General features: G+C 38.2%; 1 protein-coding gene, 1 long non-coding RNA gene and 1 other non-coding gene across 3 annotated transcripts; 1 reads left to right on the top strand and 2 right to left on the bottom strand.

Moving 5' to 3' along the window:
* Positions 1-14,253: 14,253 nt before the first annotated feature.
* Positions 14,254-45,964, bottom strand: PAPOLG (poly(A) polymerase gamma). The gene is made up of 22 exons (XM_090281343.1): positions 45,754-45,964; positions 42,431-42,592; positions 40,892-40,958; positions 36,193-36,274; positions 35,852-35,961; positions 34,778-34,831; positions 32,272-32,383; positions 29,205-29,294; positions 27,054-27,192; positions 25,901-25,973; positions 25,026-25,146; positions 24,574-24,658; positions 24,133-24,186; positions 21,897-22,016; positions 21,362-21,471; positions 18,943-19,064; positions 18,540-18,715; positions 18,065-18,153; positions 17,764-17,984; positions 16,953-17,018; positions 16,718-16,774; positions 14,254-14,708 (listed from the first exon to the last, which is right to left on the bottom strand). Exons 1-22 carry the CDS (start codon positions 45,768-45,770, stop codon positions 14,610-14,612), a joined length of 2,226 nt encoding a protein of 741 aa, XP_090137469.1. The 5' UTR covers positions 45,771-45,964; the 3' UTR covers positions 14,254-14,609.
* Positions 45,965-49,770: 3,806 nt separating this feature from the next.
* On the bottom strand, positions 49,771-67,483 carry LOC150006011 (uncharacterized). The gene is made up of 4 exons (XR_016511719.1): positions 67,373-67,483; positions 63,175-63,210; positions 58,308-58,460; positions 49,771-50,224 (listed from the first exon to the last, which is right to left on the bottom strand). It is a non-coding gene; the product is annotated as an uncharacterized LOC150006011 (long non-coding RNA).
* Positions 58,300-58,462, top strand: LOC150006012 (U1 spliceosomal RNA). The gene has a single exon (XR_016512065.1). It is a non-coding gene; the product is annotated as a U1 spliceosomal RNA (small nuclear RNA).
* Positions 67,484-72,089: the final 4,606 nt, after the last annotated feature.

Below are 72,089 nucleotides of genomic sequence, written 5' to 3'. Positions count from 1 at the left end.
GGAATTTCTTCCTGAGATGATGACAGGTTCTCAGGTTTACTGTGATGATGGCAGCACAACTCTGTGAATATGCTGAAAGCCACACAATTGTACACATTAGGTAAACTGTGTAGTATGTGAATTTTTATCTGATAAAGCTCTTTTAAAAAAATCAGAGCAATGACCAACAGGAGACTGAATCATGCAGGATCTGGTAGGTCATCATCAGAATTTGTGCTTTGACTCTGAGGTGGGAAACTACTAGGAGGTTTTAAGCTATAGAGTGAAATGATGGGGTTTACACTTGAAAAGACCCTCTCTACTGCTCTGAGAATAGGCTGGAAGGGGCAGGGGCAGGTGTAGGAGCAGGGCGATGGTATCCAGGTGACAGGCGCTGGTGGTTCCCTGCAGGTGTTGGAAGCAGGAGAGCAGGTGGCTGAAGTCAGACATCCTCTGATCGTAGAGCTGTCAAGAAGTGCCAATAGGATAATTGGGTGTGGATGTATGAAATAGAGGAGTCCAAGGTTTTTAGACCTACATGTATAATGGACTTGCCATTTACTAGGATAAAGACAACTGTGAGAGCAACACATTTTGGGGAGGATTCAGGAGTTTGGTTCTGACTATGTGAAGTTTGAGAGGTCTATTAGAAATGCTACATAGGCAGGTGGGAGTTGTCTAGAGTTCAGCATGGGAACAGTCTGGGCTGGAGATGAAATCTGGGCGTGAACAGCATATTCAGAGGATTTAGTCTTGAGACTGTGGGGAAGGAGTAAAGACAAAAGTCATGGCCAAGTGTCTGAACATTAGTTTTCCAAACAATGCAAGATCCACCTTGTACAGTTGTGAGTGCTGCCACATGCATAATGGACAAAGTGCTCATTATAGCTCTTCCCCACTGCCTTTTTTATCTAAGAGTTCCTCAGGAGACATAGTGTCACTTCAGCATCTTCAGTCTTATTATTTAACTACTTGATCCAGTTAAGTACAGAGCACTGACTGCGAATCAGCCATTCTGCTGGGAACATCAAGAACCTAAATATCCTGGTTCATACTCTCTGTCCTCTGAGGATGGACCTTCCAATGGACAAAACCTAATGATAACATATGGCAAATGACAAGGCTCTAACAGGTACACTACTGGGCTGGGGTTGGGGAGACATTAATTCAGAATGGAAACATTTGTGAGGACCTCACTAAGGAAGTAGAACATCAGCTGGAGCTTGAGAGTTGAAAGGAATGTATTGGAGAAAGATGGGGGTGCAAGGGAGGGCAACCCAGGCAGACATGCTAGGTACAGAACCATTGGAGTCCTTTGTGGCTAAAGCATGGTGTTCACGGTGATAGGACTGAGGGAGCTCAGACTGGCTTGAGTCAGACTGGAGGAGTTGGCAGAAGGCACTCCATTTTAGAAAACTGCACCCTGTGGTACACCTGAGTTGTCTGGTTACCCAGAGCTACTCGTTTCTGAACACAGGTCTGGGGCATTTTTGTTCTTCTCACTCTTAAACCCATCACATCAGCTCATCAGTTTCATTGAGACTGCCAGGTTCTGCCCATCCAGCCATGACTTTTAATCATCTCTTGTTCCCTTCCTATAGCCTATCTCTTGCTACCATCTTCAACTGATTTGACTCTGGCTTTCTGCTCCATTTTATAATCGCCCATTCCTGGTCATTTCAACAACCTCTTTCTCTTCTGTTTCAGGATGTTGAGGTGGTGGACAACAATTTCTGAAATGCATACTTCAGTAGCTTTGACTTTGTTGTCACCAGTCACAGTCAGGCCCTTTAGAGTACTGGCTCATTTTTTTTCTTTTTTTTTCTTTTATTCCTCACTTGAGAGTATAATAACTGACTTTGGAGAGAGGCAATGGGAGGGAGAGAGAAAGGGAGAGAAATATTGATTAGCTGCCACCTGTATGCACCCTGACCGGGGACCTGTCGTACATGTCCCAACTGGGTACTAACCTGCAACCCAGGCATGTGCCCTGACCAGGAATCGAACCCACGACCTTTCAATCTAGGGGATGACGCTCCAACCAAGTGAGCCACATTGGCCAGGGCTGGCTCATTATTTCATGCATCCCCTTAGCCAGCTAAATTTCCCATCTTCCACTGTGGCCATGCCAAACCTTTGTTCCTCTTTTCAACTTGTTTTCAGCACAGAAAATGAAAGGCTTACAGGCACATCATGCTTCCTCAAATGTTTGCCTTCCACGCATGCAAACTTATCTGCTTCTTTTTACTTATCTATTGCTGCATTCAAGTTTTAGTGGCTTAAATTAACAAATATTTATTATCTTACTATTTGTGGATTCTGGCTTTGGTTTAGTTGGACACCTTTCCTTCAAGGCCTCTCATAACATCGCACTCAAGCTATTGGCTGGGGCAGCAGTGGTCTCAAGGCTTGACAGACGATGAAGGATGGGCTGCCTTACAACGTGGCAGCTAGTATCCCCCCGGAGGAGTGAGCAAGGGAAAGCAAAGATGAGAGTGCCCAAGATGGAAGCCACAGTCTTTTTATAACCAAATACCAAAAGTAGAATACCATCACTTCTAGAGCATCCTGTTAGAAGTGAGTCAATAAGCCCAGACCCCACTTAAGGTGAGGGGATTGTACAAGGGCGTGAATATCAGGAGGCAGGGATCATTGGGGCCTCTTCAAAGCTGCTTTCCACCACTTCTCCCCTCCTTCCCATATTTCTGCTCCAGGTCTGGGCTAGTTCCTCAAAATGTGAAAATGTTCTTGTTCTCTGGATCTAGCACTACCAAGTATCTATCATTGTTCCACTAGCTTCTTCCCCTCAACCTTCAGGCATGTTCAGAAATCTCTAAGTTAAAAATAAACTTTCCCTAATAAAATAAAATAAAACAAAATAAAATAAACTTTCCCTCCACCTTGATCTATGACCTCTGATCTTTCCCTCCTTGCCCTGCTACTCTTCTTGAAAATGTGACCTTTATTCCTTACATTCACTTCCACCTCCACTGCTCTGCTAAGGTCATCCTAAATGCCAGATCACATGGCTACCTTTGAATCCTTATCTTAGTTGACCTCTGCAGTATTTAATGCTGTTAACGCTCCTCTATAGTGTCTCTTCCTTGCGGACTTCACTTTTTTAGCCCCATCTGTCTTCACGTACCCCTAAATCTGAGATTATTCAGACTTTGCTCCTACTCCTCAGCTTCGCCCCCCTCTGAATTGCCATATTCAGTACTCCTAGCACATTTATTGACTTTGTTTATATCCACTTGAATCTAACAAAGAGGCCCCATTCTACAGAGCTGGCAGGAAATTGATCTCAGGAATTGCTAAATGTTCCCCCTTCCACCCAGGAATGTGCCAATGTTGGCTCCTCCTGGGAGGCCTTTCTAGGCTAAGCCATAGGTCTTTGGTCTGGCTAATAATTGCTGAGATGTTCCCTGGTCTGACCACATGATCCCTTCAGGTCCAATGGCCTTGCTGCTTGGAGCAAAGGAACCTTTGGCAAAGTTAGTGTTCCCGTGCTTGGGGTTCAGCCTTCCTAACTATCCTGATCAATTGCCCTCTTTGAGGACATGTCGCCTCCCTAGCGAGTTGACACAGAGCAGCATCCAGACTGCAGTCCTTGGGGGACCTGCTGATCTTTCCCCACATCTCAGTCCCAGGGCTGAATCTCTCTCCTCTCCCCTTGCAGCTCTCAAAGCGACTGCCCCAGCAGCACCATGCACAGACCAGTGATTGCTTTTCTCACCTTGAAAAATCATCTCAGGACAGGAGAAAGAGAAAGCAGAAGAGAGAAAATTAAAACAAACAAAATATACATTGATATTGTTGGGATTTTGACAGTGGTTTCAATAATTAACACTTCCACCTTTCTGAGTTTGTAGGGGACAAATGGAGGTCAAAACCTTTGCTTTATTACTGACAAGGCTAATTGGAGACCATGACTTTGGGTCTGCTCCAAGTGGTTCACTCTACAGATCAACCCACTGCATTCCCGGGGAGCCACTCAGCCCATGGCAGGACAGGTGATTCCCTGCCCGCAACCACCAGCTGCGCATGCTCAGTTCCTTCCGCAAGCCGACCAGTCAGATAATCTGCCGCCTCCCTGTTTCTCTAGTAGAACCCCTCTCATGAGGCTAACATATATCCAAAAAGACAACCTAGCCAAAGCCTCTCTCCTGAGCTGAAGACAGGTATTTCCCACTGTCTACAGCACATCTCCACGTGGATGAATTTAAGGCAGCACAAATTCAACCCTGCCAAATCTGAATTCCTGATCCTTTCACCCCAACCGTTCCCTTGTGTTTTCAGAATTAATTACAATATAATGTCTCCCAACCCAAGGGAACTATTTTCTACTCTTTCCCTAACCCAGTTTGTTCGCAGACCCCTTCCGTTCTACCTCAGAAAACTCAGAACATGTCCTGTCTCTGCTGCCTTGGTTCCTCTCTCCCCATTTCTTAGCGGGACCATAGTAGGAACCTCACTCTTCCTGCCTCTGCCTCTTCCGCTCCCATCCGCAGGTAGTGGGACTCTGCCTACATTTCCAGTCTCTTCTTACACCTTTTCCCCAAATGCATCCTTAGGCCTTGCACATGCCCTTACTACAACATCCAGTTTCCAGACCCTTCATCTTTTGCATATGCGTTTTCCTCTGCATTGCTTTCCGCCCTCCCGCCTACCCCAACTGTTTGCCGGGAAAACTCCATATTGCCCCACAGCAGTCGACCCTGAGGTTTTCCTTCTCTAACATCACCCCTGATCAACGCAGACATAACCAAGCTGCCAGCCAACTTCCCACGAGTCTGAGGGGTCCATCAGTGTAGAGACAAGTTTGATTTTTGTGTCCTGGGTGCCTACCTCAATGCCTGGTGAATGTTAGGGGCTTGATAAACATTTATGAAATGAATAGCTTCATGGCCACTGTTACACACTGGCCCTCTTAACTTAACCTAGTTAAATAGATCCTTTCTTCCATCCTTCCCTTCTTCCCCATCCCCTTCACCTGGTGACCTTGGTGCAGCTAACTGGCTCAGAGCTCACAGGGTATTTAATGGTGCTTTCCCTCTGGTGTGCTCAGCTGGAGGCAGGCAAAACAGGCGTCTCTGCAAGGCAGTGAGTGGGCCTTGCTGGAGGAGTGGCTGCTTTATGCAACCTCAGGGCCTCCTGTGCAAATCAGGTTCAATCGCCTTCATTTCCTGTGCTCAGGGAGATTAGATACGGCCTAATCAACGCCGATTTTTCTCTTTTCTTAATATTTGAAACTATCAAGTACCAGTTGCCATCCTAGTGGGTGGCTTTCAGAAATCCCCTCTTTTCTGGTGTTTGACTTCTTGTGAGTTTCAAGAAACCAATCTATTTGGAAAGAACCTGCACTTAGAAGTTCTTTGAATTGCCGTGAAGCCTTGACAGGAAGTGACTTGGGATCTGGGTTAGACAGTCTTGTCTCACTCCCAGGAAAGGTGGGAGTAATGAGGTGCATCTGGGAATGGGTGTGGCTTTAGATAATTCCTGTGGCCATTTCTCCATGTGTGGAGTTTTACAGATGTAATCTGATCAGAAATCAGAGGATGTGTCTATTGCACATTGGTGGTGCCACCTGCTCAACTAGGTGCTCTGGGAGTCCCAGGCTGGCAGGGGCAGCCTTGATAGGCTTCTCATCTCAGCCTAACCTGTTTTTAACCTTTTTTTTTTTTTTTTAATTCTCTCCCAAGGGTATGTTTATTCATTTGAGAGAGAGAGGGAGGGAGGGGGAGAGAGAAAGAGAAAGAATCATCCATGTGAGAGAGGAACATTGATCGGTTGCCTCCCTTATGTGCCCTGACCAGGGATCGGGGGGGATCAAACCTGCAACCTAGGCATGTGCCCTGACCCGGAATTGAACCCACAACCTTTTGGTGTACAGGATGATGCTCTAACCAACTGAGCCTCCTGGCCAGGGCACCTATTGTAACCTTTAAGTAGATTGAAGAAAAAGCCAGTGAAACCCTGTAAGAATTAAATGAATCTTACACACTTTCTTCAACTAAAACCACTGTTCTGAGAAGTATGTTTGGAGAGGGCTTAATGGCAGAGCAAGAAACACTATCTCCACATCATTGCATGGGAGGTAGAGATCTATCACTTCAGTCTGGCTGGGGAGAGACACTGGCCTTCTTCCCTGATTTTTCCTGTGTGTTTTTAGCAGGGGATGCCCATCATGGGCCAAGCACCAGACATAGTGCACCATGTGCTCTTTTGTGGAAACTCCATAATGCTGCAAAGTTACTTATTGAACTCCACTATGTGTCAGAAGCTTCTGGATTCTTTTAATCCATTTAGCAACTGTTCGAGGTGGATTCTGTTATTATGAGTACTATTTTTTAGCAGAGAAAAACTGAGGCACAAAGAAATTAAGTATTTTCTAGTTTCTCATAGTAAGAGCTGGAATGTGAGCCTATGAGTGGTATGAGATGTACCCGAGGGCTACCTGTTTCACAGTCTACAATGTTCTCTAACTGCATACTGGTTAGTGGATACATTAGTTTAAAAGTCAAAATGTCTTACAAGTCTTCTTTTAAAGAAGTCGTCTTCTTCCTTCCTCCTCCCATTCCCGATTTCTGCTCCCTAAAAGCAACTGTTTTTGTTTTAAGGCTTTTCTCCTACTAGTTACTACTCCTAGGTTTCTATTAACTTTTCTCCTATTATTTCTAAATAACATGTTTACAATTTCTAGACTTTACAGTTTTAGATATTTTCTACTTACTACCACTGAAGATGAGGGTTTCACTTTTACCTTGTCCTTGCTCTCTCCACTCCCACTTTCTCAGTATACAGCTTGGGAATAGTTCAATATTTTCTACTTACATTATTACAACTATATGAATATTGACAACTGAGCTATCAATATTGATTTCCCTAAAGTTAATGTGTCATTTAAAAACATTTACTTGGTTATTCTCAAAGTGATAGAAATGTTAATTTCCTTTCACTATGATCAAGCTTATCAGGTAAACCTTCACTTTAACTTTTCTTGGCATTATTTCTCTTGAATCCCTTTTCTTGCTACCCTGACCTCGGCTGATGGCTAAAGAATGCTACATAGCTGTTACTCTGGGAGAGTAACTGTCTGTCCATCTTGTCTGTAGAACTCTGCTAATCTTTTGGAATATTTTCATGTCACAGCTCCTCTGAAATTTGAAGGGCAAGTGTTTCAGATAAAACAAAGCACAGTGGGGGTTGAGTGTCAAAGTCACCCAGATGTCAGGGGCAGTGCTTGGCTGGAACTGGGCTTGCCTCTTAGCTTGAGGCTCTCTGCAGGAAGCCACAGTGCCCCCTGCAGCCCCACACAAATGACCACTGATGCCGCTGAGCAGGTTTACCTAAAATCAAGTTCTAGATACCATGGAATACAGGGTGGCAGGGGTTTGAGCCACACATCTGTCTGACTTCTTTCATCAATGTGAGATATGGCTGAGCACTAGGTTTTGAATCATACTTCCTGAGTCTGCCAATTAATAGTTGTGCAATTTTGAGCTGGCCACATAATCTCTAAGCCTCTATTTCCTTATTTGTAAAATAACTGCTACCTCATAGGATCATTGTAAGGACTAAGTGGCATAATGTTTTGAAAGGCACATCTAAATGCTTAGTAAATGTTAAACACTTGTATAATTATGGTCTAGAATTTCTCAGGTTAGGCATACTTTTACTATTGGATCTCAGTTCTCTAATATCCTTGAGTTCCGGGGCCAGGCTCGAATATTTAAGAGAGCTTTCCTAAATGAATAATTTGTGCATTTCATGTGAGTGACTCTTGGTTAGTAAGAGAGAATTGTCTGTCATTCTTCAGTTTACCTCCACGCCACCCTCCAGGGATTGATGACGTCCCTTGGCCAGCTGAGGTCAACTAACCTATACCAAAATAAACACCATCCAAATGTCCCAATTCTTGCTCTTTCTGAATTTTGGCTTTATATTAAAAAAATTGATCAATAAAGATGTTAAGTTTCCTAGGTAACATTTTTCCTTGGGAGAAAGGAGCATCTCTATATACTTAATATACTTTTACATGCTTCACACTGTCCTTTCTAGTACTACACTTCCTGTACCAGTTTGCATTCTGGAACAGACTGAATAAAGAAAGATGATCCAAGTTTGAGATGAACATTTGGGGAAAGAATTTCAAATGCAATGTATTTCAACTGTAAGTTCATGACTCAGGAGAGGTTGTGACATCACCTTAGTTAAATCACAACTAAGCACTTAAAGAGAAATAAAACAAGGTATCAATCTGTACTACACACACTACAAATATAAATTATATATACAAACACATTCATTTATATGTGTATACATGTGCTTACTTGCAATGTAAATATAGTTCTTATGAAGCTTTAGAGTTGAAAAAGTTTGAAAAACATGTCTTAATGATTTTCACTAAGTTTTGTTTGCCTCTGCATCTTAGGTCCTTCATTAGACAACTCTTCTAGATAATCCTATTCAAATTATAAAAAAGATCAAAACCACCAACCAAAGAGGATTCATGCATTTTCTTCTTCAGCATTTTCTGGCACCCACTACATAAAGATTCTAGGATAAAGGTTACTACTCTCAAACCTACAACCTCATCAGGGCAAATAGGTGAACTGAACATTACACAAGTTAGAACAATTAAAATGTTAAAAGGTACAAGTAACATGTTAGGGAAGGTATGATGATTTACTCGTCGTCGTCGGCAGCCGTCCGTCTCGAGAGACGATGGTGTAGCTTCTTAAGAGTCTATCTGCACTGCCGAGAATGGCTGTACAGTCTGACTCGGGAGTGACACGGTATCTGTCTCCTCCCGTGTTGAATCGACATCTTGCGATGACGCTGGAGTGTCCTCTCCAGTGAAGCTGAAGCTACAGAGCCTGGGCAGGGTGATATGGAGGGTCTGCTGTTGCCCATGCAGCAGACCCCCCCTCTCTTCGCAGCTGAAGGGTCCAAGGGAAAGACGGAGTCAATACAGCTTGGTTTCAGGTGCGCCGCAGGAGTTGCCGGTGTTGACTACAACGTCAAACCGCCTTAGGGACTCCGGCTCCGGATTTTCTGTCGGGGTTTACTCCCTTAGCCTTTCCCCTGAAGAGGTATGACGCAAGGCAGCGGAGGTTTTTTGGAGTCAGAGTTTTCCTTCTCTGATGTGCCCTGACTGGAAGATCGAACCAGCGACACTTAGCTCGCAGGCCGACGCTCAATCCACTGAGCCAAACCAGCCAGGACCTATGATGATTTACTATAGCCAAGTTATCATGAAGGCTTTATGCAGCCATTAGGCCCCAAATGTCAATAATCAGATTAAGGAAGGATTTAGAAGTATGTTTTTTTAAGGACTAATAGGTAAGTTTTGCCCTGGCTGGTTTAGCTCAGTGGATTGAGCGTCGGCCTGCGAGCTAAGTGTCGCTGGTTCGATCTTCCAGTCAGGGTACATCAGAGAAGGAAAACTCTGACTCCAAAAAACCTCCGCTGCCTTGCGGCATACCTCTTCAGGGGAAAGGCTAAGGGAGTAAACCCCGACAGAAAATCCGGAGCCGGAGTCCCTAAGGCGGTTTGACGTTGTAGTCAACACCGGCAACTCCTGCGGCGCACCTGAACCCAAGCTGTATCGACTCCGTCTTTCCCTTGGACCCTTCAGCTGCGAAGAGAGGGGGGGTCTGCTGCATGGGCAACAGCAGACCCTCCATATTACCCTGCCCAGGCTCTGTAGCTTCAGCGTCATCGCAAGATGTCGATTCAACACGGGAGGAGACAGATACCATGTCACTCCCGAGTCGGACTGCACAGCCATTCTTGGCGGTGCAGATAGACTCTGAAGAAGCTACACCATCGTCTCTCGAGACGGACGGCTGCCGACGAATAGGTAAGTTTGGCTGGATCATATGGTTTGAAAGATAGTTTTAGAACATGTACTTTAAAATTACTTTAATGCATTTGGATCCACAAAGAATCTGTTTTGATATTTTACTTTAAAACATTTCAGCGTAGTGAAACAACTGTGTTATATCCTTGGAGCAGTGAATTGCATTGATCAAAGTCACACCCCAGGGATGGTCAGCTGGTAATCCAATCAGGAAGATCAAGCTTCACAAGTACTAGGGGCCCTTCTGCTATCCATTGCTCAATTGATAAAGGCGGCCTTGCAGCTCAATAAATGTCAAATGTGTTTCCACTGGTGCTATAAGTGGCTTACAACTGATCTTAAATGACAAGACACAGATTCCTATTTGTGAATTCAGTACTAGTATTCAAGATATGTGGACTGAATAAAAACAAGTGACTTCATTAACAAGAATGTAACAAGCTCTGTATTGTGTACTTCTGTACAGTACCAAAGGTATGATTGCTAAATGTACCTCTGAACAACCATTAGTAGAGGACTCTGGTCACCTGATATTCCGCACAAGACTGACAAAATTTTGCCCTTAATACATGAGACAGACGTTAGTGTGCTATTGCTTGCTAATAAATGTTTAATAAGCAACTCTTGTAAGGCACATTGTGTATGAGTTTCACTTTCAGATTAATCTGCCCAAAACAGACTGAGTGGTAAAGATCAAACTGGCTGTCAGTTTGAAAAATAAGATGTCTGGCACATTTAAGTTACTTCCAAATAATATCAATCATCAACACCTATTTATCAGAGCAAGTTTATTTGATTACTTATTCCAGACAAATAATGAGGCTGTGTACAACTAAGAAATAAGACAATCCAATTAAAAAGCAGGAAAAATTAATATGAACTACATAAAACAGCTACCTAGAAAGGAAAAGCAGCTGCATTCATTTTACATAACACTGTAGAGTGAGTGATGTAGCACCATTTACCTGAATGATAGCCTAAGTACTTTATAAGGTAATTATGTGGGTCTTTGCTAAAATGTAGCAATAGCTTAAAAATTATACTAACTTCAAATATAAAATTGTATCAGAAAAATTATTTCAGAACAAATTTGGGAATTTGGAAAGGATCTGGCCTTGCACAATTCTTTTGAAAATATCCTAAGGAAATACGTAGTTACCATTATTAAAACTGCTTTTCTTCCTTCATCTGCACTATTTATCACTATCATTATGACCTAAGTTCTGAGCTTTGGAAGATTTAATAGGTAGTTATTTAAGCACACACACATTTTTATTTATAAAAATATTGCTTAAAGTTTTATTTACTGGTCTGTTCAGTATGTTCTCGTCCGAACCACAAATATGGAGGAACAAGAGAACTTGGATGATACTGAAATCAAACAATTAGGATCTTTAATGATTACTTGTATTTTTTACCATTTCTAAGTCATTCTAAGTTATTCTACGCTGATTAATCTTACGTTGAAATTTGTTTAACTAAAGTTTGACTCTCTTGATGAATCTAAATTAACATGAGGACATTTATAAATCCAATAGAAGGCATTCTTCTAAATACTGAAGGCGTTTCACTTGAAATATATAAAGAAACTTGGAGGGGAGTTTGGTGTTCCAACGTCCTCCATCAGCCCAGCTTGCTAGTTAAAAGCCACAGTACATTTTCAGAACTATACCACAGAAAAATCTTATGGAAAAAAATTCCCAAGAGTTTGGGATTAGTCAATTCCGTACAGCTATGGTTCCTAACCACACCCTCCTTTTTTAGGGTCACAAACTACTTTGAGAAGGTGATGAAGCTATGAATTTCCCCAGAAAAATGCACATAAACAAAACTATTCATATGCAAAGGACTCCCTAGGGTCCATGACACCAAAGTTGGGAATTCTGATTTCAAAGCTGTGGACAGTGGAAAATAAGATTAGCCCATTTCAATAATGCCCATCTTCACCTCACTGCTTCTATAGTAACCACTGGAACAATGTTACTAAATTGCTGCCTTAAGACAAGTTATTCTTATTGTAAGGCCCAAAAGTCTTTTAAAATTCATTCTCCTGCCCCAATTTTATAAGTTTTTAAGCCATAAACTCTGTCTCTCAAATTGTCCCTAAGGGTAAACTGCCCGATAATTGCTTTACTTTGACATATACTATTTTTCAGAGCCAGTCACTGAAAATGAGCAGATTAAAATTTAATACCCTTGTGAAAATGAACGTGTCTACATAATGGACAGATTATTTGACTTGAAAAATGTATTTCTAGGTGATTTCACAACTGAAATCAAACGTATCTACTTAGTCTCTCATAACATAGCACACAACCTCCCACACCGCCCACCCCATCATACTCCCCCCATCCACTTACTTGGAACTAGTACAACGGATGTCTCCTACAATGGTAACAAATTTTACTGAACATTCTACCTACTGTTCAGGATTTAAAAAACCTTCATTTCTGACCAAACCCACCACCTTAAAAGCTTCTCATCAACTCCCCAGTTACCAAACAGGCTGAAGAAAATGCCATCTTTGGGAGGTCCAGCTTGAACCATTGACTATGTCTTAACCCTATGTTGAATGGACCCTTAAAACGAGAAATGATTATTCTATATATAGTACAAAGGTTAGGTCTATTGCTTTCTTATTAAAGAAAAGCTCCACTATTCACTCTTGAAGAATCTGTTTATATAATACAGCTAAATATGGATATATAGGGGATTCTTAAGACTGGGTGACAGGCAGACATTAAATACAGAAATGCAAACATGTCACATAAAATTTAATCATATCCCTTACTAAACAGAAACTTCAAAGTTTGAAGTCAGTTGACATTTAGTCCTTTCAGAATAATTAACTTCTGCTCAAATAGAGAATTTGTAGAACAAATCTCAAAATATTTGAATAAAGGAAAAGGTTCAGCTAAGAGAACAGCTTTACCAAGGAAGCTACAACTTGGTTGTGGGATTTCACTCGTCTTTCACTACGTAAAAAGTGAATAATGAAACAACCATTATTTTTTCCTTGCTCTTCTTTACTTCTAAGAAGAAAATTTCCTTTCTACAAGTTAAATACTATAATTTTCATTACAGAGACCTATGGATCATGGGAACAGGAGTGGGAGAAGAAGGATACTGCTCTCTCACAATCAGAATTCAAGTATTTCAATCAATAGTAAAGGGCTCACAAGAGAAAATGGACTATTACTTTGTTGGCTGAAAGGTGTCCCATAAATCCTATAAAATATACAACCAAGTATTTTCCTTGCACTATTCAAATGTACCATTTTGTATTTTTCCTACTGGACCTACTAAATGCTGAGTGAAAGCTGAAAGAGGTAATACAGACCAGCATTCCTGGCTGTATAATCTATACATTTGCATTTTAAGAACAATTCAAGCATAATCCATATTTAAAAAATTAGACTAGAGAGAGACAGTAAAGGTTTTAAAGTTTTCTCTTTGAAAAGATGGTATCTTACAGTACATACAAAAATACTCTGAAAATACATACGACTTCATTTACAAAACACTGAGTCAACATATTACAAGAATTACATGGTTATGATTTTAATAAACTGAGCATGCATTCATGAAACTTAAAAAATATTACGAAATGCACTGAAAAAGCAGTGTAAAAAAAGACAACTCATATAGTTAAATAAAAATTACAAAGGACCTGAGCCAATTAATGGTTGGTAATAATATCATTCAAAAATGCCTTTAGGTTTCAATAAATTCCACTGCTTATTTCTGCATGCCTAGTCTGTGAAGAAAATTTTTGAAGTTGTTGGGTAAGTAATGGTCAGGAATTACCATGCCAATTTAATTTTACACCTCAAAAATACAAGTTTGCCATACTTAAAGGTATCTTATTGTTGAGGGTGGAATGAGTTGCTTCTCAGTAAAAAATACCCGCCAGCTAACAAGAATGGCATGAGATAAGGTATGTAACAATTTCACCACTTGTATACTGACTTGTAGTATCTTGGTTCTATTTTGATTATTAATAAAGATGCATTTTGAAGGCCTCCATGGGAGGCAAAAGAGAATTTATGGTGCCCAACTCTGATGTAATCACTAGACTAATCCTCCCTGGTAATGATGCAACATTTGGACAGAAGGGCACAAAAAGAAAAATAAAATAAAAAAAAAAAAATTAAATATTCCATGTGCCAATCTAGAAAAAAATAATTTAAATCAACAGAACGGACAATAAGTACATCTACACAAATGAGGAAAGCAGAAAAGATACCTCACATTCATTTATCTCAGGTTTCACAAAGTGGCTTCAATGATAAAGTAATGTGGCAACATTTGGAAAATTACAAGACAATTTTTTTGTGTTTTCTACTTTTTCAATTCTATACAATGATTACAACATAAGACAAACAAACCAAAAAAAAAAAAAGGGAGGGGGGGAGTTCAGAACTTGTTTTGTCAGTGTCCAAAGAGCCAAGAACTGGGGTTCCCATTACAGAGAAACAAGCATCAAAAGTTAAGGCAGTGAAACCTCCAACACAGAGCCATAATATTGTAGATGACAATTTGACAGCAGGTGATCCTCAGAGAAGTGTATGTAGCAATCAATGAGAGGATGCTACAGCATCTGCAGGTCAAAGTGTGAGAGTTCAAAAACCACTTCAAGGTTGATAGGCCGATGACTGTAACTTTCACCTTATTTTATGTATGACAGCCACTTCTATTTTTAAAACAGTGGCTGCACCTGTGTCACTAATGATTGCATATTCACCTAAGTAAGGAGGCACTGCTTTTACCGATTAAGGGTCAGTCGAATGGAATTTTTGATGACACGAATGTTATTTGCTGGAACTGGAGATGATGAATCTGGTAGTTCTTTACTGGGCAGTCTCTATTAGAAACAGAAACAAAGGAAAAGCACATGTAAGGCTCAAATTGTAAGTCAGTGATAAAAACTGAGTTTTTTCCCCCCAAATCCCTTAAGCTCCTAATACTCAAGTTATGTGCTGAATATTTTCTTCCAATGTTCATAGGTATCTCTTGTTTTTGTGGACTTTACAGTCAGAGGTGAAAAGCAGAGGGATAGGAAAAAGGTGGAAGCACGAGGAGTGCGATGTATAGGAAAGAGGACTTTGTTAAATCAATTATTACTTCTGGCCTGAGACATATACAAAGAACACACTCCTCCTCAAAGTTAGGCAATGATGAAGAAAAATAGGAAGAGTCTGATCACTAAAAAGAAAACTCTCAGGGTATGAGGTGTAAAATGAGTGTGTGTTATAGATGAAAATTTGATATGGGTTACATCCCTCAATTAGTTTCTATAATACATTCATGAAGAACACTGATATACTTAAGTTTTCAGGAAAACTAACTTTGTAGTCAGGCAAGGTAACTTCAGTGATGGTGAAATTCAGGGACATCTATATGAGGCCTTTTGAGAATACTAAAGATTATTATATCATGAAGGCAAAGTCTAAAAAATTGAGAAACAAAGACACCTAAAATACAGACAGTTGTGTGATAGAAACAGTGTGTGTTAGCTTGTCAGCAGATGACTGCAAGAGTTACTTCTTCTCATATGTTACTGTGACTAAACAAATATCTATATGATATCCACATCCATTTAAAATAACAAAAAATTTCAAACATATAAAACTATAAAATAAGACAATGAAGATTTAAGATATCACAACTAAGACTCAGACATTAACATTTTGCCACATTTGTTTGGTTTATACCCTTACCCTGTATACATGAAATATTTTAAGCAAAACTCAGACATGCCATTTCATGCTTTCATCCTTTAATATTCATTGCAAAACTTTTTTTTGTCCATTATCACACCCATATTTTAATTGTACTCCCATATTGTTTTGTAACTCACTCTTAAGTTTAAAGAAAATTTACAAATTCTACAACTAATAGAAAATATGAGGACACTTTCCATTTTGCTTTAGAACGGCCAATACATCCTGGGGAACCTGCCAGGGTGACAGTTGACTGTGATGAGAAGCACTCTACTCTTTAAGTGGGGAGGGTAAAACAAGCCATTTTGTTCTTTCCTCGCTGTAAACTCTGAGAGAAGGGCTTTCTCTGATTTACACAAGGCTGACTTTTGAGGACCTACTTATCAGTTTACCATGCTTAATAATACTATATTAGTGTCAATGGTTATTCTTTGAAAAATAAATTTTAAAAATATTTTATTTATTTTTAGAGAGAGGGGAAGGGAAGGAGAAAGAGAGGGAGAGAAAAATCAATGTGTGGTTGCCTCTGGCACGTCCCCAGCTGGGGACCTGGACTGCGATCCAGGCAGGTGCCCTGACTGGGAATCAAACCAGTGACTCTTTGGTTTGCAGGCCAGCGCTCATTCCACTGAGCCACACCAGCCAGGGTTGAAAAGTAAATTTTTAAATTGAGGTTTAGAGGCTCTTTAGTTTATGTTTTAAGGTACTCTGTATGTATACTGGTACACTTGGTTCCTTCAAAATATTAATGAATATGGTTCCTAACTGTTGAACCTAAATTTTGATAGTAAGCAGTGGTGCATAACAAAAAGTAGATTATCAAGTGTTGGTAAGAACACTGCTGGGCACTAAACTGCTTCTTTAAAGATAAAAAACAAAGGTTGAATATAATCTGAATAAATCACGAAGTGTTAAACTATTGTGTCTTTTCTAGACTTTTGAGGAACATACATCTAGGATCACATACCTTGTACCTTATTTACTATTTCCACTCCCAACTCTTAACTATACTGCTGGTCTTTGAGAATAGGGGCCAAATCTTATCCTTTTCCTTCACCCAGTGATAGGCTCTTAATAAGCTTTTTGTATCTGCACATTAACTATGCATTTTAATCTTTGTATATTACCTATGAATAAGACTATCTGTTACCTTTTTGCGTGATGTATCAATAGTTGGAATAGGCATACATTCTCCCCCAATGGTATCCTAAAAACAGAAGAATTACAAACCAAGTGTCAACTTTCTCTCCTATATACAAATGTTTATTTCTACATGAAATAACAAAACTTGACAAATCTGATCTGATTCATTTTCAAATATAGTACTTTTCCTGATACATGATTCATTAAAAGTAGTATTTTGAAGCACACTTCAATATATTTACCACTGATTTTCTTTTTCTGTTTTCAGCAGCACGCGATTCCTTAAACTTTGATTCAAGTCGAATAAACTAAAATATAAACATTAAAATGATTGATATTATTACCTACAAAAAACACAAGATCTATATAAACTGAGAAACTAATTAGTGATTAGGCTACCATAAAAACTACTTACAGAGGGGAGGAGGGTGGGCGGTACTGGAAGAGATTAGCCAAAGAATATATATGCATATATGCATGGCCCATGAACACAGACAACAACATGGTAAAGGCAAGGGTGGGAGAATGGGGATGGGGAGGGACAGAGTTGGGGGTAGAATGAAGGACATCTGTAATAGTATCAAAAAAAAAGAAAAAAAGAAAAAAGAAAGAAACTTACAAGCATGGATTGATTATAGAAGACAATTTATATTAGACTGAATTCAACAACCACCCTCAATTTCCACAGTTCAAGTGATCTTTTGGTTAAAACCATTCAGTTTATAACAAACAAAATAGTTTTACCACCCTCTACTGAAGGTAGAGGAGATAAACATTATAACACAATAAATATGATTTAGTTACCAATAATGACATCTGTGTAAGTCAAGGAGAAAACTCATATTAATTATTCAAGTTTTCAGACACAATAATTTGAATTTAGGATGAACAATCAGAATTGTTCCTTTAAGGTTGAGGTTAATACTCTTTTTAAACAGTCAAATCCTAATAGAACAATAAGATAGTTATGGAGAATTGTGTTTCTTTAGTACTCTTTTAAAGTTAACTTTTAAAAACTCAACTACTGAATCACAACTAAAATTGTAACTTTACCTTTTCTATATCTTTCAACCTCTTTGAGGACCCATCTATAGGTGGGGAATGGGATCTCTTGGGTGCAACATTCTTAGTTATATTTGACATTCCATTTAGATGTGGTTGTCCCTGGACAGCGTTGTGTGGTGTTGTGATCCTGGGAATAACATTTCGTCCTACTACAGTAGGAATGGTGCACACAGCTGGGGGTGATACGGCTTTTACTACAGAGTCAACTTCTGAAAAGGAAAAAGGAAAGATTTTAGTGACCAAATATATATGTAGTAGAATCATTACTAACAAGAGAGTAGATACCTACTTGCACCAATGACTGGAATAGATAGTCCTTGAGTTGGCGGAACACCCAGTGGCTTTTCCACAACTAGAGCAGTAGGCTCAGCGTTATTCCTATTAAAAGTCATAATTTAATGATTAAAAATTTACTTATTTAAAACACTTAACATTTAGGATTACTTCTTTCAAGTATTCCTACTTTACTATTTCATTGAAAAAAAGAGAAAAGGGGAAAAAAGGGCAGAGGACACAGTGAAAATTAAGAGAAAAAAATTAAAACAGGAAATGTGCATTTCTGTGCACTAATCTAATCCCACATATTCCTAAACCTATATAACATGTCCCACAGGATTACCAAAAATCGTCAAGAATTTCTAAACCGACTAGCAACTGGTGAAATAAAATAATTTAACAATTCAAAAATGTATTTAGCAAAGTATAGAAAAGTTCATATTATCCATAAATGAAGAAGACTGAAAGGACAATTTTGAAATACAGACCTTTCTGTTTCTCCTGAAGGAGAAATATCAGGCTTGGAAGGTTTGTTTGTAGATCCTGGGGAATTAAAAGGTGTTGCATTATCTGTGTCCCTGGAGCTATCCAAACAATTGCTATCCAGAGATGATCTTTTGGACTGAGGTCCACTTGAACTTCGACTGACATCAGAAAGACTTTGCTGAAAAGGAGAAAGCTTTTAGAATTTCAAAAACCAAATGAGAACAATGACTTTTCAATTCAGACAAACATAAAAAATGAATTATCTTTTGTGATCAATGAAGGTGAGATGTTGGTCTTAAATTAAATTGTCTGTATTGCCCCTCTTTCTTCTTAATAGGGTTGAGAGCTGGAAGAATGTAATTTGGTCCCAGGAACCATATTGGAGAGTTAAGATTATAAACTCACCTTCTTCTTCTTTTGAAGAATCTCTGCTGGAAGATAGTGATGAAGTTGTTTTTTTTTAACATGAGTCGCTTCAATTTTCATTCCCTCCTTTAGCATGTTTATATTGTTTGCCTGTCTGTACACTGTAACGATGTCAGTATGTTAAATGGAAACTTCTTTCTGAATTAAGGGCTCTGTTTTCTTTTTCTGAAATGCATGCTCCCCATCATTACACAAATACACACATCCCTCTTACAGAGCAAATATTTCTAAAACATTTTCACCAGGTCACAGTTCTATTCAACTACTGACTATGTTTTCTCATGTCCAATTTCTAATGCTTTCCTATAGTCAAATCTTATTGATGATATAAATGTATGAATAAAAGGTTTATCCAAATTTTGTTTTCTGCAATTTTCTCAAAAGAAAGTGTAATCTAATCTTTTACCAAATATCCAAGATGCAATTCAAACTCTCCCCCTCCAAGAAGCTTCTTTTACTACACCAATCACAGAATGTCAGATGTTGGTAACCATCTAGAAAGACATCCTTATTGTTCAGGCAGAGAAAGGAGGCTCAACAGCCCTGAATGCCTTTGCCAGGACTGGAATTCATGTAGCCCTAGATTCCCATCCTAGCATTTTCCAGTTTTATTAACTAACACGTAAATTACTTAATGTATGTTAACTGTGAATACCCAATTAGATTATAAACTTACTGAAGACAGGGATGCAAGGTAACTACTTTAAAATTTGGTAAATTATTTAGTCTCTTGGGGTCTCAGTATCTCTTAACTGGAGAACATTTAATACATTTATAATAAAGTTTCCCAACCTCCTCTTTTTTGAAAATTGAGGCCAAATTATAATGCACAAATTTATATGTATGTTTTCATTCCAGACTGCTGATAAAAGAATCGAGAGAAATGCTTGTTTAACTTGCAGATTCTCTGGCTCCACTCCCAGAGTGTGATTCGGTAGTACTAAGGTGATACACAGGAATCTACACTTTCATGATAAATGTGAGGGCTAATTCAGAAGAATTTAGAAATCTCAGATGAGTCAAACCAAGAACATTAAGGGTATGAATGCACACTATCCCAGATTAAGATAAATCCAGATTAAGATATATTAAGATATTCCAGAGAGGTGTTACTAGGGAGCTAAATGTGAAAGACATTTTTTCACTGATTCTAAATATTCAGCAAGCTTGTATTGACTGACATTTCATGTTTAAAAAAAAGTAAAAATCAAGTCATTTTTATGACTGTGACTACACCTGGCTGTGTACACTAAGAATCACCTGTAGAGTTTGTTTAGTCTTCTTTTTGTTTTAGAACAGATAATACATTGACATAGTACAAAGCTCAAAGGGTTCAAGAGTATTCAGTAAAGTCTCCTCAGCCCTGTTCCCTGAATACACCTGGTTCCTTGACCTAGAAGCAACCAATTCTGCCAGTTTCTTTTTTTTAAACTATACATCCTTTCAGAAACACGAGGTCTGTCTGGAAAATGTCCAGCCATTGTTAATATAATGAGAACAGTTTGCACAACATCGATGTAACCTGGCAGTCAAGGAGAGAGGACTGGAATGTGAGTGTGTGAACAATGATGACTTCACTGTACTAGTCAGTGGGGGTGGCAGATATCACTGAATGAGCAAGTATACTGTGTGGCCGTCGCATTCAAAATAACTGAGTAAAGAAACAAATTTGCATCAGATTTTGCAGTAAGCTTGAACATTCCTCTGTGGAAACTATTCAGATTATTCAGAATGCTGCAGCTATGGGCAACTAGTGATTGGCAGCTTCATTATGACTACACACCCACACACTCATCACATCTCATGCAGTTTTTTTGGTGAAACATCAAATCACTCAGGTAACTCAGCCTCCTACAACCCAGATTTGGTGTCCTGTGACTTCTGGCTTTTCCCAAAACTAAAATCCTCTTTGAAAGGAAAGAGATTTCAGATCACCAATGAGATTCAGGGAAATACGACGGGCAGCTGATGGCAACTGGGAGAACTGTGTGAGGTCCCAAGGTGCCTACTTTGAAGGGGACTGAGGTGTCATTGTCCTATGTACAATGTTTCCTGTACATAGGAAATCTTCAGTAAATGTCTATTTTTCATATTACATGGCTGGATACCTTCTGGACAGGCCTCGTATTCTATTTATAAGCAAACATGCATATATTTTTTACTTAGTAGTAGAGCACTATACACACTGTTCTGCAATTCTCCCCCCTACTTAATATGTCATGGAAATTGTTTCATCATGCTTTACTTTAATAGCAGCACAGATTTTCATAATATGGATGTACCATATTCACTTAACCAATTGTAGAACTTCAAAAATACAGCCAGACAGACCCTAGGCAGATAATACTGCGTTACAGCCAAGGTTGAAAACCACAGCTCTATGATGCTAAGGTCTTACCTGTATCAGTAAATGACTGTATATCATATGTCAAGTCGATGTTAACACTTTCTGCATTTTCTACTCTTCGAAAAATTATTCCAAGGAACCACATTGATACATAATTATTGCTATAAAATAAAATTTAAGAAATCCTATTATTTTTTTTACAATTTTACAGATGCTATTTGGTAATTAAAACTTGGTCTTTATGGGGCATGAATACAAATTTCAATGATTTGGCCAGATTCTTAAAACTTATACCAAGAACACTGGTAAGTTATACTGTGTTGTTATAAAGAGAATTAAATGGCTTTGAAAATGACTTACTGAATATATATCTAAAGATGCTCCAAATATTGTGATGGAGTTTTTGCTGGGGTGTGTGGGCTACCAACATAGCATGTATTTTGTTTTAAAGTATGACTACTCAAATACATAATGTATCATCCCCCAACAGTGCCTATTAAACAACAGTCTCACAAGTGACCTTAAACAATGCATATGTAAAATAATATTATTTAAGAAATATAATATTAAAGAGTAATTAACTCACTCTTTATAATGCTCCTTATTTCCTGGGAATGACTGGGGATTTACATGGGCAAGAGTAATAAATTCATTCCGTTCCAAGTTTCCAACAAGTACACGGATTTTAGATTCTACTAATCCAACCCTGAAATAAAACAACAGACAAGATTTTTCCATATTAAATTTGGAAGCTACAGCCGAGTAAACCAAAAAGCCTATCAGCTATGATGATTTACATATTCACTTAAAAAATTCAGTTCAATATGTTTAGTGACTCTTTTCTTTTGAATTTAATTTTATTGTTGTTCAATTACAGTTGTCCCAATTGTGATTCTTTACCATTCAAGAAAATAACTAGTTGGTGAATTCCCCTACCTTTAAAAAAAGAATTGACCTATTTAATGCATTCCTAATCAAAATACTTGCCTGTAAAGACCATAAAATAGTCATAATTTGAACATGGTTAACCTGTCTCTAAATCTTTTTCCACTTTCAAATTTTATGTCTAAACCCTAAGGCTAAGATATGTTTAAATAATGTGACCTCAAAAGCTAATAATTGGCACTTAATTCATGAAATATACATGCTCTTATTTTCACAAAATGATACTAGATATTGCATTTAAAGTCACTAAAATCTGATCAGATACTACTAAAATATCAAGTCTCATCATTTTTGTAACTATTCCACCTCACTTAAGAAACATGACTGCTGTAAGCTATCATATCAATAACTGTACGGATTAGAAAGAATAACTAAAGAGCATTTTACATTTTTTAAACACTAGAAAAAACTTACACATTATAACATCAAATATACAAAACACTGAATTATTCCTCAGAGTAATCTAAATGAGACTCACAAACTTCCCCTGTAAAGGGTCAGATAATAAATGTTTTTGGCTTTGTGGGCCATTCTGTTTCTGTTGCAACTGTTTGCCTCTGCCTTGTACCACGAGAACAGCCCTGGACAATATATAAATCAGTGGGTGTGGCTATGTTCACATAAGCTGTATTTATAAAAAGAGAGAGCAGACTGGATCTGGCCCAGACCATAGTTTCCTGATCCCTGATCTAGACAAATGAAATACTCTGTTTTAGTGAAAGGTCTTTTTTAAGGTCCCTTTAATTTTCAATGAAATAAGCATTAGACCCTTGAAGCAAAAAGTACAGTATTATTCTGTTCCCTTTTTCCAGAATCAGACTTGGGAAAAGCACAATAATCTCTGGTGGCCTAATAGACTCTGCCTAATGGAGCTATGGATGTCAATACACTAGAGGCAAAGAAAATACATTTACATGTACTAGAAAGAATGCACTGCCCCTTGACTAAAATATCTCTTCTCTGTTGACAGCTTAAAATTCTGAAAACTTTCATGCCACTATCTTCTAAATTAAAAGTATACATAAGTCCTGGCTGGTGTGGGTCAGTGGATTGAGAGCCGGCCTGCAAACTGAAAGGTCATGAGTTTGATTTTCCATCAAGGCATATGTCTGGGTTTCGGGACAGGTCCCTGGATGGGTGCATGTGAGAGGCAACTGGTCAATGCATCTCTCTAAGATCGATGTTTGCCTCCCTTTCTTTCTCCCTCCCTTCCTGTCTCTCTAAAAATAAATAAATAAAATCTTAAAAAAAAAAACCCTTAGATTTAAAAATAAATAAAGGAATACGTAAAAGGTCTCTTCCTTCTAGTTTTGATGGGAAAAACATAAAGGCAAGGATAAGAAACTCAGTAAGAGCTATCAGAATCATTTAGGCTGCTCACAATTTTGCTTAAAACTGACTTTGAGTCCTTGCTGGCGTGGCTCAATGGAGTACCAGCCTGTGAACCGAAAGTTTGCCTCTTTGATTACCCATCAGGGTTCATGCCTGGGTTGTAGACCAGGTCCCCAACTGGGGGCAGCATGTGAGAAGCAACCAATGGATCGATGGATGTTTTCCCCCCTCTCTCCCTTACATCCCCTCTAAAATTAAATAAATGTCAAAAAGACATCATTAAGAAGATCAATTTTTGGAAAACAAAAATGACTTTGAGAAGTGACAGAAGGCAAAGATCTGTTCACATATTATCTTGTGTCACTTCTGATTCTGAAACATTAATTGGATGGCATTCCTTAAACACTGATGCTCCATGGTCATGTGCGACAGTTATCAATAAGATTTAATAATTTTGAAAGAAGAGAAAGTGTTTTAGAAATGGTAAAGCACCATATAAATGTTATTACGATACAGTAGTAGAGAACTTGAAATACATGTCTTACCACTCTAGATGGTTTTCTTCTGTTGATGCACTGGCAGTCAATACTATATAATGCCTACGAAGAATTTGCGGCAACCATCAAGGGGAAAAAGCCATAAACATTGTTAGCATCTGCTTTTCTATCATTACTTTTTCTTTCTTGTTCCCAATGAACAAAAGTGCTAATGCAGGCACACAGTTTATGAAAATAAAAACCTGCTCTAATATTAACAAAATTAGTTCCAGAACTTGCAATTAAAAAATAATTCACTAAAAACAAAACCACAAAACTACTACTAATACTAGGCTATATACTACTACAATATAGAAACTCATCATTTAGGATCTGTTAACCTATTCTCTACTTTATTTGAAACGTAAGTGACAACTGTCACCTATCATATATTAACTTTTTAAGTTTAATATTCTTCTTTACACACATACACAGAAAAATTTCAAATACCTATACTTTTGAAAAAAATTTGGTGGCTCAAGTAGTTTGGACCAATCTGACTTCCCTTGAAGAATTTCACCTGTGACTGCGAGACCTAAGTTTAAAAAGAGAAACAGAAAGAGAGACAGACTGAGAAACTGATTTTGAACACTGACCACCATATTATCAGCTTCTGTATTATTGTATTACCCTACCCCCAAATCCGTAACTCCACCAAATTCTTGAGTAAAAAAAAATGTACATTTATTATGTTCTTTCTCAGAACACAAATATCAATTTCAACCAGATTGGGCTGGCTCCACTTTTGGCCTTAATATGATATATTCTGGAAAACCAATTACTGAAAAGATAAATACACATTTGAAAGAATTTTAAGAAATAATAGGCATAACTACAATATAGAATTATTGTCAACCAAAAACGTGGGAATATGTAAAGGGCAACAGGGCTAACAAGTTTACCTTGTTTAAATTCTTCTACCATTACTGTTCGAGTTGATGTAGACACATTATACGTAGAATTCTGTTGTGGGTAGGCAGGAGTGATTATGGGCATGAGATGATACCTATCTGATGGATTTACCTGTGAAATTAGAAGCAAAATAACTGATCTATTCTCCTATTTCATTTCCCCAAAAGTCTGAAGAATATGAAATATAAATTTAATACTACATTCCCTCATGTCTAAGAAGTACATTTCCACTCCCCAACTACATTTATTTCTGAAGTCAGATGTGATTGACAGTTAAAGGAAACTCTGCAGATGTTTATTTTTCCCCTGAAAAGCTGTTAAACTGATGGTGCATCTTATACACAATGATCTTTTAGTGCAGGGAAATATAGTATCATAGCTGCAAAAAGCATTATCTGGTCCAATGGTTCTCAATCCTCTTTCTGCATCTACTCAATGGACGACCTCCCTTGTTACTTAGAGAAATGAGCACTTACTCTAAAAGCTAATTAAAATGCAAGGTGAGAGTTATGCTATCCTGGAACCATGGATCTGCTTTAAATTGCACTGCAAAGCAAATCTTTTATATACTTCAGTACTTTATTATTAGAAACTAATTACTTGTAATGCAGTTTTTAACAATGGATTATGACATTTTGGTTGCTACACCCACTCATCTAGTTTCATGTGGGTGATTTTTAATGATACAACATTTGAATTATCATTGGAGAAACACATAATCTGCACCAAAAAACACAGCAGAGGAGGGGAAAGGACTATAGTTATATAGAAGGTGAACATACAAGAAGAATTATCTTTAGATTGTAATTTAGAGAATGGTCCTTTTCATAAAAGATTTAATGAAAATCTATAAGTTGTCACATACCCGAGGATCCCAAACAGGTAAATTCAAATTGCTTTCTTCTGGTTGCTTCAACAGCACAGGATTTGGCCATTCCCTAACATGAATAAGAAAATTAACTCACATAGGACCTCACTTCAGCAGCTACACAAAATGTTAAAATAATTAGACTTTGTTCCAACTTTCATACAGCAAATGTTTTAGGTATTTGGAATTTAAAAAAATTGGAAAGAAAGTATACAAAAGAAAAGGCTGCTTATTTAAAGCAGTGTTCTCTGAAAAGGCAAATACACTGTTTTGCCCATTAGCTGCTTCAAATTTGAATGATTTTTTCCCTTCCTTTTCATTTATTTTCATGGATTTAACTTTGATAATAATAGCAACAGCTAATATTTACTGAAAATAATCCTAAAAAAAATCCACGCAATAGCTATGACTACCATCTCTATTTTGCATATGAGGAGAGATCTTAAACAACCTCAACATAGCTAGTAATTGGCTAGTATTGTGACCACACTCTCAAGCTAAAGGTGCACATTTATAGACCCCTGGAAAGCGCCATCTGGTGTCCCATCATTGCCTCAAATTTGATGTTTTTAAACTTTTTTTTTATTTTTTAAATTATTTGTTTGTTGATTTTTTTTGTTTATTTTTTAGAGAGAGGGGAAAGGAGAAAGAGAGGGAGAGAAACATCACTGTGTGGTTGCCTCTCACTCACGCCCCCAACTGGGGATCTGACGTGCAACCTAATCATGTGCCCTGACTGGGAATCGAACCAGCGACACTTGGCTCGCAGGCCGACGCTCTATCCACTGAGCCACAGCAGCCAGGGCTAAACTTTTTATTTTTAAAGATTTTTATTTATTTATTTTTAGAGAGAGGGGAAGGTAGGGAGAAAGAGATGGAGAGAAATATCCAACAGTTGCCTCTGGCATGTCCCTAATTGGGAACCTTCCCCACAACCCAGACATGTACCCTGATGGGGAATTGAATCAGAGACCTTTTGGTTTGCAGGCTGGCACTCGGTCTACTGAGCCACACCAGCCAGGGCTTAAACTTTTAACTTAAAAAGGAATAAGCCAACAAAAAAAGGCTATGCATAGCTTTTAAATTTCCAAACAATAATACATATAGGCAGAGGTTAGTAAATAGTGAAAGTATGCATATGAATACTTACCACTTGGAAAAAACTAAAAAGAACTTATGAACTAAAGTAGAAGCTGCTGCATTTGGATATAATTGGCAAGTTCTTGCAACTAGCATTGCCCAAGAGACACCACCAAGGAATCCAAGCATGTTGGAATAAATACCACGTCCTATAAAATTAATATATTTGTTAATTATTGTTAGGACCTACTATCCATGTCATTCAATCGTAAAGAACAGGTTTACTTTCTAAGACTATTGATTAGAACTCCTTTCCCCTAGAGAAACATTAAAATAAACAAGCACTTTCATGCTAGGCCCACAGTCTTATTAGTAAACCATAAAGTGCTCATCTTACCCACCCAAATCTGGCCTCCAACACAGACACTCCCATTCCCTGCCTCAGTTCTGACTGCCCAACTGGGCTCCACAGATACAGCTTTGGAAACTCCTGCATTTCAATATTTATGGTTGAATAAGAAATGAAAAGAAGGAGGCAAGCTATCTGGACAGTCTATAAGCAGGAAAGAATAAACATTTCATTAGGAATCCTATTCATGGGCATTTTAAAATCAAGTATAAAGTTGGGACTAACTTCAGTATTTTGTATTATTTGGATTTTCTCCATAAAGTACAGCACACCATTGATACTCATTTCTTATATGGCTGTTTCTTACAGGAATCTATAAAAAAGCACTACCATATTTCATAAAACCTAAGATCTCTTCAATTATGTAATATAGCATGATTTTATATCCCATTAATCAAGAGAAAAACACAAAGTATCAGTTTCAGAAATGTTAAATGTGAAAAATATGCATCTAAGAATTAACAAAACATGGTATTTAATTTAATCTGTAACAAAAGACAAATTGTGATATCCTTTCACTGCAAATTACTTTATCCTGATTATATAAGATAACTGAGCCAAAGGACAAATTCTGGTTATTTAAGGTCTTTTTATGCAAGCACTATCTAATATGATGGTAGCTACAAGTTACATATGGCCACCTTTTTTGGGGGGGGGCAGCTTTTATTGAGAAATCATTTACACACCATAAGAGTAATCTATTTCAAGTATAAAATTCAATGGTTCTTAATTGTGCAACCACTTCTATCATCAATTCTGAAACATTTTCATTACCACCAAAAGAAACCTTTAACAGTCACAGCCTTCCTATGTCCGTGCCAATTCTTCCAAACCTAGGGAACCTGTAATCTGCTTTCTGTCTCTATAGACTTGCCTACTCTGAACATTTCATGTAAATGGAATTGTACAATATGTGGTCTTCTTTCATTGAAAATAATGGTTTCAATGTTCATATATGTTGTAATACTTATCAATATTTCATTCCTTTTTTACTGCCTAATAATACTTCATGTTATGGATATACCACTTTTGGTTCATCTGTTCACCCATTTAAGAATATTATGACCATATGGTTGTTTCTACTTTTTGACTATTATAAATAATGTCACGATAAACATTTGTGTTTCAGTTTTTGTGTTAATTTTAAATTTAAATTAATTAAAATTTGAAAATTCAGTTTCTCACTTGCATGTTTCAAGGGTTTGGTAGCCACATGGTTACTGTATTGGACAGCACAGATAGGAAACATTTCCATCATCACAGAAAGGTTTACTGGAGAGCACTGTTTTAGACTATGTAAAACCTGCTGCCAGAATAGTTAGAAATAATACAAATGTGCCTTGCCAGCTCAGGGCTGGGCTATCAACCATGTCCTATATATATAAACTAGTGTAGTTCCAGGTTTTATTAGAAGAGTGTTATAATGTAAAAACAAGTTAAAACTATAATTGTAGACTCTTCATTTAATACATTTACTGAACACCTACTATAAACTTTGCTGGTGATGGGGAAACCTACTCATAGAGACCTCTAAGACCAAGGAAGAGCGCACTCTTGAAGTCCTAACTCATTCTGACTGCCTGGCTGAAACTTAAGATGGAAAGTCAGTTTTCACCCAAGGAGAAGTAGGTAAAGTCACACATTCTAGCACCATAACCATTGCACCTGAAAAAAAAAAACAGTTTCTCCAAAACTTATTGGACCTCAATCCTCCAGTATCAATATACTCAGGACTTTTCACGTATGCTTCTATCATTAGCAACTGAAAATCACGATTTTATAATTCAAACATAAAAGAGCTGGGATACTTACGTTTTGCCCATAATTTGACTGCTCTTAGGGTGAGTCTAAAAGTTTCTTTATTTGGCACTAAATGCAAAATTTCATCAGTAACTCTACAGCCTGGAAAAGATAAAAGCATTTATTTTTAATTATGCAACAAAAGTTAATTGAAATGTACTTCTAACCCCCAGACTCTCAAGTGCTAAAAATATCAAAGATAATAAAATGTCAGGGTTTATTTTCTGTATGTCTTCAAAATTTAGCACTTATATATGAAAAATCGCTTTGCTTTTAAAGAATTCAAAAGCACAGGGGTCAAGCAATCCAACACTAAAATAAGAGATGGGTTTGACTATCTTTTTAGCTTTCTTCCACATTTGACTTTACTGTTCATCAAATGACCCCAAGTTATAAAAGTGTTAATGCTTTAATGCAAACCTTATCCACAAACACTGTGATTTACTGTTGCATTCTGGAAGTAGAGCAAAACACAATGATTCAGTTAAACAACATACTATAATCCAGCAGTTCTCAAAGTATAGTCAGTGGACCTCTGGAAATCTGTTAGGTCAAATCTATTGGGTTGGCCAAAAAGTGCATTTAGTATTTTCTGTAAAATAAAAGATACGTTTTTCATTTTCGCCAATAACTATTGATTTGGATACTTAGAGATATTGACTATCTCCTGTGTGGTAGAACATTGATTATTCTCAATTCATGTCATGATTTGATCACTATCAACTTCAACTGGTCTACCTGACCACTGAGCATCATCCAGCGAGAAACCGCCAGCACGGAACTTCACAAACAACTTCTGACATGTTCCATCAGTCACAGCACCTTCGCCACACTGCACAAATCTTTTTTGCATTTCAGTTGTTTTTACCTTTCTTGAAACAATAAAGCTTAATATGCTGAAAAAAATATGTATTTTCTTCCATCTTCAATATTAAATGGCTACACAAAAGTTCACCAATTTTGAGTTTATTTTAAATGGACACTGATGTGACAGTTGTCACAATACAAACTAACAAAATTGTTTCTAATGAAGTTAAAGACAACTAAGCGCTACTAGAGCTATCTTACAGAAAAAATAACCAAATAAGCTTTTTGGCCAACCCAATATTTTTATAATTACATTTCTTTGCTTGTTTCATTGTGTTAACATTTGGACTGATGGTGCAAAAGCAGTGGTGAGTAGAACTGCTGGTACCATAGCAGTGAATGAAAGCTGCGGCAACATTGTACTAAGCAGACAATATGTATTTACTGCCACACATTTGCAGTTAGAAGACAGGAAAGGAACCTGTGGGGATATACGAACATGTTTGATGTAAGCTGAACTACCTGCTTTCTTCAAGAAATACTAGTTTTACTTGAAATAATAATTGACAAACTCTTGTTATTCATACTTAGATATTTAGCAGGTATATTATAAAAACAGAACAAAGTGAGTCTTGCATCAAGGAAAACAAATGACAAAATTTGTTGCCAATAATAAAATTTGAGCCCTGGCTGGTGTGGTTCAGTGGACTGAGAGCCAGCCTGTGGACCAAAAGGTCGCTGGTTCAATTCCCAGTCAGGGCACATGCCTGGGTTGCGGGCCAGGTCCCCAGCTGGGAGCATGAAGGAAGTGGACAACCGATTGCTGTTTTGCTCACACATCATGCTTCTTTCCCTCTCTTTCTCCCTCTTTTTCCTTCTCTCTAAAAATAAATAAATAAAATATTTAAAAAATAAAATAAAATTTGAGCTTCCAAGTAAAAATTAGAGATTTGGACAACTAGTATCTGCCATTGTGAGCCTGACAGCATTCTAATACTTAAAGACTTTTCTAAACTCATTAACACGGGGGGGGGGGGCTTTTCTGATGAAAATTGGTGATGATATTAATGAATGTGATTTTTTATTTTATAATGAAATGTGAATTAACATTTAGAAGAGCCAAATAACTTTGTGAACCAGTAATTTCCAAATGATCAAGGCATGATAGTACAAAATCATGCATGGGTAAAAGATTCAGTCAAAGAACAAGACAGACCAATGGATTTTTAATGTAATAGAGTATAAAAAGTTAATTGATATTTTAGATTCAAAGATTCAATATTCTAACCTTTAAAAAAAATCACTTTTACACAGCAAGAAAAAGGAAGAGCTACTGAAATATGCTACAAACATAGATGAACTTCACAAACATTATGCTAAGTGAAAGAAGCCAGACATGAAAGACTACATATTATATGAAATGGTTTATATGAAATATCCAGAAAAGGAAAATCTACATAAATAGAATGTATATTTGTGGTTATCTGGAACTAGAGGTTTAAAAAGGGGAATGACTGCAAATAGGTAAGAGGGATCTTTTGAGAATTATGAAAATGTTCTAAAATTGAACTGTTGTGCACAACTCTGAATATACTAGAGTACTAAATTGTACATCTAGAAAGAATAAATTTTACAGTATATAATTAGACCTCAATAAAGCTATGGAAAAGAAAAAAACAGTCACTGGTCAAGTTTTAGTGTAATATCATAGCATATTCACAGATTCTCTTCCTATGCTTCAATCAAAACAAAATATTGTTAAGACATTGATTATAAAGACATATGAAAATCTAGCTGTCTTCTATTAAGCTGAATATCAAAGATTTGCATAAAAGCAAAAAAGCCGCTGATCATACAAAAATGTATTTATATTCACTTATAGTGGATTTACTATTTTTACTTTAAAATGAACCAATAAACACTTCAATTTTCTCAGTTTTTATTTCTGATACAGTAAATACGGACCATGTTAAATGGTCAAGATTAGATACAATCCATATAAAAAGAAGAACTTTGGGGTCCTCAATAAATTTTTAGAGTGTAAAGGGGTCCTGAGATCAATATGTTTGAGAACCACTACTACAAACAACATTCAAACAAATTTCTTTTAAAGATGCTTAAATGTGGTCAGATTACCTGTATTAAAAAAAGGACATCATCATTTTTAAACTGAGTTCAATCTCTTAAAAAGTCCATTAATAGTTTTGCAAAAAGATCTCTTTTTGTTAAACACTTTTCAGGAAGGTAGCTGAGATTTCTTTTAGAAGCTTACCATTTAGGCTGCGAATACACCTTATATCAAGGCTTCTCAGTCGAGAGTCGTCTCTTAGATCTAAATTATCTGATATGGTTTGTATTGCCAGTCTTGCAAAGACTAGATCAATCTTTGGAAAGATGCAAAAAAGAGAAAAATATTACTTTTTTCTCCTTCTAGTCCATTCTCCCCCCTCCACACTTCAAAAATGTAAAAAGTTGTAATTATTAGTTTGGGAAGTTCTACCAAAACTTCAAAACGCCTATGTAGGCAATCTCACATGGGAAATAACTAAAAAGTGTTGTGAGAGCAGTTAAATCTTCACATTAAGGGAAAGCATTTTAATTTTTACATCCTAAGCATTAAAAAAAAAAAAGAAAAAAACTTCTGAGTGACTTTATAGATAAAGATGGCAGATCCAACACATATTTACATTCACTCCCTCTTGACCCCTCTAAAATACCAGCAAAATTGTTTTGTTTTATTTTGTTTTTAAAGACATAATCCACTAGGACAAAGAAAACACAAGGCAAAGTAAAAACTATAAAAGCTGGAAAGTGGTAACAGACTCAGGAGATCTAAGAAAGCAAAAATAAAAAAAATATTGTAACCAGGAAATAAGGACAGAAAGCTATAAATAAATATACATAAAAAAATTTAGAGAATAAAAAAGTGTTCTTAGAAATCAAAAATATGACAGTAGAAATGGAAAAAAAAAAGGTTTAGAAGATGAGAAAACCACAAAAAGTAGAAGATGTGGCCAGGAAAAAAAAAAAAGGTTTAGAAGATGAGAAAGCCACAAAAAGCAGATGTGGCCAGTAAATGGAAGGGAAAAACACTGATAAAAAGGGGGAGGGGGCAGTCCTGGAGGTCCAACAAACAAATATTAGGACTTCCAGAAAGGAGAAGAAACAAAGGCAGGAAATCCAATAAAAGTCAGTACAATTTCCAAAAACTAAAAAATAGGAGTTCCTAAGTTGAAAGAGGACTACTGAATACCTAGCATATTTGATTGAAAAGACAGAGATTTAGTATATAACCATGAATTTTACAACTGTGAAGACTAGAAAAAAACAGCATTTAGGTGTCCAAAAGACAATACAGATCACATACAAAGGATGAGGAATCAAAATGGGATCATACTTCTCAACACAGCATGAAAGCTAGAAGACAATAAAAGACCTTCAAAATTCCGAGAACTATTATTTTCCACGTAGAACACCATACTCAGTCAAACTACCAATTTGGTGTGAGAAAATAATAAAGACATTTTTAAACATGCAAGATCTCAAAAACATGTGCTTTGTCTCAGGAAGCTAGTGGATGAGTGCCACTAAAATGAGAATCAAGAAAGAAAACTAGAGAGGCAAAAGGAAATCCCAGGATGATTGTAAAAAAAAAAAAAAAAAAAAAGTTAGGATGACAGCTGTATATTAGCATATTAGCCACGAAGAATATTAAGTGTGGACTGGAATAGATAAGAAGACTGAGATATTTTTTCAGGATGATTACAGACTACCTAACCCCTGGCTGGTTTGGCTCAGTGGATTGAGCGTCGGCCTGCGAGCTAAGTGTCGCTGGTTCGATCTTCCAGTCAGAGTACATCAGAGAAGGAAAACTCTGACTCCAAAAAACCTCCGCTGCCTTGCGGCATACCTCTTCAGGGGAAAGGCTAAGGGAGTAAACCCCGACAGAAAATCCGGAGCCGGAGTCCCTAAGGCGGTTTGACGTTGTAGTCAACACCGGCAACTCCTGCGGCGCACCTGAAGCCAAGCTGTATTGACTCTGTCTTTCCCCTTGGATCCTTCAGCTGCGAAGAGAGGGGGGGTCTGCTGCATGGGCAACAGCAGACCCTCCATATCACCCTGCCCAGGCTCTGTAGCTTCAGCTCCACTGGAGAGGACACTCCAGCGTCATCGCAAGATGTCGATTCAACACGGGAGGAGACAGATACCGTGTCACTCCCGAGTCGGACTGCACAGCCATTCTCGGCGGTGCAGATAGACTCTTAAGAAGCTACACCATCGTCTCTCGAGACGGACCGCTGCCGACAACAGACTACCTAAGAAATCTAAATCTATTTAAAGGAGATTTAGATAACTAAAACAGGGTGGGTCTGAATTAGTCTTAAGTTTAAAGCCCAAGCAAAAAACTGCAGAGCAATTAACTCCCAAGAAAACAAAATGCTACAGCCAAAAATGGCAATCTAGATACTTTGTGCTCAGTTTCGAACATTATTTATAAGATCATAATAATGTTAATACTAAATATTGTTCCAAACAAAATTATAATAATACAACTGTCAGGAGATTATGGGAATGGGAAGAATGGTGTAGGAATGGAAGTTGGTTCATTTTTCATGATGAGAAAACATACAGGCAAGAGGAAGGTGAGGGACTACTTAAAGGCTATTTAATTCTTTAAAATAATTAAGTCTGATTAAAAAAAAAAACCACAACTAAAAAAACCCCTTATGGGTTAAGTAGTTTAACTGTAAAGCCATAAAAATATTTAAAACACTTACTTCAATTCCATCAAATTCGAATTTTATAACAGGTACAAAGGCATCTTCTACAGCCTAAAAAAGAACAATTATATATACAAGGTGTAATCCTTTCTACATCCTTCCTGATTGCCAATAATATGAATACCTTTGCTTCCAATTTGTATTTTAACTCAACAGAAAAAGTGAAAATGTTCTTAGTCTCACATTCTATGTAAGTACTTTTACTTTGTGACTGTTATTTAAGATACACAAAATGTCTATGTCAGTTGTTATCTAAATTATTCTTCTAAAAATATTCATTATAAACTGGAAGGCAAAACTGCTATTACCGCAGTACTTACTATTTGTTGAGATTCAATTGAAAACTGATAATTTACAAAGAGTGCTAGTGTTAGAAATTAAAATACAATCAGAATTCATCTGATCTACCAAAAAAAAATAATAGTTTGGATTTAGCAGAAGTGTCCTTCTGAGTCTTCTTTAATCCCCCAACCTAGCAAATTTTTAATCTCCTTCTCCATTCCCAAGCACACAAAAAACGCAGGTCCTTTGAATGTCATCTTATCCCAGTACCTCGGATTGTATTAAAAGTATTCATTCAGTTAGTCCCCCAGTCCCTTCCTCCCTCCCACAAACTACGTCTTGTTCACCATTGTATTTGTGGGACTAAGGCCCGTATCTGATGAATCACTGGTGCTGAATGTTATTTGCTGAATGAATAGCTAGATATACACATATAAAGAGTTACTATTCAATACTAATTGAACTTTATTCACGTGTAAATTATCTCATTGATCCTCAAAAAAAAAAAAAAACCTTATAAAAATGTTATTATCCCATCTTCATTTTGCAAGTGAGCAAATTTAGGCTCAGGGATAATAGGTAACTTGACCAAATACATAAGAGATAATATGTGGTAGATTTCTAGATTCAAATCCCGATCTGTAAAACTATAAAGCGCACATTCTTAATCATTATCCATTATTTTTTATAAGACAGAGCACCTTAAGAAATATTTCAATAATCATAAGCCCTAGCTTTTACATCTATTTGTTAACAAGTTCAAAATATTAAATACCAGCACATACTTACTCTTAAATTTCTAATGCCATCTTGATGCTTTAGTTTTTCAAAAAAAGACTGAAAAAAATCAGATCTCTCCACATGTCTTGGAGCTACGCAAAGTGCATCAATGTCAGCTCCTGCAAATCAAAGTATTTCTTTTCAAGAAGAACGTATTATGTATTACATTTTTATTAAGTATGCACAAACATATATCCAAGGAAGTATGTAATGAACATAGAAAAATGTTAACAATAATTAGCCCTGATTAGTGAGATAATGGGGATTTCTTCTTCTGTATTTTAAAATTATGAACATATAAAAGTTTGTTATTGAAAGTTCTTATCAGTAGAACATAGAAAGGCAGGTACCTTTGGTGTGTACTCCAAGCCTATAGGAGCCGAATGTGAAAATTTTACCACCAACAGTAGCCACAACAGAAGGCGGGAGATTCTAAAATAAAATTAAACAAAAGGCATTTAATTGTTCAAAGTATTTAGCAACAAATTGCCTAATGCTACAGATATATGTTACACTTGTCAACTTTGGTAAGTTGAGATTTGTAAAAATTCTTCAGAGCTCTTACAGTTGCAGCTTGAAATAATGAGGGTATCCCAGAGGGAAGACAAAACAAATTCATGTCCACTACACATGCACACATCTTTATCTTAAAAACACTTTTTATCACTTGATCCTACCCGTCCCTTCCAATAGCCTGTCTTTGGCTCCAGCCCTCTCAAGAGTCACAAGGAACTTTACCAAACTAATGCACTTTCAGCTCACTACGTTATCATACTTTTGACTAATCCCATGTCCTTTGGGTTTTTGTAAAAGATACCCTTAATTTCTTGATTCTAGCCCGGCAACCTTTCTACAAGAAAGGAGTTCATCTTGACATGATTTCCTTATGAGAGCTAATACAACAACTTTAACATCCTTTTGATTGTACTAGAATTATAATGCTACTTTTCGTTTCTCTCTATAGCCAATTCTAACTGTCCATCAGATATTTTCACTTGGACATTCTTGATCCAATTCAATATCCATGCCTAAAATGAGCAAAAAATTTTTTATGATGAACTAGGTATCCCTCCTGATTTCTCTATTTCTGTCCCTCATTTTTCTTTCTGCCCATACCTGTGGTCATTATTCATTTTGGCTTACAATTTAGTTTATGTTTCTCATGTTATCTCTTTTATATTCAACTACCACACCAAATTCTAGGCTATTTAATAGTATCATAAACCTATTATCATTCCCTTACTCTATATTTTCTCTTACTCCATTTTGTACAAAACTCACTGACTAATGTTCTTAAATTACTCTATTACAACTCCTCTACTCAAAACTTGCCAGTACATTTTTCTCTGACGACTGAGGTAAGGATCCTTGGACCCTGAGGATTTTCACACTATGTTCCTATGGCTCTTTCTTGCCTTGTCTCCTGATCTTCCCTTGTGAAGCTCCAACTGCCAATATGTCACATAATCTGGTCTCCTTCCCATTGCATTTGCCACTTTCCCTGCCTTGAATGCTTGCCCATCCTTTCTGGGTCTCTCAATACCATCTATTTTTCAAAGTTCTCTTCAAGTTACACCTCTTTCGCGAAGCCTTTTCTAATTATCTTCCCCCCCTCCATAATGAGCTCTTTATTTCCCCTCAGTGCTCCTCTACTATTATCTTTAACCTCTTTTATAGTATATTTAGTGACCTTTCTTTTTCGATATGTAAGTCCTATCTCTTGAACTTAGCTAAATTCCTTGGAAGGTGAGAACTGTCTCCAACTTCTCTTATTTTCCCACAACTCCCAGTGCAAGTTCCAAAGAATAATATCCGCCAATTAATTTGAATAAAAATATATGTATAATAGGATATTGTTACTTCCTCTGCTTAATGGATATTAGTGTTTTGTTTCAAGAGTATCACAAATAATTTTATAGCCAGAAAGGAGTTGGTAAATTTAATGATGATTGACATGAATCAAAAGGACAGAGAAGCCAGAACTTTTAAGTTTATCTTCCTCCTTCATACCTTCGTACTTTGAAAAACTTGATTCTTGCATGATTTATGAGAAAGTAACACACTGAACTGCCGAGTAAGATATTTTTGCCATAAACCTAGTAACAAAAATGATTTGATTCGGGACACACAGAACAAACTAGATAGCTGTCAGAGGGAACGGCAGGGAGGACTAGGTGTTAAAAGGTGAAGAGGTTAGCCAAAAAACATATATGCATGATTCAAAGACATAGACAACAGTGTGGTGCCAGCCAGAGGAAAAGGGAGGGTAGGGGATGGGTGGAGGTGGGCAAAGGACATGAACAACAGTGTGGTGATTGTAGGAGGGAGAGCAGTATAAGGGGAATAAATGGTAATGGAAAAAAATACAAAAAAAGTCGTTAGCTTGTAGATGCTTGAATACATATGCATGAATTCTGGGAAGCAATCAGGTTTAAAGATATTGTTTTGGAAACCATCAACACTTAAATAATAGGAGGTGATGTAGACAAGAAAGGAGATAGCCAAGGATAAAACCCAGGGGAGCAGTATCATTTAAAATATGGGAAAAGGGAGAAAAGCTCATGAAGGAGACTGAGAAGAAACATACAAAACAAGAGGGAAAACCAGGAAAACAAAGTATGCAATGGAAGCCAATGGGAGAGAGGAGGGCATCATTAGAATCGAATATGGAAAGAACTAGTCAGAAGAAGATGAACAAGCAACATTAAACAAAAGGCTATAGGTGACTGGAAACCTCTTCTGTGGCCTTGTTACAATAGTTAAATGAAGTAATATACATAATATTTAAGCCTATTGTTCAAAATGTAGGTTTACTCCTCATTTCCCTACATATTCCTTCCTTTTAAAAGTGACTTAACCTTTTTGAGCTTCAGTTTCTTTATTAAAGTAGGATGAATATTAGCATCAAGTTTAGTTCTTAATTATACTATATTATGTGGGATGAGCCTTAAAAATTTGTGAGATAGGAAAAATAGGAAGTATGTCTTTACAACTTCAGTCTTCTCAAAGGGTTGTTGTTTCAAATGAGATAATGTAAACAAATACACTTTACACAAAAATAATTAAAAATAAAGATTTAAAAAATAGAATGATTAATAAAACAACTTATAGTTTTAGACTGTTTAATGTTTAAATATCTCAATGTGCGTAGAATAGTCAAATGATCATGATCTAACTCAAGTCCTTCAGATATTTTACAAACTAAAACATGCATAAATACAGGGAATTATAATTGATACAGAAAATGACCAAACACTTTATCCACACAATGAAAGATGTTAAAACCAATTTAAGCTTTTAAAAATTATTTTATTAGCTTTATATAAAAGCCAAATTGTGGCAAAGTTTCAAATTTTTAGCAATGGTTTTATGCCTAGAAGTTAAATAAAAACCAGCTACTGGTTCTTGCAGATTAAAGCACTAAAGTAATTAAAATGGAATAAAAAGCATTTATTAATTTTTAAAAAACAACAAAAACCTTTAACTCTGGAACAGAATTCTACTAGAGTTTTCTTTTAAGTGCAAAGAAACCATGCAGTAAGAAAATTAGGTGCACCTCTCAACAAATTAATCTAGCTCTTCTTGCAAATAATAACACAACTTATCTCGAATACATCCATGAATGAAGATGGAAGCAAAGACCTCTGCACAGCCACAATAGTTGACATAAAGGCCATACGCAAGAAGTTAAGAACCCTGTTACTCTGATTTTAAAGTAATTCTAGCAAGATGGGTATTTGGTTTGCACACCCGTTGCAATTATGGACTGATTAGAGGGGGACAACAGGTTTTCCTAACATTTATTTAATACCTAAGCCCTGTCCTTATGTTGTACAGGTGAATGAGACAGGTCTTTTTCATAAGGAGTTGATCACCTAGTAGTAGAGAAACTAACATAAAATTTTTTATTACTCATGACTAGCACTTAACCTGAGCAGAATTCAATTTACTTGAAAACTTCAACTATTACTAACCCTGCTCAGAGCTCTGAAGTGAGCCAATATTTGTATGGCAACAAAAGTAAGCAGCATAAAGACCATTTATTTAAACTCAATAACTACAGACTTAGCAGAGTCTCTCATAACCTTATTCATAGTTTTGTTTAAAAGAACCAATTTTAAATATGTATCTCGTATATAGAAAGAAATAAAAGTTGTAAAGAAAAGAAGTCTAACAGGTATTTAGGTTATTTCTAAACCAATGTAGATTAAAGATTAGAAAGGGAGTTTGCAGAGATGCATTGACTTTTGTGAGACATTAACTTACAGCTGATGGTTGTTAAGGGCAAGATGGGAAAACTATAAAAAACAAAAATTAAAACAAAACAGTTTGGGCTTCTTTGTCAGGGGGCAAATAGTATCACCCAGTTGAACATGTCCTATCTCATTTTAGTATAGCCAGTAAAATAATGTTCATAGTGATGATTCTCAGACAAATAAAAATTCAAGTATACTAAAAATACTCTTTAAGAAAGAAAAATGTAATGAATTTTAGAAGAAAAATAGTTAAGCTACCACAGGAACAAAAGTTGCATAATTATAAACTAGGGTTTGCAAACTCCTATGTCTCAGGAGCCAGGCAGATATGCAAATGAGGGGTACCCATAAGAAACACAGAACCTGACAAATGCCAGTTGCTACTTCAGAGGGTAGGGAGTGGTGGAACATGCCAGGTATTCCTGAAGGGCAGGAACCTGGATTACATTCAAGATTCTTCCCGCTTTCCACAAAGGCAGGCCTAGTATTGCCAGATCTGGAATTTCACAAGAAGTCTGAAATCTGGCTTTTTAAGTAAAAATCTCTTGATATTTAAATTGTGGCCCACTAGTGTGAGTCATGCAAAACCTTTGTGTGAAATTTTAGACATTGGCTACCTGTGGAGTAAATCCTCATTTTAAGAGACTTAACTGTCTATACCAATTTATTACCAAGTATAACAAAGAGCTAGTTTTAATGTATTTGAGATTATTTTCAACTCCTGCATCTTAGTACCAGGACTAAAGACCAGGATGTAATGAAACTATGAATTCATTGTAGTTTGAAGTCTTACCTTACTCTCACTAACATCGGAAATCCATTCTTTTACTAAATTGTTCAATTTACCAAGAACAACCAGCCTATAATAAAAAACAGCGTGCTTTAGATTAAAACATACAAACAGAGAGACAGACAATACTTTGAAAAGTAATTAAACATATAGGCAGTACCTTTGTGTTGTTGTTAGGGTAAAAGCATATTATACACATGTTAATGCGATCACATCTGTTGATACATGGCACATCTCTTTGGCATTCTTAGGTCCCTAAGAGTTCCAAAGAGACGATAAATGTGATAATAGTATTTTGGTCTATGAGCTAGTTTCAATATTCAAAAAGCCTAATAAAGTCAAAACTACCTTCAATAAGGTGGCAAAGGCCAAATGAGTTGTCAACTTTTTGGGTCTTACTATGGAATAGAATCAATCCAGTGTGGTAATAACAGAGATTTGCATTCTCTTATTGAAAGCCATAGATCTTTGGATAATTAAAATGGGTAAATTAATTACTGGCTAATGTTTATGAAATAATATTCTTAGTAAAAGCAATTTGATATTAAAACAAATATGTACTCAATGGCATATCCAAACCCACATTAAAAAAAAAAAAAAAAAAGAAAAGCAGAGTTTAGGTATCTCAAAGATGACACGAAAAACTGAATTCCTGGACCTGTCTAAACTTGCTTCTCCCTCAGCCTTCCCCAAATGATGAAATTCCATCCTTTGAAGTGCTGAAATCAAAATCATTGATCCCCTCTCCTCCTTTCTCTCTCTCGCACTCCAGTCATCAGACAACCCTACCTTTACAACATACCCAAAATGCTACTACATCTTATCACCACGACTGCCATCCCAGTTTCAAACACCATCATTTCCTCTCAGGGTTATTACAATATCCTTCTACCTAGTTTCCCCAGTTCAGCCTTGATCCCTCTTCAGACTATTCTTAATATGTGAGCGAAAGAGACTGTTAAAACATGAGTAAATCATGTCAATTTTCTCGTCAAAACCCTAACAGCTTCCCATTTCACTCAAGAGTAAAAGCCAAAACTTCTTTAATAGCTTATAATGCCCTAAGTTACCTTCCCCTCCAAACTCCTTTCCACCTACTTTAAGCCCATATTCCCCTGCTTACTTACTCTACCTCAGACACCCAGGCTACCCTGCTATATAATCCTTAAACAAAGCAGGTAAACTCCCACCTCAAGCCTTCTGCCTAGAATGCTCTTCCCGCACCTATCCACATAGCTCCATCCCTTACCTTCAAATTTTCCCGGAGTTGCCAATGAAGCCTTCACTGACAACCTCTACTTCCAGCTTTATTTTTCTCAGCAGCATTCATTACATGTAACATGTATTTATTTTACTTATTTGTCTAATTGTTAGTTTCCTTCCTAACCTCCACCTAAAATGTAAGCTCCAGGAGGGCCAAGATTTCATTATGTCCTTTTTTTAAATTCCTAGGTAGAGACACAGCAGGTACCTGATATATGTCTGTAGAATTAATGATTAAATAACATACTGTAAAATATTTTGCATTTTTAAGTGACACACCTGTGGTTCAATTCTTCCTCATCTTCAAACACTCCAAATGGTTTCATGGCATCAATTAATTTCTGTGTGTAAATGTGATCAATTTCTTTAGGACATGCCAAGCTAATTGGAGAGGTGATTCCATAATGCTTTTGTTGACGCTGGCTATCCAGCACCGTGTTTCTGTTCAAAAAAATGAAACAACAGAAAAAAATTTAAGGCATGATATCATACTGATACATTGAATCTCTCAATCCACTCATTAACTTAGCTACTGTAAAAGTTTACTTATTAGTACTAACAGTCACAGCAGGCACTTTTTTAAAAAGGGAAAAAGGGTTATTTTGTGTTTATATTGATGAAAGGCTATTCATACTGTTTCCAGCTTTCATGGTTAGGATGTCTTTTCAAGCCAAAAGCAGCATGTGGTGGCTTCAGGGCAACTGTGCCAATACCACTCAGCTCAAATGCAAAGAGCCTGAATGGGAGCTGGGCCAGTGCCACCTCCATTATACCCTATAGACTTAAGTCAAGTACCATCTAGATTCAATCCCTGAAAAGCAGTCAGCCACTTGGAAGAAAACTCTTCAGTAAAAACAATGTTTTCTCCCCTTCAGGAAGGAAATGAAAATATCCCATTAGAAGGTCCTTGTGAAATATTCTTTAAAAAGAAATCACAACTAGATTTGCCTTTGAGATACCTAAATTAACATCCTTTGCTTGATTCAGAGTTTACAGTCCTAACATTTTGTAACTGTAGTTAATTAATTGTTCCTTCATTTAGACTGGTACCCAGACCATTTTCACAGTGAGTAATTATCAAATTCTTCATGTTAAATGGCAATCCTTTACAGGATATAAGCTACCCTGGAAAAGATCCTAGCCATCAGGAAATTATAGTCTTGAATACAGCACAACAGAATATCTGAGATTTTAAAACAATTTAAAATAAAAGTTGGGGCCAACATGGGTTGGCAAAACTTTTAATTATGCTAAAAAAGGAAAGTAAAACAAACAACACAATCACCAACTAACCCTATTACCTATCTTAGTTATTAACACCTATAGTAAGAATGTAATTTCAAAGAACAGTTTTTTAAATGAATAAATTAACTCTGTAAACAATAATACACAAATATACAATAGTGACTGTTTAACTGTTTTTGAATATTAACTGTCAAAAAATTGTCTTATTACATGTTCTTTGGTTAAAATTTTCTTTAGTTAGGTAGGGAGAATCAGATGAAAGATAAAATGGTCTATATACCTTCCAAAATGACTCAAACAAACAAAAGGGAAACGTCAATACTAGTGACTTTAATTTCTTTCTGGTATTTATCCTGCTGTAGAATAAATAATGTTTCAATTAGTTTTTTCATGTTGTAATTTCTTTTTAAAAGATGTAGCTCTTTTACCTCTAAGACAGCTAGAGAGGTTTTCTGGTACTGTGTTCTATATGTATACAGTAAATGGATGGAACAGACAAATTATATATGATCATTCATAACAATAACCCTGAGGCCCTGGCTGCTGTGGCTCAGTGGATTGAGCATCGGCCTGCGAGCCAAGTGTTGCTCGTTCGATTCCCAGTCAGGGCACATGACTAGGTTGCACGTCAGGTCCCCAGTTGGGGGCACGAGTGAGAGGCAACCACACAGTGATATTTCTCTCCCTCTCTTTCTCCTTTTCCCCCTCTCTAAAAACAAACAAATGATTAAAAAACAAACAAACAACAATAACCCTGAGTGCCACTTTACAGGTAAGTACCCAAGATCCAAAAAGATAGGAGTCAGAATCTGAACTCCAAAACCCAAGATCTTTCCACCATTCCATTCTCCCTTCCAGAGCTACTTCAGTTCTGACACTAATCAGGATTGTGAGTCCCGCTTTTTTATATGTATGCTGAAAAGGTTGGCTATTTAAGTTACTACTAGCACTAAAATTCCCAGTCTATGTTTCTGAATCTCCATCCTCTGGACAGGAAAAATTTTTAAAAAGGAAGCAACAGAATCCCACATTCCCTTCAACCCATACATTTCACTTATAGGTAAACATGTTAGAGAAATTCCAGTACAAGTGCACAAGAGGACAGGTACAAGAATGCTCACTGCCACAGTGTAACATTAAAAACTAGAAACAACCTAAAACAGTAACAAACAGGAAAAGAACTATATTAGGGTGTTTCCTATAATGGAATACAATAGAGTAGTTAATATGAATAACTAGAATTAAAAATATTAACATGGACAAAGCTCAGAGATACTATACTGCACTAAAGAAGCTGCAGAATGACAAGTGTGACACTGGTTATATAAAGCTTAAAAACAATGCCAGTTATTATGGACATACACATAGCATGTAGTAATAGTATTAAAAAACACATTGGGATGGGGTGTGTGTGTGTGTGTGTGTGTGTGTGTGTTGGGGAGAGATGTGGGAGGGGAGAGAGAGAGGAGGGGGAAGGGGCTCGGAAGAAGTTTTAAAAATAAGAAAAAACAAAGCAAAAAAAAAAAAACCATGCAGCAATAACCATTAGATTCAGGGCTGTGGGGAACTCTGGGGAGAGAGAGGTGAGTGTGACCAGATTAGGAAGTAGGAGAATCCTTTAGATGTACTGGGCTGATTTCCTTTAAATAAAGGTATGTGTCTACACACATACAATGTTATGCTTCCGGAGACATGGATGTTATCTACACAAATGATGCTTATGTTATTCTTTGCATTTTCCCCATTATTTCCTAATAAATCAAAATGTGAGAAGGTACAACAAAATCTTCCGCTAAGCACGGGAACCGTTTGTGACTTACCAAAGTGTGAGTAGGAGGTATAGACCCGCAGGCAGGTATGGGTAGGTGGGGAGAGGTGGGGAGTGCTGGGGCGGGCGACAAGACCTCAGCCTTTATTCGAGAGAAACGAGCTGGGATAGGTCATCCACTCCTGAAGACCTGGAGACAGCGGGTCCGGAAGGGAGGAGGGGGAAGTAGGGGGATGGTATTTGCGCCAATGCAGGCAGAAGAGACCGGTTCAGACAGTGCTGGGGGCAAGAGAGCGACCAACAATTTCTCCTCACGGACACACTCGCATCTCCCGTTGCATCCTCGTCCAGGGGCGTCCCCGGAGGCGGGACAGCCGAGGACAGATGGCCACTCCTGGAGTCCCCGACTAAGAGGGGGTAGCCAGGTGAGCCACCGGGTGCAGGGGAGGTACCCTTTCCGACCGGACCGGAGCGGGGAAAGAGACCACTCGGGCGAGCTCCGGACAGAACACGGAAACGGAGTCCCGGGCCGACCACCTTAGCCCCCCCGTCAGCGCCTCACCCCCAACCGCCGCCCCCCACCACTTACGCAGAGGTCTCTTTCATCGCTTCCTGCGTCTCCCTCACTGGAGAATGTCTCCCGCTCTGGAGTCTCGTTCTTGCTCTTCTCTCCCTCCCCCGTCCACTTTCCTCCGGTCGCTTGTAACTCGCTCGCTCGCTCACTTCCTCACTCACTACGGCCAAGGCAGCCAACCGAGTAGTGAAAACACCACATAACCGGCTCTATTTATGACAATACAGCGCGGCCGACGCCAATATGGCGGCGCTTCCCAGCCTGCCCCTCGCCCGCGAGGCCCCGCCTCTGGAAGCCTGGGCCACGCCCCCGATCCCGCCCCCTCCTTTAGGTCGCGGGAGGCTCCGGGCCCCGCCCACAGGGGCGCGGGCTTTGGCTGCAAACGGTAGTTGGAAAGAGCGTTTGCTCCGCTTCTTTGTCTGTGGAACTTAATCCAGGCGAACTGCTTGGAAGGTAATTTAGAATGTTTTCCTTGTTTCTCTAATGAGTTTGTATCATATATTTTTTAAAAGATCAGAACTTTGCTTAGCAAATACTCTTTTAATTTCTGTTATTCCATATCTTTAGTCGTAGTCATACGTCATCAATCTACTCGTTGAGGAGATTCTGTCACGAGAGGTTAACAATTAGGAACGTGTAACTTTACAGTTATCCCAGGGAAAAGCAAGCTAGTAAACGGACTCTAATTTTAGTTTACTTAAGTACCTCCCCCCGCTTCCCATTCAGGTCCTACAGGACATTCTGGCGGTTAAGTGAGGGAGTTTGAAGGGAGTCGCTAGCAGTTTGCAATGGGAAGATAAATGTATGGCAGAATCAAAATCTCACACTCCCAAATAGTGGATATCATGTTCTATGTGAGTGTAAGGATGAAAACGGGAAAATAATGACGGATTTTTAAATGTTGAAGTGTAGAAGTAATGTAAAATACTAAATCATTACAAGAAAAAGGATGTCAAGGAGCTGCTTTTTCTCGGAATGTGACTCAGTCACAGTAAATAAAGGAAATAACTTATAGAATTATTCACTTATTCAAGAATATTGAAAGTCTAGTCTGTGCCAGCATGTATTAGGCTCCAGTGATTTAATGGTGCGAAAAACCGGATGTATTCTTTGACCTTATGAAGTTCAGAGTTTAGTAAGGAAACAATCAAATATAAGTGACATTTTTCTGTTGCAGAGAACTAAAACACCTACTATGTCAGGCACGCGCCATACTTAATTGCTGCTCTCAAGAGTTCACAGTCCAGTGGAGGAGAAAAATGACATACAGAGATCACTAGACTGACTACCTTATAGTCTGTGATACATATGGAATCAGGGGATTTAGGGAGGGCTAAAGAGAGCCACCTAAACTTGGGGGAGGGGATGCTGCCTAAATTAGCAAGATTTGGGAGTAGGGATTGGGTGCAGGTGATAGGGAGAAAGCAAAACCTATTCCAGGCAGCACAGAGTAGTAGTTAGCATGGGCTTCAGGATGAGGGAGACCCAAATTTGAGTTCTAGTTTTGCTACCGTACTAGTTAGTTGCGTGCCCTCAAGAAAATTAACTTTAAAAAGCCGTTTCCTCATCTGTAAAATGAAGATAATTGGATTGCAAGAGAATTAAATGAGAAAAGTATGTATAAACTTATGAATCTCAAAAAATATCATTTTATTTTCTAACACTTAGTTTTTTACCCTGAGTCACTCATTCTTCTGAACTGGCAGACAAAGACAGTCTTAGATGTCCTGTGTCTCTCCCTCCCCAATGTTTAAGATGGTGTCAAGGTATTTTTTTTTTTTTTTTAGTTGTTTTTCTTCTCAATTCTCTTCTATTTGTTAATCTGCCTGTGGTAAAATGCCAGTCCCCAACCCCCATTTCAATAAGGACACTTTCTTTCAAGGAAGAACATATTTTCCTTTTATGGGGGGGGGGAGTGGTTGTTGACATTGTAGCCGTATTTTTTTTTTTTTTTAGCTACAATTTTCCAATTACTAAAGTAACCCATGCTTGTAAAAAAAAAAAAAAAAAAAAAAAAAAGTGGAAATCTGTCCCCCCACTGTTTTAGATTGGGTATCTAGCCTTCCTGAATGTTTTCAATACAGTATTCCCTCACTTATCACGGGTGTTACGTTCTAGACCCCCCCACCCCCGCGATAGGTGAAAATTCGCAAAGTAGGAACCTTACATTTATTTTAGTATTTATATATATTTTAAGGCTTTATAAACCCTTCCCACACACTTATAAACTGTTCCCAGTCCCTTATTAACCTTTCCCACTCCCTTATTAACCTTTTCCACACTTTTATAAACACTACTTATGTTCTTAAACATATTCTACACTCAAACCTACGTAACTTTAACAACATACGTATACAGTAGCACAAAGTCCCGCGATATAGTGAAAAATCCACAAAAAATAATTAAATATAATATTTAAAGAATCCTGTGATACAGTGAGGCCGCGATATAGAGAGGGAATACTGTATACCCCAAACTGCATGTAAGCATATACCAGAGGGTTTGTTTTTATTGTTTTTTAAAAAGGGATCATACTGTATATGTTCTGCTCCTTGATTTTTTTTTAACCTAAAAATCATAAACATCTTTCCATGGCAGTAAATGTTATGGACTGAATTGTGTCCTAAATTTGACATATTGAAATCTTAACTTTCAGTACCTCAAAAATGTGACTATTTGGAAATAGGGCCTTTAAAGAGATAATTTAATTTAAATGAAGTCATTAGTGTGTCTCCTATAAGACTGGTGTCCTTATGAGGAAATTTGGACACAAATGGGTAGAGCAGAAGGTCATGTGAAGGCATAGGGAGAAGATGGTCATCTACAAGCCAAGGAGAGAGGCCTCAGAAGAAATCAACCTTGCTTTAGAATTCTAGCCTCCAGAACTGTGAGAAAATAAATTTCTGTTGTATAAGCTACCCACACAGTCTGTGATACTTCCTTATGGCAGCCTACTTTGTTCTTTATAACATGGTACTTTTTGTCATAGATAATATATAATATACAAGGTCTGTCTGAAAAAAGTCCAGCCATTTTAATATGAGAACAGTTTGCATGAACCTGGCAGCCAAGGAGAGTGAACTGCAATGTACATCCCATAAACAATGACAACTTCACTGTACTAATTAGTGGGGATGGTAGATGCTGTTGAGTGAGCATGTGTGCTTACTACGTGGCTGTCACATTAAAATGACTAAGCGAGTAGAGCAACGAATCTGCATAAAATTTTGCATTAAGCTTGGACATTCCTCTACGGAAACTATTCGGGTCAGAAGGCTTTCAGGGATGATGCAATGAGTGCAGTGCATATAAAAGTGTGGCACAAATGCTTCAAAAATGGTTGAATATCTGTTGAAAGTGATCCACATTCTGGAAGGCCTGCAACAAGCAGAACACCTGAGAATGTTGAATATGTATGGGCTGCAATCAACAAAGATCTGCGACTAACAGTGTAAGAACTAAAAACTAATTTGGGGATTCCAAAAACTACTGTCTCCGATATTTTAACACAGGATCTTAGCACGAAATGTGTTGTGGCAAAATTCATTTCCTGGCTTCTGTCACCAGAGCAGAAAGAACATCGTGCTGCAGTTGCTAATGACTTAATTCAAACCACTACCAATGAACCAGATTTCCTCAAGAAGGTCGTAAGCGGAGATGTATCATGGGTCTTCAGCTATGAGTATGATCTGGAAATGAAGGTCCAGTCTTCTCAATGGAAGTCGCCTGGTTCTCCACACCCGAGCAAGGCGAGGCAAAGCTGCAGTAAGATAAAGACCATGTTAACTGTGTTTTTTTATTTGGAAGGTGTTATCCATCATGAGTATGCCCCTCCAGGCCAAACAATTAATTAGGAGTACTGCCTCAATGTTCTTCGTTGCTTCATAGATGCAATATGACGAAACGGCCGCAGCTATGGGCAGCTGGTGATTGGCAGCTTCACAATGCACCCACTCATGCATCACATCTCATGCAAACTTTTTTGGCGAAATATCAAAGTGCACAGGTGACTCTGCGCCCCCACAGCCCAGATTTGGTGCCCTGTGACTTTGGGCTTTTTCCAAAACTGAAATCATCTTTGAAAAGGAAGAGATTTTTCAGACCATCAATGAGATTCAGGAAGGCAAGGCAGCTGACGGCAATTCCAACAAAGGATTTTGCGGCATGTTTTGAACAGCAGAAGAGATGCTGGGAAAACTGTGTGAAGTCTCAACGTGCCTACTTTGAAAGGGATTGAGGTGTCATAGTCATTGAATAGATTCTTAATGATGGGATTTTTATGTCAAAGTATATGTTTATTTTAAAACAAAATTTAGCCCTGACTGGTATGGCTCAGTTTGTTGAGCATTGTCCTGCGAAGCAGGTCACTGGTTTGATTCCTGTTCAGGCTACATACCTGGGTTGTGGTTTCGGTCCCTTGTTGGGGCATGTACAAGAGGCAACAATTGATGTTTCTCTCACTCTCATTCTCCCTCCTTTCCCCTCTCTAAAAAATAAATAAATAAAATCTTTAAAAAAAATAAAAAATAAAACAAAATTTATATATTCCAAATTGTCCTCTATGAAGGTTATACCAGTTTACAGTTCAACCAATAATATGAGTGGAATGGCCTATTTCCTCAAACCCTCAGAAGTGCTAGGTATTAAAGATACTTTTTGTAATTATTATGAAAATTACAAATGTACAGAAAAGTAGAGATATACCTATCACTTAGATTTAATGATTAGCATTTTTTATGTTTCATCTATATTTTGTTGAAGTCTTAAAGTAAATACAGATATTATGACATTTTACTCCTAAATATTTTGATATGCATATCTAAATAAGAACACTTTCCTGCTTAACCACAATAATATCAACACACCCAAGTTATGCTTACTTGTCCCCAAAATGTCTTTTGCAGCAAGTTTGCTCAGTATTAGGATCCAATCAAGAAATATGAGTGCATTTGGTCGTTGGGTCTCTGAAGTGTATTTTAATCTAGAAGAGACATTTGTTTTCATGTTTCTCCTCAGCTTGTTATTTTTCCTATGACATTAACTTTCAAAGACCAGGACAGTTGTTCCCTAGAATGTTCCTAGGATTTTTCTGTATGCTTCTTTGTAGTGTCATTTTAAAAAATAAAACCCATATTTTCTGTTATTGGACATTGGATCTAAAGACTTGATTAGGTACAGGCTAAACGTGCATTATACCAGAAGTCACATAATGAAGCTCTGGTAATCCCATTATTGCCGATATTAAGATTGACCACTGGGTTTATGTGGTGTCAGTCACCTTGGAACTAGCTAGTAACTCTGGCACCAGGTGAACATCTGGCCCTCCATCAGCCTTTCACCTAATGGTTTCAGCATTCATTGATAATTCTTGGCTTACTTAATTATTTCCTTAGGGGTGGCAAATTGTGATTTCCTACTCTTATACTCTGCGGTGCAGTTCCTTTATTTTTTAGAATTGCAATTTTGGAGAGTGTTAAGATGTTAGAGCAAGTAATTCAGGAAAAAAATCTTTAAAATTTATTATCTTAGCTTTATAAGAGCTATATTTACTTGTCTGTGGGACAACTAGGAACCATATATGTCTTGCTCACTAGCTCGTTCTTAGAACTTAGCTCAAGTGTTCAATAAATATTGGTTGAATGAATTTACTTCACATATTATTCTTTTATATATTTTGGGTTGTTTTATTTTTGACCCTGAACATCACTTTATTAGATTAAGATGGACGTTGCCTGATAGTTTTTTTTTAAATTATATTTTGTTTATGCTATTAAGTTGTCCTGATTTTTCCTCCTTTGCCCCCTTTCACCCAGCGCCCTGCATTCCCTCAGGCAATCCACCCACATTGTTCATGTTCATGGGTCAGGCATATAAGTTCTTTGGCTACTCCATTTCCTATAATGTATTTTACATTCCCATGACTATTCTGAAACCACCTATTTGTACTTCTTTTTTTTTTTTTTTTAATTTTATTTTTTGGTTATTCAATTACAGTTGTCCCATTTTTCCCCCATTGCTCCCCCCTCCCAGCCCATCCCTTCTCCCACAATCATATCCCTCCCCGTTGTCCATGTCCATGAGTCATTCATATACGTTCCTTGACTAGACCCTTCCCTTACTTATCCCCCTTCTCTCCCTCCCCCCTCCCCCCTACTGACTACTATTCTAGTCTTTGCCTATTTAGTTCATTTGTTTGTGTTGCTCTTTAGTTTCCTGTACTGGGTGATATCATATGGTATTTTGCTTGCTTTGCCTGGCTTATTTCACTAAGCATAATTCTCTCGAGTTCCATCCATGTTGTCGCAAATGACAGGAGTTCCTTCTTTCTTTCTGCTACATAGTATTTGTACTTCTTAATACCCTTACTACTTCATCCATTCCCCCACAACCCCTTCCCATCTGGCAACCATCAAAATACTTTCTGTATTCATGATTCTGTCTCTCTTCTTGTTTGCTTAGTTTATTTTTTAGATTCAGTTGTTGATAGATTTTTTTTTCCACTTTATTGTCCATACTTTTGTCTTTTTCTTAAATAAATCCCTTTAACATTTCATATAATAATGGTTTGGTGATGATGAACTCCTTTACTGTTTTCTTGTCTGGGAAGCTCTTTAATCTGCCCTTTGAGTCTAAATGATAGCTTTGCTGGGTAGAGCAATCTTGGCTATAGATTCCTGCTTTTCATGACTTAGAATATTTCTTGCCAATTCCTTCTAGCCTGCAAAGCTTCTTTTGAGAAATCAGCTGATAGTCTTATGGGAACTCCCCTGTAGGTAACTAACTTCTTTTCTCTTGCTGCTTTTAAGATTCTCTCTTTATCTTTAACCTTTGGCATTTTAGCTATAATGTGTCTTGGACTGGTCCTCTTTGCATCCATCTTGTTTGGAACTCTCTGTGCTTCCTGGACTTGCATGTCTATTTCTTCCTTCACCAAATTAGGGAAGTTTTCTTTCATCATTTTTTCAAATAGATTTCCAATTTCTTGCTTTTCTCTTCTCCTTCTGGCATACCTATGATGTGAATGTTGGATCTCTTAAAGTTGTTCAAGAGGCTACTTATACTTTTCTCATTTTCTTGGATTCTTTTTCTTCTTGTTTTCTGGTTGGTTGTTTTTTACTTCCTTATATTCCTAATCATTGATTTGATTCTTGGCTTCATCCACGCTACTGTTGTTTCCCTGTAAATTCTTTATTTCAATTAGTGTATCCTTCATTTCTGACTGGATCTTTTTTATGCTACTGAGGTCCTCACTAAGTTCCTTGAGCCTCCTTATAACTAGTGCTTTGAACTCTTTATTTGATAGATTGCTTATCTCCATTTCATTTAGCTCTTTTTCTAGAGTTTTGATCTGTTCTTTTGGGCCATGTTTTTTGTCTCCTTGTTATGGCAGCCTCCCTGTGTTTGTTTCTGTGTATTAGACAGAGCTGCTTTGACTCTGTTTTGGTAGTGTGGCCTAATGTAGTAGGTTTCCTGTAGGGTCCAGTGGCACAGCCTCATCTATCACTCAAGCTGGGTACTCAAGGTGCACCCTTTGTGTAGGCTGAGTACACCCTCATCTTGTAGTTGAGCCTTGGTTGCTCTTGGCAGATCAATGGGAGGGATTTACCCAGGCCAGTCAGCTTCAAGGACTGACTGTGACCACTTTCTGCTCACCTCCTCCCTCTGTGGAGGATCAACTGTGCTGAGGCAGAGTGGTGGTGCTCCAACATTTTCTGTAGCTATCCACTGGGTGCGCTGGCCCATGGGTTTCCCAGGTGGTGCAGACCAAAGTCAGCCCCCACCTGTGTTTTGCCTGGGACCACCCTGCCTGAACTATAAAGCAATCTGAGATAGCTGCTACTTGTGCTAGGCTTGGAGGTTCCCAGCAGAAGCCAACTGCTGCTAGTGCCAGGCCTGGAGCTCACTGAGGCCGGCTGTTGCTTGTTTGACAGTATTTAGGAAGTTGTGAAGCATGAGGCAAGACCAGCCATTCATGTGGAAAAGTAGCTTGGTGGGCCATAAGTTGGGTAGGGTGGAGTCTCTGGGAATCCCCAAGGCAGGTCAAACAGTGTTAGCCAGGTTCACAGAGTCTCAAATATGGCACCAGCTTGCCTGCTCTGTGGGGTAGGGTTTAGAAAAAAGACAATGGCCGACTTCCGGCCAAGATGGAGGCTTAGACGGACACGCTAGGTCTCCCTCTACAACCAGAGAGGAATACAACTACTTCAAAACAAAGGATAACTAGAAATTCCAGAAAATAAAGCTACACGGAAGCCCAACATATGAAGTTATAAACCAGCGGTGCCATTTGGGCAGGTAAGAGTTAAAGAAGGCAAAGCTGTTTGCGGAGCGGCGGGGCGGCGAAAAAGCCCGGAGGCAATCAAGCCCCTGGCGTGTGCGACTCCGGCGCTGGGGAGCAGCCGCAGCATCGCCTTGAACAGTGAGGCCCAGGGGGGCGGGAGGACGGATCCCGGTCTCCTAGCTGAATAACTGTGTGAATCCATCTTGGACCCCCGCCCTCACAGAAAGCACCACAGGGCTGGGCAGGTCGCTGATTTGTGACGCTTACACAGGCACCGCCCCCGACAGCCAGCCCAGGAAAACAAAACGCATCTGTCAAAATGTGGCAGACAAATATAGAGATCCCGGTGGTGCAGCTCACCAGGCAGCAGATAGAGAACCTGACAGATGAACAGATAAGAAACCTGTCAGAGGCTCAGTTCTGGGCCATTGTTATCAGGTGGCTTACAGAATTCACAAAAGAGCAGGAAAAAGATATGAAAGAAGCGAAAAACTTTCATAACGAAAGGAACAAAACCACATACGAGACAGATGGTGAGGAATCCAGAGTTCATTTCAACAAACTGGAATATGGAGAAGGAACAAGCAGTCAACCAATGCAGCGAGAGGAAATGGCAAGCAACAATGAGAGGATCAGAAACCTCTGGGACAGCTATAAAAGGCCCAACATAAGAATCATTGGTTTGCCAGAGAATGAGGAAGATGAACTAGAACTTGAAAAATTGAGTGAAAATATAATAAAGGAGAACTTCCCAGACTTGGGGAAGGGACTTGCAGGTCCAGGAAGCAAGGAGAGTTCCCAAGAGACTGGACCCAGGGAGAACCACTCCAAGACACATTATAATCAAAATGTCAAAAATTAAAGATAAAGAGAGAATCTTAAAAGCAGCAAGAGAGAAGAAAAGAATTATGTACAAAGGGGTCCCAATTAGACTATCAGCTGACTTCTCAAGGGAAACCCTACAAGCAAGAAGGGACTGGCAAGAAATATTCAAAGTAATGAAAATCCAAAACCTACAACCACGAATACTCTATCCAGCGAAATTGTCATTCAGAATAGAAGGACAGAGAAAGTGTTTCCAGGACAAAATAAAACTGAAAGAGTTCATTAGATCCAAACCACTGTTATATGAGAAGTTAAAGGGACTGGTTTAAAAAACAGAAGCTAGGGAGATGAAACAAAGGCAAACGAAACAGGCAACGAGAGTGGAAAAGGAACTGTGGGTAAGGGAAGCATAGTGGGGGGAGGTTAACAGGGAGGGGGAGTGGGGAGAGGGAGGGAGATGATATAGGAATTGGGGATCATGGTAGGAGGGAATGGAATAGACGGAGAGAGGTTGGGAGGAACTGTATGCACAACTAATGGACATAATCTAAAAGGGGGGGACAACTGGAGGGAGGGGGCCACCGGGTGGAGGGGAGCAGAGGGAAGGGAAAGTGGCACAAATGTAATATTTTAATCAATAAAACACATTAAATCTGAAAAAAAAAAAAAAAAAAAAAAAGAAAAAAGACAATGGCCTCTGCTCACTTTGATGCCAGACACTTCAGTTCCTCCCTGTATACTACCGGTGTCTTTCAAGCTGCTACCTTGGTGCTGTAGCTCAGAAGAAGTTAAATCTGGGTAGGTGAGTCTATGTGTGGGTTCTTTAAGATGAACTTCTTGGGGCTTTAGCATTTCTTCCACTGATTTAATCCCCACTGGTTTTTGCAGCCAGAAGTTGTGGGGACTTATCTTCCGGGCGGGCACTGGAAGCCTGGGCTGGGGGGCCTGGTGGGCTGGGACTCCTTGCTCCTGAGATATCCGTCCTGAATTTTATCCACCACAGCTGGATGAGAGACCAGCCTATTTTGCATCTGTGCCCCTTCTACATGTCTAGATGGGTGTGGTTTCTTTAATTCCATAGTTGTCAGAGTTCCATTCAACTCGATTTCTGATGGGTCTCAGTGATGGTTGTTCTATATTTTAGTTGTAATTTTGATGTGGTTGTTCAAAGAGGTGAACCACGTCTATCTATGCAGCTATCTTGACCGGCAGTCTCTCTCATATATTTCTTCATCTCATTATCTCTTCCTCATTTTCCTCAATTGTTTGGCTATCTCCATTTTGCCTTTTCCCTCTGACTTATTCATCTGTGTCTGAATGTTATACAACTACACCACTGAAACTCTCATTTCTGAACAACCTTTCATTTACACAAAACTTTTCCTTTACAGGGAGATTTTTGTAGCATGGTATTATTCATAGTGGTCATTAGCAGGTTGTCACTAACACTTATTAAAGAGTGATTAGAAGAGTATGTGCTTCAGGTAGGGTCATCTAAAAATGACCTTGGGAGCTACAACTGGGGTTGCTAACATACAGTGCCAGGAGAGACTAAGGTCTCCCTTTCTGCCAGCTGGAGAGGTTGTGCTCAAGCTTAACTTCCCAGGATGGCCTCTAGTAAAAGGAGGCTGCAACTTCCTAAGGGGCCTTGGGATACCTAGGTGTTTGGCAGCTGGTACCTAAACTCAGTCACCCGGACCCTAGATAGTCTCTTTGTTCACATTCTGACAAGTCTGCTTCCTCACAATTTTACTCTATAAAGTGTCTCTCTCAAGGGACATTTCCTTCCACTGGAACAAATACAACACCTAGCCATAGCATCTCTTTCTCTGGGGTGATGGGAAGATCTGAGGCCAAGCCATATTCTTGTAAGTTTCCCCATTAAAGCCTGTTCCTTAACTCAAGCTGAACGACCATGTGGAATTCAGCCCAAGCCCTGTTGCACAATAGGTGGCAACTATGCAGGGACTCCCTACCTGCTTTGAACAACATTAGAATGGTTGAATTTGCTGTCAATGATTTCATGTCCAGTTCCCAGGAATTGATATGGATTCTATTATGGAATGCATGTTTGTGTATCCCCACCCCTCCACCCCAATTCATATGTTGGAATTCTAATCTGGAGGCTGGGCTTTGGGGAGGTAATTAGTTTGTGAAGCTGGAGTCCTCATAATTGGATTAGTACTTTTATAAGATTTAGAGAGAGCTTTCTTCTTCTTTGTTCTCTGTCTTGTATGGAGACACCCGGAAGACAGCTATAGCAAACTAGGATAAAGGCTCTCAGCAGACACTGAATCAGCTGGCACCCTGATATTGGACTTGCCAGCCTCCAGGGGTGTGAGAAATAAATTTCTGTGGTTTAAGCCACCAACCTCTGGTATCTTGTTATAGCAGTCTAACCTAAGACATGTCCCCAATCAAATTTTAATAATAGGACATCAAATCCAGATGAAATAAAGAGGAAAAAAAGCTGGCAGTAATGGTATTTCACAAATGTAGTAATATTTTGTTATAGAACTGTGGGGGAGGAGCAGAGTGGAATGGGGGAGGTTGTCACAGTGAAGCCACATGTCTAACAATGTGTAGAGTCTCTGGGAAAAGGACCTTACTCTTTATAGCCTTATGCTTGGATGGCTAGCTTGTACCCCACTGGGGTCTCTGCCCATCTTTAAGGGTGTAGAAGAGGCAGGGGCACCCAAGTGTTAAAATTCCTAGCAGGCCTCTCAACCTGCTTTTCTTTCAGATCTCTGCAATGGACTGGCCTCTACCACTCCATGTGAGGGTGTCAGAGGATACCTTCTAGCATATGCTTATTTTCATAAATTGTGTCTCCTCTCGGAAGAAGGATTGCCTTCTGTCATTTGGCTTTATTTTGCTACCCAGTTCATTCAGCATTGAATTTTAGCACAAATTGTCAGTGTTTCCAATGCTAAATTTCTATTGCTGATACAGATATTTTATTTGTACATTTTATTGCTTAAAAAAATGAAATTGGTGCAAAGGAGGGGCAAGGTACATGCCTATTCATTTTTCTGTATCTAGAATAATATGTAAAGTCCTGGACAATTCAAGAGCCCATTGATTGGATGAGTTTTCCCCTGAAAGCAACTCCAATGTCAAATACCTGGATTTTTATGGCTTATGTTTGTAGGTAAGGCCTCTGCATCTCCAAGTATTTTCTTGCATTAAAAAACGTGCTAGCTTTATGTTTGTAGGTAAGGCCTCTGCATCTCCGAGTATTTTCTTGCATTAAAAAACGTGCTAGCTTCATTGGAAGAGCCTTTGCTCTCTGCACTGAGATGCATCAAACGAAGCAAGATGGCAATCAACAGGTTTCCTGGGAGGTGTCTTAACTGCCTGAAGTTAGGGAACCTAGCAACCCCTCCCAACAATTTCTTCTCTACACATTAGGAAGGGCAGAAAAAATCTTTATGCCAATTTAAAAACTTTTTTCCGTATTTACCTGGAAGGGGAGATACCATGGTCATGAGGGTGGTTTTCCCAGGGTGAGGCTTATCCATTGCACTCCGGATGTGCTGACCCCTGTGATTTCCCCAAATGTGGGAAACTCGACTGCATATTTTGTGGTAGTGGGGAACTGCGTTTGCGCTCTCCGCTGTATAAACAAACAAACAAACATTTTTTCCAGAGCTTGGGGGATTAACATATTAAATTAACTGGACAGGTAGGTTTCCTGCTTCCCTCCAAATTGAAGCCAAGATTAATTACGGTATTCACCTGTTCCTGGAACAGGCTGGGTAATGGATCCTGGCTGTGTGCTCCCTGAAGCAGCGAAGCAGCACTAATCCCCTAGTTCTCCATGGACTCACTGACTTTGATCAACTCATTCCCTCTCAGCAGGCCAACACGGTAGCCGCCAACACGGTAGCCACAGGACACAAGTGCTTAGTTTACAATCATGTTAATTTTGCTTTTTGTTTGTCTTTAGCAGTTGGAGATTAATGAGTAAAACGGGTGTTTAAATTTTCAGCCAGCCTTCTTCTAATCACTTGGCTACGCTGTTGTTGACAGTTTTATTACTTTGATTTCCTGAATCAGTCAGGTATACAGTTTCCTTGTCCAATATCGCTTATGGTGCAGGAAAAGACAGACCTACCAGGAATTGTTGTCACTCTGAATTCCACAAAAGGCTACTATGAAAATACTTTAGCACCTCTGTAATGACTTTATAGGAGTTCATTGCTGAATGCGTGCTGGCATTTTTAATAAAACAGAGACATTTCCAAAGTATTTTACAAAGGATATTGCTATGCCCATTTTTCATAGCTTGAGAATTTAATTAGCCCATAGATAGGGTGGTGACGAATAATCCAGAATTTGGATGATGAGGTCATTGCTACTCCAACTCCTAATTCTGTTTCTGCAAATTCCATTCCATTGCACGTTTTTAGTTTGTGTTTCCTGAAATGTACATAAAAAAGCTAGGCCTTGATGATTCTCAAAGACACATCATATCAAAGAAATCCCCCTGAGGTTTATACGTTGTAGTGGAGATTTGGTATACACAGTGCCACTGAGGATGCAATGTTCCTGGCAGTAAGGGACTGGGATAGCTTTGCTTTAAGATAGCGGTGATTTTTCTAAGGTACAAACCTGATCATCGTACTTCTTGGCTTAACAACCTTTAATGTTCCCTCTATCCTGTGGATCATGTTCTGCAAGGTTACAGATGCATCTTTCCATAGTGAGTTCTTTCTTTATCATTGTGTTACTACCAGCTCTTAACACAGGAGGAGGCCCTCACTAAGGAGTTGTTTGAAGCATTAAGGATAGAATTTCATTCTTGGCACACTGGCATTAAGATGCATTCAGGGATCTGTCCAGCTGTCCCAAGTGCACAATGGCATTTCTTAGGACCTCTAACCTGGGTGATATGTGATAGCTATTTCTTCACCCCACTGGGTTTTATCCTCATGCTCCAAAATTCTAGGGGATCTAAGAGACTGGCCTTAATAGTGAGTTTGTGGGACTCTGGTGAGTGTCTGGGCATGAAGGACAAGGAAATAAAGATGTGCTATGCTACTGAGGATAGAGATAAGAGAGGAAGTATGGGACCTAATGTAGAGAGGCTGGAGCTGGGTATAATGGCAGACATGAATGGTTGTGTAAGCTGGCTGTGGGACTTCTGGGGTGCTGCTGTGGCAGGATGCATTTTCTAAAGATGGCCTTGCCAATATATATCTGATTCATATGTTCTTCTTGTGATGTGACTTAACACTCCTCCATTGAGAGATGGATGGAGACTTGACTTGGGGTGGTGAACACACAATGCAATGTACAGATGATTTGTTGTAGAATTATGTACCTGAAGCCTATATAATTTTGTTAACCAGCATCACTCCAATAAATTCCATAAAGAGAGAGAGAGAGAGAGAGAGAGAGAGAGAGAGAGAGAGAGATGGGATTATATTCCCAACCCTTAAAACTGAATGGGCTTTTGTAATTGCTTCAACCAATAGTGTGGTGAAATGATGCTGTGTAACTTCTAAGGTTAGGTTATAAAAGTCAACACAGCTTACCCCTGCTTCTCTTTCAGGACACATGCCTTTGGAACCCTGAGCTGCTATGTAAGAAGTCCTGCTATCCTGAAGATACCATGCTAGAGATACCATACAGAGTTAGAGGGTTATGTTTGTGGAACATCCACAAGGTGTTCTAATAGCCAGCTATCAGAGTCTTTCCAGCCTAGGCCCAGAGATGTGAGTAAGAAAGCCCTTGAAATAACTAACTCCAACCAATCTGACTTACAACCTCACAAGAGACCTTGAGCAGAAATGCCTAGCTGAATTGCTCTGGAATTTTTGACAGATAGATAATATAAGGGATGAAAATAACTATTCTTGTTCTAAGTCATTAAGTTTTGGTGGTTTGTTACATAGCTAGTGTCTGGAAAAGGGATTTTTTTTTAACCATTTAGGGTAACTGCAGTTTGTCTTCACAGTAAGTACCTAGCAAAGACCATATTCTGACTAGCTTGGGTTTACTCCAGAAATGCAAAGTTGATTTAACATTAAAAAGTTAATCAATCTAATTAGCTATTTTACAGAATACAGGGAAAATATTATAAGTTTAATAGAGGAAAAAGGTATTTGGTAAAATGCTACATATATTTATGATTGAAAAAAATTCTAGTTCCAATGGATAGAAAGGATCTTCCCTAACCTGAGCTATAGCAAATATATTAAATAATAAAACGTCAAACCTTTTCCCTGGAGTTGAGAACAAGACAAGGATGCCCACTATCACCATTTTTATTTAATATTGCCCTACACAAAAGGCAAGGAACAAAGTAAAATGTATAAGGCTTAGAACAAAAGAAAAAAACAGTCATTATATGCAACTGACGTACTTGTATATATAAGAATTCATTAATATTCTGATAAATTGTTAGAGTGAAAATAATTTTAGAAGAGTTAAAGCATTAAGAATTATAAAGACGTTAGAATCTTGCAAGATTTCTGGACACAAGGTAATAATATACTATTTACCATCCACTGAATTCCAATATACCATCAAGAATCAGAAAATGACAGTTTAAAAATACCATTAAGCGTTCATGCGAGAGGCAACCTACACATTGATGTTTCTCTTCCTCTCTTTTTCCCTCCTGTCTCCTCTCTCTAAAATTAAATAAATAAAATCTTTAAAAAGAAAATACCATTAAAATTGCATCAACCCCACCCCTTGCAAAAAAAATCAAATGGGGAAAACAGGTAACTTTATAGTTGAGAAACCTGACAGATACTACCTTAAACAAGTGAGCAAAGTTAACATTAACAGCAAAGGAAAAATGGGTATTTTATACCTCTTGATATAGTGCACCAAGAAAGAGACAATGTCACTTTCATGTTTTTTTGTTTGTTTGTTTGAAATGCATAACCTAATCTAATGAAGAAATATCAGACAAACTTAAATCAAAGATATTCTACAAGTTGGCCTGCATTCTTAAAAAAAAAAAAAAATCAAAACAAAGAAAGACAGAGGAATTGTTCCAGATTAAAGAAGACTAAAGAGACATGACAATTAAATGCAATACATGGTCCTGGATTGGATCTTGGACCAGAAAACAAAACAAAACAAAACAAAAACAAAACTTTTTTTTTTTTTTTGCCAAGGCAATATTAGTGAAAGAATTGATGAAATTCAAATAAGGCATGCAGATTATATAATAATATTACACCAGTGTTAATTTCTGGATTTTGATATGTGTACTGCTGTATGTAAGAAATATCATTGCTTCTACAAAATACAGATTGAACTATGTAGAGGTAAAATGGAATCATGTCTGCAATGTACTCTCAAGTGTATAAAGGGAGGAAAGTACCATGTTCATGTACAATTCTCCTTTAATTGGCCTTAATATTTATGGAGCCCTAATAAAAATCTTAGCAAGCTTTCTGTTTTCATATTTTGGTGGTTTTGACAAGATGATTAAAAAATTTATATAAAAATGCAAAAAGCCAAAAATAGTTAAGACAATTGTGAAAAAGAAGATCAAAGTAGAAGGACTTGCTGCTGAGTATCAAAATTTATTATAAAGCTACAGTTAAGACAGCATAGTATCATGCAAGAATAGATATAAAGACTACTTGGACAGAATAGAGTGACTGGCAATAGATACAGACATGGACATTTGATTTATGACAAAAGTGACATTTAAGAGCAGTGGGGAAAGATGGTATTTCCAATAAATAGTGCTGGTACAATTGGATATCTACGTGAAAAAATGAAGCCTGACCCCTGCATCATATCATATAGAAAATTAAATTCCAAGACATTGTCGATCTAAATGTATGAAGCTTCTAAAAGTAACATAGGAAACAATTTCATGATTATGATGAGAAAGATTTCATACACAGAACATCAAAAGTACACTAACCATGAAGGAAAAATTGGTAAGTTGGCTCAAACTATCATTAACAACATCTGTTCACCAAAAGATGCCCTTAAGAGAGTGAAAGGACAAGCCATAGGATTTATACCCAGAATATATAAAGAACTCTTTCAAATCAGTGAGACAAATAAAGACAAACTATTTTAAAATGAGCAAAATATATGAAGAAATTTTATAAAATGATTAACAGATGAAAAAGTACTCAAACTCATTAGTAATCAAGGAAATTGAAATGAAAACAAAAATAAAATTCAGTATACCAGAATGACAAAATTACGAAGACTGACAATACCAATTATTGGTGAGGATGTGGAACTAGTGAGAATTCTCATATATTGATGGTGGAGGTGTAAATTGGTATGACTGTATTGAAAAAAAACTGTTTAGCAGTATATCCAGTTGAACATATACATACCTTAAGATCCAGCAGTTTCACTCCTAAATATATGCCCTGCAGAAATGTGTACACATATATATCAAAGTATAAGTACAGAAATAGTATTTATAATAGTTTCAAACTAGATATAACCCAAAAATAGAATGGATAAATAAACTGTGGCATATTCATACAATTGAACACTATTGACAATAAAAATGAATGAACTGCAACTATATTCAACCACATGAATGAATTTCTGAAACATAACATTGAGCAAGATACAAAAGAACATGTGATAGATTCAATTTACATACAGTTCAAAAACAGGCAAAACCAATCCTTTAAAAATTTTTATTTTTTATTGAATTATAACAAGTAGAGAAAATGCATGGATCTTGAAAGTGCCAGGTGATATTTAAATACTTAACTTATCATAATAACTGCTCAGATCAAGATGTGGAACATTTTGGACATCCCAGCAGGTGTGTCCCATCCTAGATGATAACTCCCAATGTTAACCATTACTTTGACTTATTTTTACCCTGAATTAGTTTTTTTCATGGATTACTATTTCTTGACCTCATGTTGGCTATATGGATGTGTTCGCTTTTTAGTATTTACCCACCTTACTTAGGAGTTGTGTACTTTCTGTACACTTCAATAAATTTTTTAAAAATAAAATGATTTTATGACCTATGTCTCCTCAAACTCTGCACAGGGACTGTAGAATTTTACTTGGGTGTGTTCTAAGCATTAGCTTCTTCCATTTCTAATACTATAGGCATAGTGCATGATTTTATGGCTATTATCATTATATGAGTCTGTGTTTAACCTAAATACACATTAAAATAGAAAGAGGGAATAACATTAAAAAATTACTGTACTGTAAAACTAATTATTTCTCTGTGATAAATACATGAACTACTGTATTTTTCGCACTATAAGATGCACCTGACTAGAAGACACACCTAGGTTTAGAGAAGGAAAACAAGAAAAAAAATATTCTGAACCAAATTGTGTACTAAAATATTTAAAAAAATATAACAGAATAATATTTCAACCATGTAAAGTGAACAGCAGTCAACAGCGGTATTAAGAATTATCATTGTCATTAACAAACGAGGAGAGACTTTAAGGTTCAAGTACTCTTCTAGTTTTCTGGGAACTCCAAGAACTCATCATCGCTAGTGTCAGAATTTATGAAGCTCAGTTGCTCACAATCACTGATATCACTTTCTTCGCTATCTTCATACTGACCAGACACCCTGAGATTCAGCAGTGACGTGGGACATTTAAGCACCCCCAGGGGTTTTGCATGGGCCCACTGCTTCCTCTTCTAACAGCTGTCACCACCGCTGATAGGTCAGGTAATACACATCACAGTCTGTGATGCAGTATTTGCTCCATAAGACGCACAGACATTCCCCCCCCCAACTTTTTTAGGGAAAAAAGTGCATCTTGTGGAGCAAAAAATACGGTATTTTTTCCCCTTCAGTTTCCCTGGTCTTCTAAAGAAGAACGTAAAAGATACTCTGAAGAGGTGTGGTAAGGGGCTTAACAATGAGGAGACCAGTGTCTACCTGAAAGCCCTGATAGCCCCTATTTAGATTGAGGTATGTCTCCAAGGCTGATCTGCAACATTAAAGTCTGACACTAACACCCCAATGTAGAATCTCTTATTATGTCCAGGGTATTCTTGTCATGAGTTCATTAATTTTGTGCTGGGACTATGTATATTTCTGTTTGCTGCTTTCAGAGAAAACTTACAGGAGTGGATACCAATAATTATTGAAACTGTGGAGTGTTATGAAGGAAATGACTTTTTGTGTTTTACCTCTTCCCCACCCTCCTCATGTTGCACAACCTTCCTGTTGAGGTAAGGCCAAACTGTTATTATGGCTAATGTTAAAGAATATTATTTTTATCTGAGTTAGTTCCAATTTAATCTCCATTTCATAAAGCTACCTCAAAATTAATTGATGGCTTTAATAATAATCACTTTTATGAAACAATTAGTTTGAGACATTGTGTTTCTACTATTAGGTGAACATCAGTAGAATTTTATGTTTGAAAAATTAGAAGCAATTGCAATTAATTGCATTCAAATTATGACCCTCTCCTGAGGAAAGTACTTTGCAGACTAGAATTATTAGTCCCACTTTGTAAATGAAAAAGCAAGCATTGAAGAAATTAAGTGCTCTGTGTAAAATTAGAGCTAGGAATGAGACTCAGGATTTCTGGTTTTTATTTTTGTATCAAGCCAGTTGACCACAGGCAACTTTTAAAATTTAGCCAAGAATAAAGGATTTGTCAAGATAACCTTAATAAATGTGCAAAAGTAAAAGGAAATCTTTACATAATCCTCTTTCACATTAAGTTTATGACATCATATTTAATGGACTCTATAAGAAAGATATGAGACTTCCGGCCAAGATGGAGGCTTAGACGGACACGCTAGGTCTCCCTCTACAACTATAGAGGAATACAACTACTTCAAAACAAAGGATAACTAGAAATTCCAGAAAATAAAACTACATGGAAGTCCAACATATGAAGTTATAAACCAACGGTGCCATTTGGGCAGGTAAGAGTTAAAGTGGGCAGTGCTGTTTGCGGTCGCACCCGGAGCAGCGGGGGGCGAGGAGTCCCGGTGGCCAAGCCCCTGGCGGTGCGCGACTCCGGAGCTGGGGAGAGCGGCTACGCAAGCCCCTGGCGGTGCGCGACCCCGGCGAGGAGTCCCGGTGGCCAAGTCCCTGGCGGTGCGCGACTCCGGAGCTGGGGAGAGCGGCCGCCGCATCGCCTTGAACAGTGAAGCCCAGGGGGGCGGGAGGACGGATCCCGGTCTCCTAGCTGAATAACTGTGTGAATCCATCTTGGACCCCCGCCCCCAAAGAAAGCACCACAGGGCTGCGAAATAGGTCGCGGACAAGCAGGCGCCGGTCGCTAATTTGTGACGAGTACACAGGCACTGCCCCCACAGCCAGCCCAAGAAAACAAAAAGCATCTGTCAAAATGAGGCAGGCAACTTTAGAAATACCGGTAACACAACTCACCAGGCAGCAGATAGAGAACCTGACAGATGAACAGATAAGAAACCTGTCAGAGGCTCAGTTCTGGGCCATTGTTATCAGGTGGCTTACAGAATTCACAAAAGAGCAGGAAAAAGATATGAAAGAAGCGAAAAACTTTCATAACGAAAGGAACAAAACCGCATACGAGATAGAAGGAAAGGAAATAAAATCCAGAGTTCATTTCAACAAACTGGAATATGGAGAAGGAACAAGCAGTCAACCAATGCAGAGAGAGGAAATGGGAAGCAACAACGAAAGGATCAGAAACCTCTGGGACAGCTATAAAAGGCCCAACATAAGAATCATTGGTTTGCCAGAGAATGAGGAAGATGAACTAGAACTTGAAAAATTGAGTGAAAATATAATAAAGGAGAACTTCCCAGACTTGGGAAAGGGAATAGACCTGCAGGTCCAGGAAGCAAGGAGAGTTCCCAAGAGACTGGACCCAGGGAGAACCACTCCAAGACACATTATAATCAAAATGTCAAAAATTAAAGATAAAGAGAGAATCTTAAAAGCAGCAAGAGAGAAGAAAAGAATTATGTACAAAGGGGTCCCAATTAGACTATCAGCTGACTTCTCAAGGGAAACCCTACAGGCAAGAAGAGACTGGCAAGAAATATTCAAAGTAATGAAAATCCAAAACCTACAACCACGAATACTCTATCCAGCGAAATTGTCATTCAGAATAGAAGGACAGAGAAAGTGTTTCCAGGACAAAATAAAACTGAAAGAGTTCATTAGATCCAAACCACTGTTATATGAGATGTTAAAGGGACTGGTTTAAAAAAAAAAAAAAACAGAAGCTAGGGAGATGAAACAAAGGCAAACTAAATAGGCAACGAGAGGGAAAGAGGAACTGTGGGTACGGGAAACATATTGGGGGGAGGTCAACAGGGAGGGGGAATGGGGAAAGGGAGGGAGATGATATAGGAATTGGGGATCAAGGTAGGAGGGAATGGAATAGACGGAGAGAGGTTGGGAGGAACTGTATGCACAACTAATGGACATAATCTAAAAGGGGAGGACAACTGGAGGGAGGGGGGCCACCGGCTGGAGGGGAGCAGAGGGAAGGGAAATTGGCACAAATGTAATAATTTAATCAATAAAACACATTAAATCATTTAAAAAAAAAAAAAAAAAAGAAAGATATGAAACCTTACCTGGCTATTATGGTACTTGATACAGGAGTAAAATTTTGAAGTGGCAAAGTTGACATATGCTGTGATTTCATGTTTATAAGATGTAAAGAACACCCAAATAAGTATTTTTTTTCTTGAAAGTCTCATGGCTAAAAAGGAATTAAATAATTAAAACTTTAACACATGGAAGAACATATTTGCCAACGATAAGTCAGATAAAGGTTTTATCTCCAAAATATATAAAGAACTCATATGATTCAACACCAGGAAGACATACAGATGGCCCGTAGACATATGAAAAATGCTGAACATCACTAGCCATCAGAGAGGTGCAAATTAAAACCACAATGAGATACCACCTTACACCAGTCAAAATGGCTATCATAAATAAATCAACGAAGAACAAGTCCTGGTGAGAATGTGGAGAAAAGGGAACCCTAGTGCATTGTTAGTGGGAATGCAGGCTGGTGCAGCCACTGTGGAAAACAGTATGGAATTTCCTCAAAAAACTAAAAATGGAACTGCCTTTTGACCCAGAGGTTCCACTGCTGGGGATATACCTAAAGAATACTAAAACATAAGTTCAAAAGAATATATGCACCCACATGTTCATAGCAGCATTTATAATAGACAAGATATGGAAACAGCCTAAGTGCCCATTAGTAGATGAATGGATAAAAAAAACAACTGTGGTACATTTACACAGTGGAATGCTACACAGTAGAAAGAAAGAAGGAATTCCTATGTTTTGCAACAGCATATATGGAAGTGGAGATTATTAAGTGAAATAAGCCAGTTGGTGAAAGATAAATACCATATGATCTCATGTATAAGAGGAATCTAATGAACAAAATAAGCCAATGAGCAAAATAGAACCAGAGGCATAAAATTATGGGAGAGACTGACAGCTGTAAGAGGGGATGGGGAAAGTGGGGGACTAATCGAAAGAAGGTGAAGGTATTAGTCAAAGAACATATATGAAGGACCCATGGACATGGACAATGGTGAAGGGATTGATGATGATGTAAGTTGGGGGTGGGCTGGGTGGAGAGGGAGAAAGGGGGGAAAAGTGGGACAGCTGTAATAGCATAAACCATAAAAAAACTTTAACACAGTTCTTACTGGTTATGTGTTATGAATACAGGATAGTACACCAAATATTTCTGCAAATATTAGAATTATATAATGCTTTTTATTCTGCATTATATTATTCAATAAATTTTATAAATATATTGGCTCAAAAATAATATAAAATTCTTCATAAATTTATCCAGCTTCTGCACTCTTTCTAAATCTTCATATTAAGTACAAATCTATTTCCCTGTTTATTTAACAGTTTAAAAGTTTTAAACTGATTTTACATATAAAATTGTTAGCTTCACAGTCATCATTGGTTACTGTAGCATTTTACTCTTGCAATAATGTATATACATGTATACATATTTCATCCAACAGGTAGAGTTTTCACTAATAAAACACATAAGGAAAATGTACTCAAAATTACATTGAGAATGTTCACTTATTTTATTTTTACTTTTATTAGCATTTTTTATGATAATAACTTTTTGTTTAGTTTTTTTTCTGGAATATCAGTTTCTTCTGTGCAACCTCCTCTTCTGCTTTATGAACAATCTGCTCTTTTCCAGTAGGATCTTCTCGATGTGTCAGGCAGAGCTCATGTATGGGTTAATCCACCCATGAGCTCTGTAAGTTCTGCACCACATCTTGGGAGCTTTGTTCACTTGGATGTTTTCAATGACCAGAGAAGCAACATCTAAGCCCTTAAGTTCATCACTACTCTCTGCATTTTAAGCATGTGTGGCAAAAATTCAGCCCTTTTTCGGGGCCTCCAACCATGTGTCCAGCCCCACTGTTTGGCCTGGGCACACCTACCAACTCCACCATTGTAACAACAGAATGGCACACGTTACATCTGTAAAGTGACATCCTTTAGGTATAGTGGATTTTCAGATATGCATACCCATGATGTTCTTAAAGACAAAGATTCGGATGTATTGATTTTGGGGGGTTTTCTGGGTCAAGTGAATAACAAACCATTTTCAGAGGTCTCCTTAGGCTGTTTATGGGAAGAGAATGCTAACTCATCTTAGAAAACATATTCTAGAAGATGGCAGTGTGGCTTGCCTTTTAGAACAACCACATCAAAATTACAACTCAAATAAAGAGCAACCATCAACCAGAACTGTCAGAAATTGAGTTGAATTGAAGTGTGACAACTATGGAATTAAAGAAACCACATCCATCAAGATGGGTAGGAGGGGCAGCGATGCAGAATGGGTTCATCTGACATTCACGTGTGGTGGGTAAAAATTCAGGAGGGATATCTCAGGAGCAAGGAATCCTAGCCCCTCACCAGGCCCCGCAGCCCAGGCTTCCAGTGCCCAGAATATAAGTCCCACAACTTGTGGCTGAAAAAACCAGTGGGGATTGAGTTGGTGGAGAAAACTGCTGGAGCTCTAAGCAGTTCATCTGGAAGAACCCACACACAGATTCACCTACTCAGACTCACTCCCTCTGAGCTCCAGCACTGGGGTAGCAGCTTGAAAGGCACCAGTGGTTTACAGGGAGGAATTGAAGTGTCTGGTATCAAGGTGAACAGAAGCCATTGTCTCTTTTCTAAACCCTACCCCACAAAGTAGGCATGCTGGTGCCATAGCTGAGACTCCACCAACCTGGCTAACACTGTCTGACCCACGTTGGAGATTCCCAGAGACTCCACCCCACCCAACTTACAGACCACCAAACTACTTTTCCATATGAATGACTGGTCTTGGCTCATGCTTCACAACTTCATAAATATATCAAACAACGAACAGCTGGCCTCAGTGAGCTCCAGGCCTGGCACTAGCAGCAGTTGGCTTCTGCTGGGAATCTCCAAGCCCAGCACAAGTAGCATCCATCTCAGGTTGCTTTATAGCTCAGGCAGGGTGTCCTGGGCAAAACACAGGTGGGGGTTGACTGGCCTGCACCACCTGGGAAACCCATGGGACAGCGCACCCAGTAGATAGCTACAGAACACATCGGAGCACTACCACCCTGCCCCTGCACAGCTGATCCTCCATGGAGGGTGGAGGTGGGTAGAAAGTGGTTACAGCCAGTCCTTGCAACTGACTGGCCTGGGTAAACCTGTCTCATTGATCTGCCTACAGCAACCAAGGCTCAACCACAAGAGGAGGGTGTACTCAGCTCACACAAAGGGCACACCTTGAGCACCCAGTTTGGGTGATAGGTGAGGCTGTGCCACTGGACCCTATGGGACACCTATTTCATTATGCCATACTATCAAGACACAGAGTCAAAGCAGCTCTACCCAATACACAGAAACAAACACCGGAATGCTGCCAAATTGAGGAGGAAAAAAAAAAAAGGCCCAAATGAAAGAAGAGAACAAAACCCCAGAAAAGGAACTAAATGAAATGGAGATAAGCAACCTATCAGATGCAGAGTTCAAAACACTAGTGGTCAGGATACTCAGAGAAATGATTGAGTATGTCCACAAAAATAAAGGAAGATGCGAAGGTTATATAAAGTGAAATGAAGAAAAATATAGAGGGAACCAACAGTGATGGGAAGGAAGCTGGGGTTCATATCAACGATTTGGAACAAAAGGATGAAATAAACATTCGCCTGGAACAGAAAGAAGAAAAAAGAATTGAAAAACAGGAGGAGAGGATTAGGAACCTCTGGGACAACTTTAAGCCTACCAACATTCCAATCATAGGGATGCCAGAAGGAGAAGCGGAAGAGCAAGAAACCGAAAACTTATTTGAAAAAATAATGAAAGAAAATTTTCCTAACTTGGTGAAGGAGATAGATATACAAGCCCAGGAAGAACAGAGAGTACTTAACAAGTTGGTCCCAAAGACGACCACACCAAGACACATCATAATTAAAATGCCAAACGTTAAAAATGAGAAAAGAATCTTAAAGCAGCAAGAGAAAAGCAGAGAGTTACCTATAAAGGAGTTCTCATAAGACTGTCAGCTGATTTCTCAAGAGAAACTTTACAGGCAAGAAGGGCCTGGAAAGAAGTATTCAAAGTGATGAAAAGCAAGGACCTACAACCAAGATTACTCTATCCAGCAAAGCTATCATTTGGAATGGAAGGGCAGATGAAGTGCTTCCCAGACAAGGTAAAGCTAAAGGAGTTCATCATCACCAATCCATCATTATATGAAATGTCAAAGGGACTTATTTAAGAAAAAGTAGAAGATCAAAACTATGAACATTAAAATGACAACAAACTCACAACTATCAATAACTGAATCTAAAAAACAAAAACAAGAACAAACTAAGCAAACAACCATAAGAGGAACAAAATCATTGGTATGGGGATCATTTGGAGGGTTATCAGCTGAGGGTTAGGGGGAGAAAGGGGGAAATGGTGCAGGAATCCAGAAGCATAATTGGTAGGAACAAAGTAGACAGCGGAACATTAAGAATAGTATAGGAAAGTGTGAAGACAAAGAATTAAATGCATGACCCTTGGACATGAACCAAGGGGGTGGGGATTGCTGGAGAGAAGGGGGTTGCTGGGCAGAGGTGGGCAAAGGTAAAAAAAACTGGGACAACTGTAACAACATAATAAAATACACTTAAAAAAAAAAGAAGAAGACTCAGTTACAACTGAGGTGGATACAGGATTTGAGCAAAGACATCTCATTCTACTAAGGTTAGACATTCTCATAATCTAATCATATAATCCGATATTATTACA

The sequence above is a fragment of the Furipterus horrens genome, unplaced genomic scaffold (assembly GCF_987537825.1).
Source record: "Furipterus horrens unplaced genomic scaffold, mFurHor1.1.pri manual_scaffold_6, whole genome shotgun sequence".
Lineage (NCBI taxonomy): Eukaryota > Metazoa > Chordata > Mammalia > Chiroptera > Furipteridae > Furipterus > Furipterus horrens.
The sequence above is the reverse complement of the archived record's forward strand: the minus strand, read 5'-3'. Positions and strand labels throughout refer to the sequence as shown.

Coding starts and splice junctions, on each gene's coding strand:
- PAPOLG (XM_090281343.1), bottom strand. Junction 27,193..29,204: donor AGTCAAATTATGGGCAAAAC/GTAAGTATCCCA, acceptor TTAATTTTATAG/GACGTGGTATTTATTCCAAC. Junction 25,147..25,900: donor TACCTGTTTGGGATCCTCGG/GTATGTGACAAC, acceptor CTAATTTCACAG/GTAAATCCATCAGATAGGTA.